The sequence below is a fragment of the Pezoporus occidentalis genome, unplaced genomic scaffold (assembly GCF_034315485.1).
Source record: "Pezoporus occidentalis ecotype Australia unplaced genomic scaffold, CSIRO_AGI_Poc_V1 ctg274, whole genome shotgun sequence".
NCBI classification, from domain to species: Eukaryota; Metazoa; Chordata; class Aves; order Psittaciformes; family Psittacidae; genus Pezoporus; species Pezoporus occidentalis.
This window is the reverse complement of record NW_026914653.1, coordinates 337565-408884: the sequence shown is the minus strand read 5'-3', so window position 1 is coordinate 408884 and position 71320 is coordinate 337565. Positions and strand designations below refer to the sequence as shown.

At 48.3% G+C, this 71320-nt stretch overlaps 2 protein-coding genes across 3 annotated transcripts in view; both read right to left on the bottom strand.

The window, feature by feature from the left end:
* PKP1 (plakophilin 1) overlaps window positions 1-24146 on the bottom strand; it is a 41963-nt gene extending 17817 nt beyond the window's left edge. Inside the window, exons 1-3 of the mRNA XM_062624897.1 lie at window positions 23796-24146; window positions 16620-16720; window positions 6576-7000 (exon numbers count right to left, since the gene is read on the bottom strand). Coding sequence (XP_062480881.1) covers window positions 6576-7000; window positions 16620-16720; window positions 23796-23997 — 728 coding nt within the window. The 5' untranslated portion in view covers window positions 23998-24146. The remainder of the gene's footprint in view (window positions 1-6575; window positions 7001-16619; window positions 16721-23795) is intronic.
* Window positions 24147-35281: 11135 nt separating this feature from the next.
* Window positions 35282-71091, bottom strand: IGFN1 (immunoglobulin like and fibronectin type III domain containing 1). 2 transcript variants are annotated; one of them, XM_062624880.1, is made up of 26 exons: window positions 70980-71091; window positions 65852-65995; window positions 61382-61450; window positions 60965-61087; window positions 58444-58583; window positions 57746-57845; window positions 57228-57275; window positions 56646-56691; window positions 55984-56158; window positions 55297-55410; window positions 54174-54345; window positions 53281-53553; window positions 51646-52296; window positions 47653-51567; window positions 46308-46432; window positions 45449-45590; window positions 44644-44940; window positions 43878-44177; window positions 42669-42842; window positions 41744-41872; window positions 40957-41259; window positions 40484-40572; window positions 39160-39355; window positions 38302-38601; window positions 37721-38047; window positions 35282-36456 (listed from the first exon to the last, which is right to left on the bottom strand). In XM_062624880.1, the coding sequence occupies exons 3-26, from the start codon at window positions 61398-61400 to the stop codon at window positions 36443-36445; spliced, it is 8172 nt and encodes a 2723-aa protein (XP_062480864.1). In that variant the 5' UTR covers window positions 61401-61450; window positions 65852-65995; window positions 70980-71091; the 3' UTR covers window positions 35282-36442. The 2 variants fall into 2 exon arrangements, with proteins under 2 accessions (XP_062480864.1, XP_062480863.1); XM_062624879.1 differs by lacking the exons at window positions 53281-53553; window positions 54174-54345; window positions 55297-55410; ... (7 more) ...; window positions 65852-65995; window positions 70980-71091 and having other exon boundaries at window positions 47653-50835; window positions 50914-51944.
* Between the last annotated feature and the right edge of the window lie 229 nt (window positions 71092-71320).

The following is a 71320-nucleotide window of genomic DNA, read 5'->3' as shown; positions in this document are numbered from 1 at the left end:
TTATGAGGAAGGAATCAGTTACAAAATGTAAAATATTATCATATCCACATGGTGCACCCCGAGTGCATTTCTCTATCTCAAAAAAAAGAGATGATAACAGTGGAAAATACCAAGTGGAGGACACTAAGGACAATAAATTATAGATCCAGTCTGTCCAGAAACAAAGGAGACAGAAAATAAGAACTCAGTTGAAGTGCTAGATGTCTATTCATTCTGCAGTGGAAGGTTTCACGAACAGAGAACCAGTATACACTCTTCACCAAATAAAGAATTCGTGGACAAGAGTGAAGCCAACCATCAGGTTGTTAGGACAATCTGAAGTAGACAGATGCTGAAAGAAAAGGCGACAGGCATGTCTGGGGTGATGGGATGGACAAATACTGAGTGCAGGAAATACTAATAACAGCACTGAGACTTCCTGCTCCCAGGGTATCTTTATATTGGTAGTCTCCAGCCCTTCATAGAAGTTGGCCACAATCATCACCCCGTGTTATAGGTAAAGAATGCGCCTACAGACTCCAGGGGAAGGGTATTCATACCTCCCGGATGGAGCAGGACTTGGATAAAACACAAACACCAGTGGCGGGATACAAACGGGAAGTGCTTTGTTAGCAGTGCATGAAATCAAGTGTGGGGGCTTTGCTAGGACAACTAGGTCATTGTTGTGCCTGTCTGATGTTATTCCTTTTCAGAATCCAGCTGTGATTGATGGGGAATTTACCTGGAGATCAGGAAGATCAGTTCCTTTTTGAACCATGTCAATGTGTATACAAGCTTTTGCTCCATGTCATACTAGTGAGTGACTATGTAGAGTGGCTGAACATCATCAGACAGTCCAATAGACTAACAAAACAGAGTGGTTTTTGTTAAGTTCTTTAAATGAACTTACTATATTTGCAGTATTAAATATTACTGTGAGGGAATGGCTTCTTCTAGGCACAGAATGTGCAGACACGTTCTGATTGTGCCAAAGAAATGTTAATAAAGGTATAGAGAGGACACCCATGTGTGGTCACCAGCACCAGCAGCTTACAATAAGGTATTTTGTCCTTAAGCACCCAAAGGTTCATCTCCTTTCACAGCTCCTATTCACAGCACAGAGTAATACCCACAATCCGATCGGAAATCCATAACAAACACATCAAAAGCCAACAACTGCTGTGACACTGCAAGAGAACCTTTTGTCTCCCCTACCCTCACTGGTAGAAAGTTGCATTCAGTTTGAATTACTTATTTAAGCACCTGTGTAGTTAATGGAGAGACATAGGTGCGTCCAAAGAACAGCCTGCCCTGTGTCTTGGGCATTTTTCCTAAGACAGGAAGACCTGCCCACTGAAGATACCTCTGCCACTGCTGCTATATGGGAATGACAGACCACAGCCTGGGACTGGACCTTAATCATTGTCTAATGTTAGCTGAACCTCGTTCCACTTCTGTTTCTATATGAACAATAAAACATCAGTTCATCATATGATTTTCCAAGTTTGTAACTTTATCAAAACTCCAGGAAACTTCCATTGTACTTGCAGCATGGGAGCACAAAACTGGAAAGACAAAGCTTAAACTAGAAACTAGAGAATCTCAGAAATCTTTGGTTTGGATCCAGGATGCTGTGATTTTTCACCTAGTCTTTTTCATGCTCCTGAGACACACAACAGTGCAATGGAACCAGCATACGGAGCACCAGAGGGACCTCTTTTCTTTATAATTTATCCAGTTGAGAAAAACCCCTCTATGAGGTGAACTTTTTATGGGGAAGGACATCCGTTATTGGTCCAGCTACTCAAGGAAGGCAATTTCCTACACATCCACTACATAAGAGGGCAAAATCCTCCTTCAGCATGGAAAAAGGACACATCCGGGTCCAATTCTGCGTGGGAAAAGATGGGGAAGGTTCCATTTCCCCTGCTGGCTCACCAACAGAAGTTCACAGAGGGTGGGAGGTGGGCTCAGTCATGCTGCCTCAGTTTCTCCTACTGAGAACATAATCACCATGGCAAAGCCCGTGCTAAGGGGAGATCGTTCATCAACCGGTCACGGATATTCCCAACCAGATCTACACTATGAGCACAACAGCCTGCTCCAAGACAAATTCTTGGACTGTGGCCATCTCCAACCTGGGCCCATGTGCCTTGTAGGAAGAGCTCCAAAGGTTGTTCTTCTTCCACAAGAAAGAAGCAATCAGAACAGGGAGACACCTCAATTAGAAATGATTCAACAGGAGACAAATTGGATGATTAGATTCAGGCGTGGAAGGGAAACAAACACTTCAGAGGATCAGTATCACAGAAAGGCAAATTCCCTGATTTGATACTAAAGCCTTTTGTTCACCTTTTATTAGCAGATTGGTTTGTGCTAACCAGATCTAAGCCTCCATCCTGGTTGTTGGGGCTACAAGTCCCAGGAGAGGAGGAAGCCAGAAAATGCTAACAAATTCCATTGTTCATTAACAAAATCAGTATGAAGACACTCAGAGGGTCCAGCGCATCCCAGACTTCCATAGTCAGGCCACACTGGAGCAAACCCAGTAGCCATGCTCCATGCCAAGCAGCCACATCCACCTCTGGGACATGGTACCAAGGTTATGATGCCACTGCAATCTCAACTGGAGCTTCCCCTCAGGCTTTGCTTAGTGCAGAGATAGCAGGGAAATTGGGCACACACTGAACCAGGGAGGAGGGGATCCTCTCTATGTGCAATGATATAAACCCTGCCAGGGCAGCATCACTCACAGCTCCACAGCAATTGCTCAATACACAGAGAACACCAAAGGGAAATGCATCCACATCTTAAAATAAGGCCAAAGGTGCATGTGGTATTATGGGAGACAACACACAGTGTAGGTGTCCATTAGTGGCTCCTGATCAGTATCACCAACTGGGGAATGTCTGCAAGCATCCCAGCTCACCTCTTCATCTTCACAAATAAGAATACTCTGAATCCTTCACAAGAGATGAGATTAGTGTGGCCTCTCTGCAATGTCTCCAGCTCAGACATCTGGCTTTCCCCTGGAGTTAACCAAGGGGCACTGACATTGCCACTGCAGAAAGCTGCACTGTGGCAAAAAGTGAGTGCTGCTCATTGAGAACTGCCTTTGGGCAGGAGCCACCAGAATAGCCCATGAACTTCTGAGCCCAGAACAGATGCATTGAGCTTGGAAATGTTGCTCCAGATATGACATAATGCTTACAAAGGTTTAATCCCCTGAGCAGTTAGTGAGAAGTATGTCTGGAAGGGACATCAGAAATTCCCTCTTCTGCTCACTGGGGCAGGATCATAATGATGGGGTGGTGGAAGAGAATATACTTCAGGAGGAGGTTTCTCAAAGCAAGTCAGTACTGTTTAACCTCCTGATCTGAGCAAACAGTGCAAAACAGACTTCATCACCAGAACCAATACTATGGGATGAGTAAAACCCTACATCATGGTTTAGTTTGTCATAGAATCATTGAATGGTTTCTCCCTAAAAACATTCAGGTGAACTACTCATCAGCTAGCTGGAGGAAAGGTGCTTTTGGCAGCTAGAGTGGCTTCTGTAAGAGGAAGAACTCTTCTGAGAGACAGTTATCAAAATGACAGCTCTTCCATGCCTGCCACAGCCAAAGCCAGTGCAATAAATGGAAGCAATCACATAAGCAAGAGTAGTTCCAGAAATCAAATATCTTTGTGACCGATCTACAAATAACTGAACTATCTGCTCAGTGCAGAGAGTTTGGCAGTGCTTGCATGCTCAGTATTTTGATGCCTACACCCCACTCTCATGACCTGGGAATGAGCGTCCAATGGCCCCTTTTTCACATCATCCAAAGGGGTCAGATCTGTAGCACAGGACACTTGAGGTGCATCAGTCTTGAACCAGCACTGACACTGTCCATAGTCACTGCATTACAGAGGAGTTCTGCATCACAGACAGCCCCAGTGGATCGCATGTCCCACTGCAATCACTCTCACAGCAATGGAAATCACCCCACTGGATCCCTGTGGAAACTATCTATCCCTTCCTTGTGCTCACAGTTTGCTAACCTGCAGACAAGATACCCACCTACACAGGAGATTTGCAGTGTGAAAACTGAACACAAAATTATCCTTGTTATAAAGGCAAAACCTCTACCCAAAGAACTGCTAGAATAGGAAGAACAGAGCCCCAAACAGGGAACTACCAGCAGCTATTACCCAAGTAAGCCCTCTTCCTGCATGCAGAGGTTAATAATGGGATGCCTACAAGCAACCCTCTCCCTGCCCACAGATCAACCTACCCAAATGAAGATCAAGCTCTCCAAGTGCAGAATCCTCCAACCAGAAACAGTCCTACACAGCAAAAAGAGCCCAGACATGGTCCTAACCCATCCCTGGAGGCCCCTTCCCCATAAAAAGCACTCTACAGACCAAGGCTAACAGCGACCTGCCAGACACCCTATTACAAGGGCTAATGGCCTTCCAAATAAGTACTGTTTTCAAACAGGACAGCTCCTTAGTATGTTTACAAAACTCGTGCCAACCTCGTCCCCTTCGAGTCAAGAGCAAGAAGCGCTTGTACAAGCCCCCTCCAATGAATGCAGCTCTGGGGGAGCAGGGGATGTGCACCAGCCAAATCAGATTTACTCAGGGGACACAGCCCCAGCTGAGCCTACCAGCGACGTGAAGCCCGACATTTCCACATCAGAACCAGTTCTGCCAGATGAGCCATGCCCCGAGCCAGAAGTGTATAAATGGAGCCACTCCCTAACCGAAGGGCAGCCGGCACTGGAGAGCGTTCCTCTCACAACAGCAGTTCTTCTCTTCAGAAAATGCCATTATTCTTCAAGTGTCCTTTCCAAAGCGATGGCCAAGTCTATAACCAAGAGCACTGCGCAGTGCAGGGCTTGCTTTGGACAGAGCCTAACTTCTGAAGAGCAGCATTTTCCCTGGGCAGAAGGGAAGTTTAATCATTTTGCCATCCCTCCCACCACTCTTTTAGTCAGAAATTCCCTCGAACAAGTTACTTCCAGTGTCTGTAACATCTGTTTCCTGCTCCAGAAGGATTACAAAGCTTCTGAAAGGAGCAAACCAACGCCACCGGTGCTCTGAGTGGGCCTGGGTTAATTTTGCATGTGTTAAACATGGAGTAACCGGGCACATGGGAAGCTAAGGTTTCATGGCAACAATGCTAATGGGTGAGTCACATTTCTTAGCATACACGCTCTGGACATCTACTCAATACAGAAAGAGGGAGGCTGAGCAGAGAATGAGCAGAGAAATCTGGAAATCAACATTTCCGTGTGATAAAGGGTATGACTTGGCTCACAGCAATGACTCTGAGGCAGGATTTTCTCTGTAGCTACATCATGCCTTGGGCCAATGGCTCAACAGTCTCAGGCTTTTAGTGTGAGTTAGGACAAAGCCTATGGACCCAGCTAATTGGCCTCACTGTTGTACTGCAGTGTGTAAGCTCTCTTTTGGACTAGGGACTACTGGGAATGAGCTCTGGAGCTTCTAGGGTTTGTGTGACAAGCTGCCATGTCTGGCTGGGATTGTGATAACCTCTGCATTGGTGCAGAGCAGGCCCGGTGTGACAGTGATGCAGCAACAGCAGTGCACTTCAAGCCACACAAACCAGAGTCCTCCAAGACTGCAGCTGTGCAGACCAAAGCTCTTCACAGATGGAGGCAGAATACAGTTGGTGTTCCAGTGCCGGCCGGAGGCAGCGTTGCTACCAGCATCAGGGCAGCTTTGAATCAACACCACTGCAATGCCATCAAAACCCCACCAGGTCTCTTTGTCATGAGGGTTCTGCTGCACAGATACATCAGCTTGGGGCTGTCTGAGCTCACTCGTGTGTTTTACATGCCCTGCTGTTGTAGGCAGCTTTTACAAGAAGGGACCTGATGCTGGGACATGAAGGACCATCCTCCACCCTTGCACCGTTCCTAACCCCAGTGGGACCGGATGCTTTGGACAGGAAGGAACTGAACAGCTTCCATTCCCTTCTCTTTCCTGGATAGGTAAATTATTCCAATTGGGGGTTTTATTTCAATTTCTGACCCAATTATTTTCTGGAAGCCAAATCAGACCTTTTGATAGAATCAAGGGCTGGGTGGAAAGAGAGGAGTAAATACAACTACTCAGCATGTTCCCAGCTCTGCTCTGAGTCAGACCCTCAGGAACCAACTCCTTCAAAGCAAGCTGATATTTTTAGGTTGGTTTTCTGCCAAATCAAAGCAGTGTGACAGCAGGAGAGGCACCTCAACTGCACACAAAGCTTCCTCCTCTTCACCTCCCCACCCTCAGCTTGCAAAGGAGCTGTCAGCTAATGCCATCACAGAGACTGGGGGATCATCTTGCCCAGCATCACACAGATAGATACACTGAGCCATATTGGTTTCCCTCCATAGCCCATGAAAAGGAATGAGCCCTTTAAGACCGTGACTCATCTGACCCACTTCAGACTCTACTGCAGGATGTGATTAAGCACGGTGTGCACTGGTGAGCAGATCTCCAGTGCCTATACAAGTAGCTCAGATGACTAGCTCGGGTGGGCAGAGCTCCACAGCAGATGCCTACATGCACTCAGACTCATCCCGTCGCAGCAGACTTACTTGGAGCCGGACTGAGCCTGTCCATAAACCATGTCCTGCTTGCAGCTCATCATGGGTTGGGCATAGACCACGTCGGGTTTGTTGCTTGAGGGGCAGGAGAGGGCTCGTGCTGGCATTTTTTTACTTGTCCTGGTAGTTCCTTGCTGGGTGCTGCAGCTGCTGTAGATGCTCTGGCGGTTCAAGGTTGCCTTGTGCTCTGCCCGGCCCCCGACCTGGCTCTTCCTCAGCGTGCCCCGGGGTGGTTCGCAGTAGAGGTCGGGCTCGCTACGGCTGCTCTTGATGTTGGGCACAAAGCAGTAGTCGCTGCCGGCCCTGGCGGGGCTGCAGACAGCCTTGCTGTAGTGCTTGCCCCCCCAGCCCTCCATCTGGCTGTACGAGCTGTAGCGCCTGTTCTCCACGTCCCGCTTCAGCGTCCCGTTGTACAGCTGGACAGTGGGAAAAGAGAGGACAGAGAAATTAGGCAAGGACGGAGCTGCAGGTTGACACGGACAAGCCCGCTCCTGTGTGAGCATCACCAGATTCCCCCGCCTCAGGTCTGTTTGTGGCCCAAAATTGACAAGAGGTAAATTTACAGGCGAACGCTTGCAGAGGTGCCAAACTCTCCCTTGAAATGTGGGGATACTGAGTGATCAGGAAATGGCATCCAGCAGCTTTAAAACAGAATTGAAAGCTCAAGCATGACCCTGGCAATAAACAAAATGCCTTATTTTATAGAATCATAGGATCATGGACTGGTTTGTGGTGGAAGAGACCTCAAAACTCATCCAGCTCCAACCCCTGCCACGGGCAGGGACCCCTTCCATAGAGCAGCTTGCTCCAAGCCCCTGTGTCCAACCTGGCCTTGAACACTGCCAGGGATGGGGCAGCCACAGCTTCTCTGGGCACCCTGTGCCAGCGCCTCAGCACCCTCACAGGGAAGAGCTTCTGCCTAAGAGCTCATCTCAGTCTCCCCTCTGGCAGGTTAAAGCCATTTCCAACACATGGGGTCTAACCCAACCTGTACTTAGAGGGGCCCACATCACATCTCTTGCTATCACAGTGAGTGATGCCTCATTCTGAGCTTCCAGTGCTGCCTGCATTTGTTTTTAATTTCTTTATGCTATTTTGTTCCCCTTCCATCTCTGAGTTCCTTAGGAAGGGAATAAAGGGAGTGAAAAATCACTAAGGGGTTGTTGAATCTCATTCTGCCAAGAAACAAGTGGAGACAATGAATATCTGCTTATGAGTTACAAGGTGTCTGGTATCAGTTCATGTAATGGGATGTTCAGAGAACAATGGGGAATATTGAGATGACTAAGCCAGTCAGTAACAAATCCCAACTACAATTAATCCAATGAGAAAACAGCTATTGCTGCCTGCTGTCAGTTCAAGGTATCTTCACCACTTCACCAGAGGCCATCCAGATTTGCCCCACGTACACCAGGATTGAATCCCACATTCTTTTGCAATATTAAACCTTCTGTCACCTGGAAGCCTGTAGGGTGGTATTTGAGTGAAAACCAAGTCATTAAGGTGTGTACTCCAGTAAGGGAAACAATAGAGATGTTTTAGTGCTGTTTGCCCCATGATATTGAGCTCTTTCCCCCTCAGCAGATCTCCAAGACATACAGCAAACAGGCATGTAAAAGCCACCCAAAGGATCCCTTGGGATGGGATTAAAATAGTCAACACCGGCACCTTATTATTTCCATGGAAACAATAGTCTGTGCCTGGTGCAATGGTTATGTCACTGGAAAATATCCATCCTTCCTAACCTAGAAACAACACATGACAAAGCCATTGGTGTCCTCTGCATGCTCGCCCTGAGACCCGCTGCTCTGCTCCGGCTTCATCCCAGCGCTGAGCACACTCAGCATCATTCCTGTCTAAAGCACTCTGCAGAATTGTTATTATGTTAATTAATTAAGCCCAATATTTCCATTAACACACTGATCTTCAGGAATGCAGTGAATCCTCCCTGCTGCATCCCAGAGAGCTGCACAGGTAACGGCTGAAGACCTTTCAAAGGGGTCACCTAGCAGGCATGCCATCTGGGGAAGAAGAAACCCTTTAGTCCAGCTACACTGGTACCCAGGTTGCTCTGTCATTTGAGCACCAGTCTGAAGCAGTTTTCATACTTTCATTCTGCAGGTTTGCATCTAAACAGGTGAATTGCTGGAAGGGGAGAAAAGAGGAGCAAATTCCCTTTGCATTTACTCCAGAGGACACAGAAAAAACCTGTTGGTTCTGCAGCACAGCCGGTAACAGGTTTGGTGCATCCTGCAGAGCTCCCAGGGACTTGGAGGAAGCATTTGCATGCGATGAGAGGAGCAAGGATGAGGCAGATGGGTACGCGTGATGGGTCTCCGGGGGTTCCCTGGCACCCAGGAAAGCCCACTGGGATTCCCAGGGTGGCCACACATGGAGGTTCTCTTCCATCCTGGTTTTGAGCGCAGCACAAATGCAATAACAGCAAAGAGACCTCTCATGAAGTCTTGATCTACCCCACTGCAGAAGAGCATGTCCTTCTAAGGGTGACACCATCCTCATTTTGAGCTTATATTTCTGGGTTCAGAATCCCTTGGGACAGTGAGGGATGGGACAAGCAGGAGGGTGCAGGACGGACTTTGCTGCTCTGTGGATGGGGAACCCACTCCCAGGGCTCACTGCGGGCTGGAGGACGGAGCAGCAGCTTGTTAGACGTGAGCCCTGTCGTTTTCCTTTATGAGTCAGTATAAGCTGGGATTACTCTGTAGGGCTGTCAGAAGCTTGGCAGAGCTGTGGAGCCCCTGGGCATTTGCTGAAACCAATTCAGCTCACCATGGAAGAGCCAACTTGTTATTTATCTAAAGCTATTGTTTGCTCTCCTGTGTACTCACACGGGCTCTCCGCCAGCGGAGCGGGTGAGGGAAGGTGTGAGGCTGTCTGTGTTTACAGATAGAGAATTATCAATTCTCTATTTGCTGCTGTGTTTTATGGTGGTGTGCAGCATTGTCCTCTTCCTTGCCAGCCCCGAGAGGATGGGTGAAGCAAAGCGACCGCCTGTTTGGAAAGACACCTTTCTGCAACACAGGGAGCCCTGAGCAGCAAGTCAGTGCAGGTCCTGGCAGGGCGGGGAAGCCTTTTGCAAACTCATGGGAAAATAGTTCCCGTGTGATGTGAAGCTCATTACCAAAGTCAGTGCATGACTTTTATTGCTGATTCTACCAGATGCTTGGCTGAGCCCATTTTAATCTCTTTCAAGTGGCACGGACCTAATTGGTATCTTAGAATTCCTCTTTGCAGCAGGAGGCTGATCCAAAGCCTCCAAATCAATGAGGAGCCTCCTGCCAGCTCCAGTGGATTTCAGACCTGCTTGCCAAATAGCCTCTATGAACCCTTGCATGGATGTAGCTGACCTGGTTGCTTCTTGATCTCAGCAGAGCACTGTGTCTGTGCCTTAGGAGCTGCTTTCTCAGACTAAAACCTGTGTCCCCATTTCAGACGTTCACCAGTCTAAGTCAGAGACCTCCACGTCTAAGTCTGGAGCAACCATGGCCAAGAGAATGGAGTTCTCCTTGTTGTTATCTGTCTGCTGGATGCAGCGATCAGTGAGATAGGACGCACAGCAAGGGAGAAGCAAGGCACTCTGCTGTCTGGAGAAGCGGTGACTGTCTGAAGGTGAAGGTGATGCTATTACATAGTCTGTGGTTTAAAGAGCCACCTGACAACAATCTCATAACTTTTGCTGATGCCATTATGTGTGGAGGGAGCTCTCCCTATGCAGAGCAGCATTAGTGAAAGGAAATAATCAATCTCTTGCCTTCAAACCTCATAAACCGCCCAGATTTCCTAACACCCTGGATTGCATCTGCCCTCTGCTCAGGGGTGTTTGCATGGGGCAGGTGGGCCAGGTCCACACCTCCTCCCTTTAGGAGTGCGCAGCGATGCTGGAAAGGACAAGGAAGTCCCTTAAAGCAGGGTGGAGACAGAAAGGAGCAATTCCCTCTGCACTGCAAGATCTAGAAACCATTATAGAGGAGCGCAGGCTGTTACCAAGACTTCTCCCTGTGGGACTCAAGAAGTCAGGGCAGCTTGGTAGGTCTCTTCTTTCAGCCAGAGACCATCACACACTGGCGGTGCCCTGCACTGGTAGGATGCAGGAGGATGCTCACGTGCAGCCAGGCAACGCCAGCATCCTGAATTTTACCCTGAACTTCTCCTCCCTGCTGCGAAATGAGTCTGTATGATTGAGGCCAAGCCTTGGGAGCCATTCATTCATATTAAAACAAGGAGAGCAGGCACCAGGAGGAAAGCCAGCAAAGATGAGCACTGATAGCACAAAGGTGCTCTTATCAGACCCAACGAGTAAGGGCTTTCCTCCACTGGCAGCAACAAAACCCTGCCTTTAACTTGACAAGAATTTGTGGATGCCCAGTTCTCAGCCTGCCATATGGGACCACTTTAGGAACATTAATTGGAATATCCAAGAGTCACACAAGACAGGTAAACATAAATAAATATCTTTAACCTCTTATTTCAACTGGTGCTAGAGAGAAAGTCAAACCGGCATTATCCCAACCATGACAGAGAGCCCATTCCTGGCTTTTGTTTAAGAGGAAAAGTCCCTCTCTTCATCCTGCTTTCCAGAGAAGCAGAAGCACAGAGGCAAGGCTTCTCTGGAAGCCCTGACAATCATGCTCCAATCTCAGTGCTGCCTTTCCCCGTCGGAGGCTCTCCCAGATAACTGGGTGTTTCTGACTTGTGCATCTAAGGACGCGATCAGTTCATTACCTGGCTCTCATTTTTTCCCTTGCAATTTGTTTGTTTCTAGAGCAGCAGACAGAGAGAAGTAAAGGACTCCGTATAAACACGTCAGGAGCAGGTTTCTCCCAGGCTGGAGGGCAAAGCGCAGGCAATGCAACATGACAGCGTCCCACCCTGAGTGATGGGTGGGGAGAACTCTCGATGCTGCTTGCGAAACGCTGTAGCTGCTGCCTGCTGCACACTCCATTGCAGGGAGAAAAATTGCAAAACCAGCACATATATTGTTTATCTATTTCTGAGCTGCTCTTTCCCACCTCTCCCGGGTGCTGCTTTGCCCTGTGCTTTTTCAGCAGGTTCCTGGTGCAGCTGAGATTTAAGGCTGGATGGTTCAGCTTGTGCTGGCCAGGGAAGGTGATGTCCAACGTGTACTCCAAAGCATAAACTCCCTTGCAAAACCTCACAGGGAGGTGAGGGTCTGACCGCGCAACGATGTGCAACAACTATAAATCAGTTTTCTTTGATGAGGTTGCCCAAACCATTCTATTTTGGGGATTCTTTTAAACTCGAATGTGTCATCACAGCAAATGACAAATTTTGTCCTGGAATCCTTTTGGAACAAGCTCCCACTGATGATGACAGATCTTTGTCCACAGAGGCAAAGTCAGCCAGGGATGGCAGGGAGCGTCCCCTTCTTGTGGAGAACACCTCTCATGCAGATAATGCATTTGGGAGAGAAAGCTCTGTGACTTTCTCCCACAGAAGACCTTTGTTTAAGGATCTACATAAGGTCCCTAGTACAGAGGGATCACCATAACAGCATGAAACAGAAGCCAAGCTGTGTGGCCAGTGCAGAAGAGCCCAAGACCCCAGCAGTGATACCAGAGGAGCAGTGGTGAGCACTGGTAGCCTCGTAGCCACTGGTCCCTGGCCTTCATGTGCCAGGGTTAGGGTTCTAACTGCTTTAATAAGAGCAGCATCAGACATGCTTGGAGACATCAGACACCTTGAGTACTGTGTCCAGCTCTGGAGTCGTCTGGACAGGAAAGACACAGAACTGTTGGATAAGGTGCAGAGAAGGGCCACAGAAACGATGAGAGGGCTGGAGCACCTCTCCTGTGAGGAAAGGCTGAGAGCATTGGGGTTGTTCAGCCTGGAGAAGAGAAGACTCCAGGGTGAACTTATTGTGGCCTTTCAGTTCTTGAAAGGGCCTATAAGAAAGATGGGGAGGGACATTTTAGCAGGGTCTGTTGTGACAGGATGAGGGGTGATGGGTTTAAACTAAAAGAGGGAGATTCAGGCTGGATGCAAGGAAAAAAATCTGTACAATGAGGGTGGCAAAACACTGGCCCAGGTTGCCCAAAGAGGTGGTGGATGCCCCATCACTGGAGGCATTCAAGGCCAGGCTGAATGTGGTTCTGGTCTAGATCAAGAAGATGTCCCTGCTCATTGCAGAGGGGTTGTACTAAATGAGCTTTGAAGGTCCAGTATTGCTGCAGGTGGGAATTAAGCCTCAGAGGGTCTTTGGTGGTGGCATGCATCCTGGCTCCACGTACTGCCTTCCCTTGGTTCCAGCCATTCCAGTAGTTTCCAGCAGGTGGGATTTGCCTGTGCCTGCAGTTGGGGTGAACAGCACACTTGCTGCAACCCAAGGACATCAGACTGTGACCATGGCTCTGAGCCCAGTGCTGAACCCCCATTTCTGGGGTGGCATTGAGGTGTCAGAGTCAAGGATGCAGTTCATGATGAGATTTCTGCCATGACTGCAATGCTTTAGGTGTCCAGTTTAGCTTACTTACACTTCCCTCAGGTTTGTCAGTGTAAACTGTGGTCACACTGTACCTCCTGAGGGACCTCAGGCACTGCTCAGGCCTTACATCAGGGCATAGCAAAACCATCTCCTCTGGGTGGATGGCTTTGCCAACTGGTGGCCACTCATAACTCACATCATCAGTAGGGTCACAAATGTCTCTAAGGGTCTTCTGGGTTCAACAGCACCTGGATTGAAAGATCACCCAACACAGAGAGCGTTGCAGTCACTCATGTCCCCATTACTGATTCCCACTGTGGTCACTGTGCCAATGGGACTGAACACTTCAGGCCTGAAGACTGAGCCATCCCCTAACAAATGAACCAAGGAAACACTGCAGCCAAGTGCAAACCTGCTGCCCTCAGAGAACCTTTTCCTGGAGTGGTCCCACTACTTTCAGTGCTACCTACATTATAACAACTCATTGCAGTGCTTAGTCACAGTGATGGTGAAACGAGGCACCCTGCAAGAGGAATAAACACAAAATAGTCTTTGTAAATCAGAGATCTCAGTCAGAAGTGTTGACTGAGCCTCCAGAGCTACCATTTCTTTCGCTCTAATATTTGACTGCCAGTATCATAAGGTTGGGAAGAAAACTCCAAAGCAAAAAGCTTGAGGTTTCCAAGAAAACACAAAGCAAAACAAAAGGAGGAAGTTGGGAATACTGGTTTTTAAGAGCTGTGGGTGAGACAGGAGACCTCCTGTCGCTCAGGGTCACCATCTAAGGCAATGTCTTAGATTAAGGCAGTCTAAGAGCAGTGCCTAAGTTGCAATGCTATGCAGCAGCAACATGGACATGGATTGCCTGTCACACCATAACTCCAGAAGTATTAAAAGTAATTTTCTTGAATGCCATCCTAGGTCAGTTCCTTGAAATACATGAACTTGCTTGTGCATCTCAAACTCCTCGGAAGCACTCACAGCACCAGCTCCAGCTGGAAAGAAGAGCAGCAATGTTCTCTTCGAACGTTGATTTGCTTTATCTTTGTTTTAGTGTCTTACAACCTGCACAGGCTTCAAACAGGTTGACAGAAGTTAAAGTTAACCCAAGGTGGAGGCTGGTCGTGGATGCGTGTAAACCTGTAATACTCTTCTGGAAGAGGCAAAATGGAGGAGGTTCCTCAGTGTGGTTGGGGAGTATGATGTCTGTTAAGCTTGTTAAGCAGATTTAGGCTTGAGGTTATATGTTCCAATGTGCCAATGGCACTTGGGACTCATCGGCCCTAACTGCAGTCATCTACCTGTTAGGTGACTGCTCTGATCCAGCTACCAGTGGAAGGAGATAGCCATCCAGAGGGGTTGATTCATCCTGACCTGACAGATCCCCAAGATAGAGGAGATGAATCACCTCCTCATACCTCTCTCTTTGTTGGCTGTGGGAGGAGTCTAGACTACTTGTTAAGACCAAATGGCTGATTTTCAGATAGACACAGTTAGGTAAGACTTTTCTTACTGTGAATCCTTCACAAGTCCCAGTCCCTTTTTCTAAAGTAACTGAGGTCCTGAAGACCTTGAGCAAAAATTTCCAGGAGGAAAGGCTTGTGAGACACTTAGGTTTGGACAAAGAGCTTCCCTCAATGGCAAATGCAGAAGAACCCTTCAGATAAAAGCCATGAGCTACGTAAGTCCATGGTGAACCAGAAGTGGCTGAACTGCTGTGTCCATGGTGTCTAACAGATGCCCTGACCTTCATAATCACCTTGCAAGCTGTTCACCAGAACACCAACATTGCTGGACTGAAACCCCAACAGCCAATGGCATTTCTAACCAAGTCGCATTTGCCCCTCTGTTATAATGATTGGGAACAAGATCAGGAGTGAACAAAATGAAGCAATAATCCTCACACCAGCAACACTAGCTGCAGTACCACCTTTCCAGCATGAGCATGAGCTGGAGGGGCAACTGCAGAGCTAGGGCTTAGCTTCATCTCTAACAAAAAAAAAACCAGCACCTAGAACAGTTTTGCTTAGACAAAGCATAATAAACTCCATTCAGGAATTAGAATATAGAAAAGCAATGTATCATTGAACCAAAACATCACAATCATAGAATGGTTTGGAATGGAAAGGACCTTAAGTTCATCCAGTTCCAACCCCCCGTGCCATGGGCAGGGACAATCATTCAACTTATGAAGCTCAGAGACTCCACCTCTAGCTCAGGAGGTCCCTCAGCTGCTACTTTCTGGTGGCCACTAAATCACTCTAGGATGCCTCACTGCCCTCTTGCTATGTTTAGACCCTTCTGAAGGAGCCTATTCCTGCCTTAGTGATGGAGACACGGCACCTGACTGGCTAGACCTCTGCTCTGACCCATCAGAGGCACCCTTTTGGTCTTATGTCAGGCAGAAACACCACTGTCTGGGATTTAACCAGCTCAGCAAAGGACACTGAAACAAGACAACAGGCAGTCTGTAAATAAAAGTTTCCAATGCCAGTGCTCCCAGTCCTTCCTACTGAACGTGCAGCAGGCAGCAAATCCAGTGATGCAGTATCACCGCATTGAAGCAAGCATGCTACACCAAGGCAACATAAATCTTTCTGAAGCTGAAGAATGCTGTGAAGAGGCAGAGGATCTGGCAGCTGCCAGGAGCAGCTTCAACCCTCTGTCTGCGTGCTCAACGCCAACATAAGCACTCTTCCTGGTTCAACCCTTTGATGGTTGACAGGAAGTTGCTTTACAGTCCCAGAGTTGTTGAAGAAAGCCCTTTATTTTGCCCTCATTCAAATCCCAGATCTGTGCATTGCTTCTTTCTACTTTATAGCTAATGAAAACCAAGGAAGAGCAGAATAGGTGGAGGAGCAACACCAGCACAAGTTGTCCCAGTAGACTTTGGAGTGGTTTGGAATCATTCCCACTGTACCTAGAGTCTGCCACCAAGGATAAGACCAGGATATCTGTGGGTTGTATAAACTCAGATTGCACAAAGACAAGTGCAATCTCCCCTGTGCTTTTTCTGGCAATCCGTAATATTTTCTTTGGAATCACTATGGGAGAAATGGACCACCTCTTTTCCAAGCTCAGAGAATATCTGCAAAGGGTCTGCACTTGCATTGCAATTGGGAATAGCAACACAGTTATAATGCAACTCCCCTGATCATCACTACTCAACCACGTTCATGGCGGTCACATAGGAATTTGGGTACATGGAAACTCTTGCAGGTGAGCAATGGGTGTGCTCCAAACTTGAACTGAGTTGTAAGAGTCTGAACCTGTAACTGACCCTAGAGAAAGCTTCAAACCTCTTGCGCCATGTGGATAATAATCCACAAAACCAAACTAGCTCTTGTCCACACTAAAATCCTCAACCACATACAATATATTATAGAGTCCTCAATCATCCTCTTCCATTGCATTGAATTACTGTCTAAGATAGCCATAGCCATGCATAATCTCTCTCTGGCAAGCTTATGAAGTGCTATGACCTTGCTACATGACTGCTCTGGCTAGAGGGTGCTTTCTGCATAGGTTACCTCAAGAGGATGCCACAGTTCCCATATAAAAGAGTATCTTACCGGATATCCCCAGTTGCTGTTTCCTGTTTGGGTTTTGGTATAATAGCTGCCCCGGGATGTCCCATAGCCATAACCATCAGCTAAACCATCGTACATGGAACCTGGAAGTGAAAAAAGCATGGTCAGCAGGAGAAAGCATTCCCAGCAGGCACTCCTTCAGAGCACAGGGCTCTTTTCACCAGTGAGTTTAGTTCCTGAAGAGAGCAGAGCTAGAAACCTTAACAGGAACACAGGAAACGGGAAGTTGAGCCCTTGCCATTGCAGACCACTCATAGGGGATGTTCATTTCAAATGAGCTCTTGGAAATTCCAGCCCTCAGACCACAAGGAACAGCCTAAGGTTTTCAGCACAAAAGACTGAGTACCATAAGATCTACAGTGGACAAAGTCAGAGATTGGCCCAATGTCTTAGGTCTTTGCTATATGAGAGGAACTAGATGATAGTTTGTGCTACACATCCAGGAAGGTCTGAACCTGGAACATTCTTCCCTTATTCTGCCTTGGAGGTAAATAAAATCTGTCTCTTCTCTGAAGGCAAAACCCATCCCAGACCCTTTCACCAGCCTGGGTTTCCTGGTCTGAATATTAACAACCACATCAGCACGAACAAGCTGAGCAAGGCTCAATAAATAGTAAATAACTAATACGATGGGTAAATGATGATCAAGTCTATTTAACACCTGGGGATCTGAAACAGTCAAACACTAAGAAAAACATAATTTCACTGCCTTAAATTTCAATCTCCAGTCTCTAAAAGATCACTCTGTGTGCTTGTACTTTCTTCTTCTGAAAATGTATCAAGGTCCATCGCTGTCTTTGAGTTGCTGGTGTGAGACCAGATCTCAGACACATTCTGTAAAGAGGCAAATATCTTGGACTGGGAACCATTTGCACTATTTCTCAGTGCTTTATTCAGTGTGCAGATTTACCTGTCCCAGCCCTACTAAAAGCTCTTCCAGCTGCCTCTCACCAGTAGCCTTTGGCAGTGCACTCTTTGGATCCCTCCTAAAAGTATTTTACTCAGCGCTACACTCATCACTAGAAGAAAAAAGTGAAGCAAGTTATATCTCTTTCCATGCTAGAATTCCCTTCACCCCTTTCAGATGGTCCAAAAGAGTATAAGGTCATTTAAGTTTCATGCTCAATAATTGTGGCATCCCAAGTCCCGTTATGAGGAAGTGCAAACCTTACATTCCAATTAACTTCCAGGGGAAGCTCTGAATGTCTAACGAAGTACAAAATCAGGATGTACCTGTCTTAAGTTATGCACCTAAACTGGTGGGTAATGTCAGAAATATCCTAATCTCTCTGATTGTTCGATAAGACTCATCTCTTAGATAAACTGGATAAGCTCAACCACAAAGGCCCTGAAGCCACTCAAGGTCTTCTACAGCCACTGATCCTTGGAATAAATCTAGTTTATTGCCTAGCCTGGGGCATCCGGAACCTGTTATGGTGATTTGGTTTGTGGCTAAAAATTCTTGCATTTTCTCAGGAAGATGATTCCTGCAGATGCGGTACAAATAATGAGATTTGCTTTCTATTGTCAACAAGAAAAGAACAAGGCTGCATGGACGGCAGCGTCTGAAGAACACCACTGCATGCAGAATAAGCAGCAGCGGAGTAGTCTCACAGACATACACTTATGCAGAAAACCACAGGATCTCATTGCCCTTAGTCTAGAGACTTGGTGGGCATTGTTCCCTATTAATATCTCTCTAGCCCTGAGAGATCTATTAAGATATATCTGCATATTAAAATCTATTAAGGCATAGATTTTCATATATCTTAATGATACAGATTTTCATATATCTTAATATATCTTTAGTTGCACAGAGCTTGCTGATAAGGCAAGGAAATGGCCATCGACATGCAACTGGAGACACAATTCAGCTGTGCCCTTCACCTTGTGCTTCCCTCCCCGCCCTGAGATTTCCTGGGAACTCCAGATCAGGACATTACTGTTGGGCTTCAACAGAAGCAAGGCAGGGCTTGAATGGTAAGTTTGGGCCAAGTGATTCACCAGGAGACAGAATTAGCCAATAACCATAGTTTTGAGCACAAAGATAAGACAATCTCATGACAACAGTTTCCTAGGAATTCCTTCTTACAGTCAACCTCTTGTTCTGTGCAGACACCATGGAACTGCAGGTGTGAGTGCTTGGGAGCATTTTCCTGGCCACAAATAGGAAGCAAAGGTTTCTGGGCACAAATCACAAGTTAATCTGAGCAGCCCTTCCTGGGGACCATGCCTTTCCTTTCAGGATCCATTCTTGCCATGCACTGCACTCAAGCTTTTGGGGTTGAGCAAGGAGACACCAAAAATAAGGCAGTTTAGGCACATTTCTAATTTTCGTGTATGAATCCACTGCTACATGGCCAGCTTCAAGAGAGCAGGCAGTTCATGCAAGTTTATATTCTTCAGTTGTTGAAGAGTTGCCTTCACCTCCAAGAACTTGTATATGAATGCTTATAAGTACATAATTATACATAACCTCAAACGTTCAAGGCATTTGGAAGCTGCCTTGCTGGTTGGAGAAGGTGCTTCTCCTGCTACCATGCAACTGTGGTTTATTGCTTGGAGAGCTCAGTCTGAAGGCCAGGAGGAACCTGAGGATTTTCTGATGGAGTTAGCTAAGAAAACATCATCTTTGTTTAGTCCCGCAACGTTAGACACTTCTCTGCCTGGTTCATCTCAAGAGCCACCTTGGGGGTGTACCACCAGCCCTTGGGCAAGGAAGAATATTCTTTTTAACCACCTCAAGGGTAAAAACCATACAACTGCTCACAGGTCCTGAGAATATGGATAAAAATAGACTGTCTGTCTCCTGAGCAAAGCATTTTGACAAGGGGTGGAAGTGCTATTTGGGGAAGATGCCTCTGTGGTGGTTTTTTGTAGCTATATCCCTACGTTCCATTTGTTGTCATCCAAGAAGCCGTTCAGGTTTCTGAAGTGCCCTTGGACAAACACAGAGATGATCAAACCCACTGTATTAGTAGTAGATAACAGCCAGGACGGAGGCAGAAAAGACATGGATGAGAATCACTGAGATGAAACAGCCTCCCAGTGACCATGGCTGTGGGCAGAAAATACTGCTGAGGGCTGCTCAGGTGCTGGCTGGGCTTTGAAGGGACCCCTCTCTCCCACCCCCCAAACTCTCATTCACCCAAGGCATCTCCTTCCAAACCTGATCAGTTTAAATCCTCATTGAACTTCAGTGGGACAGTTCCTGAGGGTAAAAACTACACCAGGCTGGGACTGCAAGATCTGGCACTTGGTCACTGTGAGCCTTGCCTTCCTCCTCCTCCTCTCTGTAGCTGTTATAGATCATTGAAGAGCAAACTGCGGCTTCCATCCAACCCAATATGCCTGTCCTTGATGAGTTATTTACTTTCTTCAAAGGCAGCTTTACACCCCTTGAAGCTAAGAGACTGATGGCAAGGAGAATTAAATGCCATTTTTCAAGCATGACAGTGAAAGACTTCAGAGACACATGGAGCTAACAGGGAGCATTGTGGAAATGGATACACGTTAATAAATATTAATCTATGGCAGGGAAAAGCAAGACAAGAACCAGTCACTGGTAGTGCAGGCTAAACAAGTTAAATAATAAACTATGCACGGCTTTAAAACAGTAAGGATGATTAAACATAGAAAAAGCATAGTAAGAGAAAAGGGCCTGTGGGAGGCACAAAGCAAAGCCTGGATGCCTCATAGGACAGAAGTGGCAGTGGAATTCCAGAAGCTGTAATTCTTGCAGGAATGACCGAACCCCATTTCTGTCTTCTGGCCTATTGAGCTAAAAGGTTTTGGTATTGTTTCTGTACCGATAATCTAAGGGTTGTGGAACCCTGGATGACTTTCACTGAACCCTCTCATGCCAGGGAAACATTACAGAACTCTTCAAAACTCTTACTAACCCCCACATCTCCTCTTCATATCAGAGTAATGACCCCGTCTTAGAGCTAGGTGGGATCCCATTAGAGCTAAGTGGGATGCCATTAGAGCTCCCCTCTCAGCCATGTCAGCATGACAAAGGTCTAAATCACAGCTCAGCTATGAGACAGCTGGATAGGATGGTCCCTGTGGGTTTCCTCAGGTCTTTGCTCCCTGATATACCCTGCCAGCCAGTGACGAGTTACTGGCAAAACTTCTCTTTAGCCAGAGGACTTTGCAGACCGGTGCTGTTGGCTGCGAGGAGCTTTTTCAGCTTGGCCTGGCCTTGTCTCCTGCCACTGAAATTCCTTTTCCCTGGAAATTTGCATGACTCACAAATCCAGAGGGAGCCATCCGGTTAGCTATTCCCATGGGGAGAAGGGCAGATACATCCTAAGGCAGAGCCCAAAGACCCAAAGCCCAAGGGTGGCGGACTCCACAGACCCAAAACTCTGCACCCATCCTTGAGAACACCCATAGCTGCTCTGCTGAGAGAAGGCCCCACCGTGGGTGCAGGATTATGCTGCTTGTAACTGGTTTCTGCTCACTGCCCCACGCCAGTGCACACCAGTTTGAGCCCACATAGATCACATTCCCTGCTCTGCCTTGTGCCACGTATTGAGTGACACCAGATCTTCAGAGGGTGGTGATCTGGTGGGCTCCAAAAACCAAGGAATTTTACATATCCATGAAGTAACAGGACGTTGAGGGAACGTCTGTTGACCCTCTAAAGAAACCCCATTTATGGGATACAGCAGTGCCCATCCCTGCTACATGCAGAAGGGGTCCATGTCCACGCTCTCACCCTACATAGAGAAGCGCACACTGAAGGTAGGGGAAGCTCTGTGCTGTGCTTCAGTTCCTGCCCAAACCACAGATCAAAATGCACAACAGACGGCTGGACCTGGACCAACACCTAACCAGACACATGCAGGAAACTGTCTGGGTGCAGAGGGAACAAAGGACCTGAACATTCTTCAAGGGGCTTTGTGAATTCCCCAGCTTGTGCTGCCTATGAGGAGCATCTCTGAGAAACCACGGGGGGATGCAGGTAACTGATGCTGGGGGAGCATTTGAACAAGCAGACATCTATAGCTGGCTACAGCCCCATGGAGCCTGTTTGTAGGAGACATTAATGCTTCTCATTAGGTCTAACCTTTGTACCAACAGCAATACCTGAATGTTTAACTTGACCCACTCAGGCTTAGACACAGAAGCAAACCTGGAGAATAAATGGGAGCTTCTTTGGCATTCTATCCAGGAATGCGCTGAGCACGGCCACCAGGACCTTCACACTGACCAACCTCCCCACAGTGGGAATAGGGCAGCCTCAGCCCTGTGTTTGGAGGCAGTTCCTGGGAGCTGGATGTGACTCAGCTTCCCTGGGACACAGAAACCAGAGCTGCACATTTCCACGCAATTCCCATTCCCAGGCATTTCCAGCAGTGTCTGGAGGAGGGGTTTAGCTTCAGCCTCGAGCTGAGATGAGCAGCATGAGAATTTGCCTCTTTTTGTTTTCCTCTTTCCCAGAGGTTTCACGTGGGCTTCTCCAAGTGGAACAATCCCCCTTTGCCTCCCTTCCTCCCTGCTATGGGCAGCAGTGGGAGACATCTCTCTGCCTGCTTCCCCTGGAAATACCCCTCTGCTGGAAAGGCAGTGCCAGTCCCCATCCAGAGCCTCTCATCTCATCCTGGGTTGTAGCTTATTTTGTCAGGTCTGGCACCATAGCACCTCAAGCACTAAACCCTCCTGAGGTAGGAGGGGATTTGCATCTTCCACTTTGGTGGCAGGACAAAGCTCTCCTTGCTCTGTCCCCCCACATACCCCTGGGAGTCTATGTCCACAAGCACACAAATAAAGAGAAAGCAGGGATTTGCTCCTGGCAGTGTCACTGCATCCGTGTCATCCACCGTGGAGCTGCTCTGTTTCCTCCATCGCAGCAATTGCAATGAACACAGCCAGGATGGCTCCAAGGGCAGCACCACCTCAACCGCAGCCTTCTGCTGCCCTGCTTCTCTTGGTAAACCAGCCCAAAATGTGTGTTTGCACCATTACACTTCACCAGCACTGGATTCAGCCTCATGATCCCGCTTGGAATAGCTGCCAGGCAAGCCATAGTCCCCAAAAGAGGTGGCAGAGATTGGCCCAGCTCACCCCGCACCCCAGCAAACAGCCCTCTGCATGCTGCCCACCGCAGACGTGGCTGAACGGTTCAATCCCAGCCCCAGCCCCCTTCTCTCCCCCAAAGCCTTGGGAATTCCTCTTCCCGATGAACTCATCCAGCGCAGTGAGCTCACTGCAGCTGCTGGGAAAAGCACTTCCAAGAACCGGGAGGTTTTGCACTGTGCCTGCCACAGCCCTCTGGGTTCGCAGCTCCCGGATGGGCAAAGCTGGGGTTTACCTCCCGGTCAGCTTCCTCCAGACACAGGGACAGCAAGGAAAACAATCAGCCAAGCCTTGACCCCAAGAGGAAGGTATCCCTGTAGGAAACCCAGCTCCAGGACCCTGAAGATCACTTGTCTTCTATGGCACAGACTCAGTGCATAGAGGTGGACCGGCTGCCTGCACCCCTACACCCTTTTTAACCCATCTGCTAAATGGAAGCACTCCAAGTGAACCAACACAAGCCATTGTGGTTAGAAAAGGACATCTCTCCTCCTAACTCATCTCCTCCCAAGTGCTCACACCGGGGTGTCCTGGAGGCTCCCACACTTCTCAGCCTACAAATGGGAGACGCGCTGGGAGCTTCCGAGGCGAATCCCAAGCTCAGGTCTGTGTCCTGTGTGCAGGCAGAGCTGCCCAATGCTCAGGATACAGCCGAGCCCCTGCCTGTGGCCAGCTCCCGGCCCCATGGCACAGTGGATGGCTTTGGCCACCCATGGGAGGGGATGGTACTGGTGGAGGACTCGCAGAGGAAGGATCTGCAAAGGTGCAGCAAATCCTCCTTTAGGGCCAGGGAGCAAATGGTGAATAGCACCACACTGAACTGTCCAAGTGCCTTGAGGATGTGGAGCAGCACAGCGCTCCCAGGAGATGGGCTCCACCGGGAGGGAGTCGATGCATCCAGCTCTAACCCTTCCATCCAGTGCAAAAGACCTCAGCATCCCCTACCTGGGATAACCTGTGAGAGACAAGAACCAGTCTGTCCCCCACAAACAAAACCCCATAGAATCACCCCATAACATCTGCTCCATCCTAAGAGGGGAGCCCTTTGCTGTCCGGAGCACGGTGGGGTTTTACCTCGATTGGAGTGTCCCACGCTCGATGACACGGATGACTTTTGCTTCTGCCGCTTCACCGTCATCATCACTTGCTCTTGGACCCGCTGTTTTCCCGTGCCCTTAGTTTTCAGCTTGTGGTCCGAGGGCAGAGCCAGCGTGGAGCTGGCCTGGTCTTGGAAACACTCATACGCCAACGCTGTTTTCAGTGGAGAGTGGAGCATGGCTGCGAGCAGACCGCGGGGCTGGGGACGGGGGGGCTGCACTTCACCAGACCGCACACAACGCAAGGCGACAGCAAAGGCTGGGGTTAATCTCCTGAACCCCTCCTTGCCATACGTCCCCCAGCCAAGGGTGTCTGAGGGCTCCTGCTCCCGGCTCGGCTCCGCGGCGTGTGAGCAGGCACACCCTCTGCCAGACTGGATATACAGCCCTGCCTGCACACACCCACCGCTCCCCGCTGCAGGGCACACACAGCTCCCGCTGCCCTCGCCCCACATCTGCCTCCCCCAGCATGTGCCGGCACACACTGGGGGCAAGGGGAGCCTGTGGGTATCAATGGGGACCGGGCAAGGCTGGGAGGAATGAGGGTTAGCGATGGACATCGCCATTCCCTTCACAGGGAAGGTGCTCGTGGGTGAGGCTCTGTGGGTCTGGGTAGGGAATAGTGCTCTTTGGTGGATGGAGAGCTGCAGGATCTCCCACGTAGCCTGCTCAGCTTGTATTTTACTATTTCCCTTTGTCTAAAATGGATCAAAATGGTGTCCCAGTGCCAAGAGCCTGGGGACACCTCTTCTAGTAGGAGGCAGCGTTGAACACACCACAGGTCAGAGGAGCATTGCTGCCCTCAGTGCCCATTCCAGCCTCCATCCTGCTGAGATGCTCCTCCCTTGGTCAGGGTGTCCAGCTCCCCACTTGCTTGCTCTGCCTGCCCAGGACTGCAGGGTCACCTGCACAGCACTTAAAGTAGGGGTCACAGAGGGTCCTGCTGCGTTCATGGGGGTGAGACCTCTTCCCCAAAGGGGTTACAACTTCTTCACGGACATCCATTGGATGAATGAGGGCAGGCACCAGGGAAAGAGTTGGGGGAACCTTTGCAAGTAACTTGGGGTAGCACGGAGGAAAGCAGGACTTTTAGCCAGCAGAAGAGAAGGCAGAGTGGCTGCACAAGAAACGACATGCCAGGTTCTGAATCCGAGCAGAGGGTTTTCCCTCTGCCAAGCCACGCTGCAGCAACTCGTCTGCAGAGAACCGAACACCTCGGTGCTGGTGTGACCAGTTTCAGGTCGCAGCAAGCGCTGACAAAGCTCCTGCCAAGCCGCAAGAGGCTGATACAGAAGAGGCACAAACCCCAACTGGAGGGAGGCTGAGGGGAGGGTGCACAGGGCAGAGGCTTCCTGAGTCTCCCAGGACAGCCCAGAGAAGGGCCAGGAGGAGCGGGCTCCTTCCTGCTGCCCCATGGAGGGTGAGCCCCATGGACAGGACCGTGGGGTTTCTTTCTGGTGGGAAACATCAGTGCCCAGGCTCTGCCCACAGGCCTGGTGCTCTCAGCACCCACACGCTGGGTCCTTCCTTGAAAGGAGAGGGAAAGCACTTTGTTTTGGCCCATTCATCAGGTTTTCTGTTTCCACTGGTGGCATGTGAGCAGTGTTTTGTATTCATAAGAGCAGTATCAGAAAGCACAGGGCGTCTTCCTTGGATAGATGAGCATTGTGCACCTTCTTCTGATGCTTCAGGATGCTCTTCCAGTGAAACCCAACTGCAGAAACCCATTGAGACACAGGACTAGAGCAACTAGAGGGTAATTACCTTTAGTCCCCTCTCCCTACATTTCCTGACACCTCACCCAAGGGATGCAGAGCCTTCCCTCTGCTCCATCATCCAACCAGCCTGGACATTTAGAGCATGCCCAAGCAAGACCAGCCATGATGAGGGCTGAGTGCTGCCCATGAGCAGATGGACGATGCCCAAGTGGGATGGAGAAGGATGAAGAGTGGGGATGGGTCTGGGTGCTTCCAGCCCGGGTAGGGAACAGCAAAGCAATACCTGGGTGTTGTTTTGCTCTGTCCTACTTGTTTCTCCTGAAAGCTTGTTATCGATGCCAAGCGATGTTTTCGCAAATCAATGACAGGCTGTCAGCGTCAGATGGCTTCTGCACAACAAAGTGCCCAGCTCTTGCAAACCTGTAATGTCATTTCCCCTACGGCAAGGAACAGCCCTCACCCTGTCCCTGCACGGGAGAGCCAAGTGTTTATCACAGCCCGTCATTTGGCTCCGGCATCTGCCCTGTTTCATAACTCACCCAAAATGCTGAGCTGGGCTGCGGAGATGGGGATGGAGCTCACAAAGGCTTTCAAGAAACAACAGTTTCTTTGGGCAAATTTGTATGATCCAGCACAAGGGAGAGAAACCTGGAGAGGGGCTTTGGACAAGGACCTGTAGGGACAGGCCAAGGGGAATGGCTTTAACCTGCCCGAGGGGAGACTGAGATGAGCTCTTAGGCAGAAGCTCTTCCCTGTGAGGGTGCTGAGGCGCTGGCACAGGGTGCCCAGAGAAGCTGTGGCTGCCCCATCCCTGGCAGTGTTCAAGGCCAGGTTGGACACAGGGGCTTGGAGCAAGCTGCTCTAGTGGCAGGGGCTGGAGCTGGATAAGCTTTAGGGTTCTTTCCAACCCAAACCTCCCTGGTTTCTGCAAAACCCTCCAAACCCATGTCCAAAAGAGCAAAAGGTATTTAAACGAAGCAGCTCATTGCACCTCTGTGCAAACTGCTGCTTCTGCTCTGTACCGCGGGCTGGGGATGCTTACTTAGCAGGGCACAGTGAGTGTCATCCCCAGCGCAGCAGCAGAGCTTGCATCTACCAGTGCCTGAAGCAAATTCCCTGTCTGCCTCTCTGTCTGGAGCTCACAGGCAGCAGCGAGGTGGGGGGAAGGCAGAGAGGGCACCAACCCCGAATTCAGGGTGCGATGGGCAACAGATCGGAGGGTGAAATAAAGAAGACATTACAATAAATCAGGGCTGCAGTGATCCGAGGGTGTCGGGGCCGTCGCCGCGGTGCGGGGTGCATGTGCATCGCATGGCGATGCCGTGACTCACGGCCCCGCGCCCCACACGGGACACACCTTGTGCATCTGCCCTCTTCAAAGCATTTTTGTGCGAGTTCCTGGGATGCCTGCCAGCTCGCTGATCGCAATCAAAGGGCTCGCTGGCCCAGCGCTGCTCCCAGGGCCGCGCAGGGTTCGCTGTTCCAACTTGCCAGGCACTCCTCGGCTGGAAGTGGCTACGGGCTGCTGTGAAATCTGCCACGGGAGAGCAGTTGGCTCCCAAACCTGGAGGCAGGGAGTGCTGCTGTGGGGTTCCTTTAGCACCCAGGGTTGCTTCATCCTCAGGGCGGGTGGTGATGAGGAGGGACAGAGGTAAAGGGGCTGGGAATTCCCTGTATTTGCCTCTGAGCCTTGCTGCAGCAGAGCTGAGGCTTCCCAGAGCCTGGCACGGTTTCTCCATGAGGAAACCTCACTCTTCAGATTCACAAAGCCTTTGTTTTGCTCTGCTCTCAGGAAAGGGTCTCTTTCTTCTGTGGGACCAGAAAGCGGCACCGGAACGGGGCAGATGGAGAGCTCAGACCCAACAGGGCAAGCAGGATCCAGCTGAAAGCAAGCATGGAGCTGCCAGGCTGCGGGAAGCCATGCAGAAGCCTGCTGAGACACGCGGGCAGGTTGCTCTTGAGCAAAGCCTTCCCTCCGCTCCTCGCACACGTGTGGCACTCAGGTGGTGCTGCAGGAGGATGAGGAGGTGGGACAGACCACGGGCTAGCCCTTGGCAAAGCAGGCAGGCTTCACCAAGCCCCAGAGGTCTCCTATTGTGGATGGGAGCTTAGGTGAGGACACTAAGGAAGGATCGCTCACACCGAGCAGCTGCGAGGCTGCATGCAGCCAGATGAAAGCATTGCGTAATGGAGATAGAGTACCTGGGAACTAAGTCACTGCATCATTAAGGTGTGTCCTAACAGAAACATGGAATAATTGAGATAGGAAGAGGCTGACCTTCTGCCCAAACACAGCCAGCTTTGCTGGACTGGGTCAGGAGCCAGCTGCTCCAGACCTTGTCTGGTTGAGGTTGAATGGTGATCCCGCAGCCTCTCTGGCCTCTCTCCCAGTGTTTGACTTCCCTCATAGTGGATTTTTTTTTTTCCAGGTATCTAAAAGGAATTTCCCATATCCCAGCTTGTTCTTGCTGCCTCTTTTTCTCCCCCCATGCACCTCTGAAGGTCTGGCTCCATCTTCTCTGCATCCTCCAGTTAATTTGCTGTGTAGAGTGTAAGATCCCTCTAAATTTTCCATCATTCAATCTGAACCAACCCACCTCTCCCAGCCTTTCTTTGTGTACCCTGAGCTCCACCCCTGACCATCCTGGGGGACTGGAGACCAGGACAAGCCCAAGCCCTTGCCAACTGGACCTCCTTGGCCTCATATTCCTGGTTCCCTGCTTTTCCTGCCTCTGTGGGAGATGGCCCATGTAACGCACAGCAGGGAACACAGAGCAGGGCAGGACATCTATGGGCTGGAGACCACCCTTGAAAGTCTGTGAGGGAACCTGCAGGTGCCCAAGAGCAGGTCCAGACTCAGCTGCTATCCAGGCTGAGGGTACAGGTTGTCTCTTCCGCCCTTCCCTGCACTTGGACATCCCCAGCCAAACAGCACATCCCAGGTCCCACCTTTGATGAACAGCAGCATCGCAGCTCTGAACTGCTCACAGTTGTCAGCGGCTAAAAGAGGAACGTGCTGTGGTCAGCAGGTACCCTGGAAACAAGCACCAGGGGTGACCATGCAGTGACAGGGAAGGGCAGGCACCAGGGAGGTGCCCTGGGTGGGGAGGATGGTGATGGAGAAGGAAGGATCTCTGCTTCCCCTCCAGGAGAAGGCCGTGAAAGAGGCCAATCCACCCAGTTTAGTCTCTTTGTGCCCCCATCTCACTTGAGGAGCCTCCACAAGATTGGTCAAGGAGCTGCTGACCTCTTCCCATCTCTACCCAGTACCCTCTGCCATGGCAATGTCCAGTTCAGGGCAAGCTCAGCCTGTGGCTGTCTCTTCACCCATCTCTGTGAAGGAAGAGATGCTTCACACCGAGACTTACCATGTGGGAACCTGTGGCAAAGCCTCTCCTTGCTACGGTCCTTGCCCAGCAGCTCAAGGGCAAAGTTTGTGACAGGGTTTGAATGAGCCTGGGATAACAAATTCCTTTGCAGAGCCCCAGGAGGCGGCATCAGATCCCAGCTCAGGATCTCTGGGGCTGGCCTCTCCCAAGGTCTTCCCTGGTGCACCACAGTGTATAGGCTGTTAATCTGCAGGAGAGGATATGTGGGAGGAGATAGGTGCAACGAGGGACACCTTGTGCTCATGGCACTTACCTGTGGCGATGCTGAAGCCTGTTCTTGGGGACCACTTAAGTGGGGTTGCTGCAAGAGGCTTCCCTTGAAAGCGGGCAATGCTGTTGAGACGAGCATGGGAGGTCGTTCCGCATGCCTGTGTCGTGGTACCCCCCACCACATCCATGTGCATGCCAGGATGGGGTCTCAAGGCTGTTTGTGAGGACGTGCCAGCCCCTCAGCATGGTTGAGTTCCCACTGCAGGCTGCCAAGTGACTTGAGTTCTGCTTGATCATGCCCAGAAGACCCCACAGCCTTTGTGGTAGGCACCTTCTCCCTAGTTTCACCTATCTACCTGCTCCATTTCTGTAGGTCATCACCCAAGAACCTGACCAGTGCCTCTCTTGCTTCTAGATACTTAAGGGGTTGAAGAGCCATCCCTCTCTGTGTCATCCTATGTCTGGCAAGTCCTGAAGGAGCTGGTTGTCAATGAAGGCAGTGCTTGGGCATGGCTGGGGTTGGAATAACCATGCTCAGACCGGGGAGAATAGCCCACACTGCCATGGAAAACCCCAGAGATAACTGAAGAGTGTCTCAGGGGCCCTGTGGGGTGCATGAGAGTTACCTGAGTGGTGCCCTGTCAGTGCATTCAAGTCAGGTCCTGCCAGCTCCATCTGCTGCTTCCAAGGCTGGCAGAGGGAGCGCAGCGGTGTGGGACTCCCTCTCCAGCACTGATGCTGCCAGGTCCAGGACCATACGAATGCACTGCACAAGAAGCGAAGGAGAGGGCTTGAGCCCATGCCCACCATCAATGAAGACACAGCCCAGGGAGATGGCTCCATGAAGTTTATTCCACCTCCTGGCTAGTGGCTGTGTCCTGCTCCACATCCTGGCAGCCCCACGATGGGGCTGGCAAGTCCAAGGTGGGGTTAGGGGCAGAAACTGCACTTGGCTCTCAGTTGGGGTCTGATGTCTTGACCATGACACAAAATCAAGGAGGACAACAGGAGGCTCCTCCTACCATTTCCTAGGCTGCCAAAGCCCAAGTAAGATGTGTCATTGTCGAGTGCCATCTCCCTTTCTCAAGTCTTCTGTAGGATGCAATAAGCTACCACGTGCATGTAAGTGTCACTGCCCTTCACTAGGGGAATATCATAGAGCTGTTTAGGCTGGAAGGGTCTTTGAGAGGTCCTGAGTCATGGTCAAAGTAGGGCTCACTGCAAAGCCAGCTCGGGTAGCTCCAGTCCTTGCCCAGCTGAGTTTTGAGTATCCTCAATAAAAGATCCCACCCCAGGACTGCACGTCTTGTATAGCAAAAACCTTGTTCTTTACACGCTTTGAAATCATCCCTGCTGCAGCTTCTGCACGGTGTCACTCGTCCCCTCTCACCCTGGGGAGGACCTGGCTCTTCCTTCTGTGGTGCAGGAGGGCTCCTGGGTGACCTCTGATCATCCAGGATGAAGGCACCACCTCCTCCATCCTCCCGATTCATGCTGTGCTCTGGCCCTGAAGAGAAAAGTGGGGTTCTAAGCAAGTTGAGCAGCGGCTCCATGGGCATATGAAGAGCTTCAGTGCACAGACTGGGGCCAGATAGTAACTGTGCAGCCAAACATCACCCTTCTTAACTCCAGAGTCCTCCATGGCACCTGGGGGACCACCAACATCCCTATGAAAGGGTAGGAATGAGCAGCCTGGCACTAAAACTGTGGCTGCCACTGGCATCTATCACATCTGTTTGCCATGGCTGTGGGGCTCAAAGCCAGCGCTCTGCAGTGTGAGGATGCTGAGGCTGAAGAGGAGGTTCACCACTTCTGTGACACCAGAAAGCTGTTCCTCTTTGCTTTAAAAACACTGTTAACTGCTGGGGTTATCACATACCATTTCATTCCAACTAAAGCATTAAGGACTGCCCTACTGCTTAGGCATGACTGAAAACCAGTATCTCACCTTACTTCTGGGGAACAAAGCGCCTCATCCTCCCCTTGCAATAAGAACAGGCTGACGTTCTGTACAAAGGTTTCACCTAGAAAACCAAGGATGTTTCAGTAGTTATTCAATAGCACCTGCCCTCAATAATCCCCAATTTAAGTTGCTTTGACAAAATACAGTAAAACTCAGACCTCTCTGTGCAGAAATGGGGTTTGACACCATTTTTCCAGGCAGTTTTACCCCACTTTCTACTTGAAGTCTTGTGCTGGAAATTTCCTGCCCGCATGGGTAACAAAAGGGCACCTTGCTGCAGCCCAGCAGGAGCTTTGGAAGGAGGACAGCCTCCTCGGGAAGGGAAACTACTTGTCCTTGGCACAGCAAATGGAATTCAAAGCGTTTGAACTGGCTGTGGGAAGGAAAAGAGGGCACGTTTGCAACTAGGACACCTTCTTGGCTTTGGGCAGTACAAAACGTCCTGTCCCAAGGGATGGGAGACGGAAGCCAAGGGGACTCCCAGCTGGACATCCCAGCGGTCTTCCCTGCTCAGCAACATGGTCAGAATCATCACATAATGAAAGAGGGACAGGGATTAATCCTGGTTCTGAGGCAGGCAGCATGGATAGGCTCTCAGCCACCCTGCTTTGGGACATTCCTCTGCAGAGCAGGCTGCATCTACGGATCATGCTTGTTGGACCCACGTGGTAGCCTACAACATTATTATTATTATTATCAATTTTTTTATTATTATTATTATTATCATTTTTATTATTAGTAGTATTATTATTAGGGTTCTTTCTGTGTGGGGTGAGGGTTTTATAGTGCAAACCCCATCACATGTCCTGGAGGGAGCTGGATGAAATAACTCAAAGCTGAAGACTGAGATAATGATGGAGGAGCCTGGGTCAGGAGTGGAGCTGCTCCCTGGACCCCCCTTTCTCAACAGCACACAGTGACAGGTAGGTCACTGCAGCTCCGTGTCAGGACACAAACACACAGGAGATGATCCACGCATGGCTCTGGTTTCTCTAAGGTCCTCACTAACCTGAAAAGCTCAATAGCCCCAGCAGAGCTGCTGGGATGGCCTCTGCAGCATCACAACAGCCATCTCCCCTCAGTGCCACACAGGAAACATGATTGTCCTAAAGGCTCAGCGCTGTCTGAGGGTTGCACAGCCCAACTCTCACCATGCACCAACTCATGGCCAGGCTTTCCTGGCAGCTGGGGGTAACTGCAGTGAGCACCCAGCCCTGGTGCCCAACTCCTGCTGCCCAGACCCTCCAGGGCTGCCAGCGTGAAGCTCATTCACATATTTGATTGCATTAAAGGCAATGAGCTCCTCTCTAGGCCAGTTTTCTAGAAGGGTGGACAGGAGAGGCGGTGCATATGCATGGGCCCTCTCCTGTAGCCTGGCTGCCCTCTGGACCAAGGCTCCCAAAGCTCTGATTTGCCTCGCCAGACGAGTTTCCAAAAGCCAGCTATCAGCGCCTTGCTCCCAAACACGTGTCCCTGTAATAGAGGCAGTTTATCCTCTGCTAGAATTGAGCAACTCAACCCTCCTCTTGCATTACGGAGCCTTTCAAGCATCATTTGATAAGCACTATGAGCGCAGCTCCTCAGGCATTGCTACATCTTTTGGCGTGCTTTGCCCTGCCAAAACTGTGTTTCAAGCTAGCTATAAATTATGCTTCATGGTCGGGCTTTCATCTGCTCGCCATGCAACGGGCGAGAACAAAGGCCACTACGTGCCACACCAAGGCAGAAGAGCCAAGGGCCGGGTGGAGGCAGAGGCAATGCAGGCGGCTGGAGGAGGCAAAACAACCTCAGCCCGCTGCCAGCCTTACATCAGGGATGTGGAAAGCTGGGGCTGAGCTGGGAATGGCGGGTGAGGGAGAGGAGGGGAAAGAGGGCAGAGAAACCTGGGTTTGCCTGCCCGGCGCTAAGCGGTTACAGCAGGAAAAGGGGAGGCAGCCACCATCCCACCCAAGGGTCAGTGCAGAGGGCAGGCGGCTGCACATGGACACAAAGAGCTGCACCTCCAGAAGCTCCGGCTGCTCCAAGGCCACCCTAAAGGGAATGGCCATGCCCAGCCCAGGGGTTTGGACCAGGTCAGAGTGAGCAAGGAGATGCCACCTGCAGGGTAACAGAACTCCTCCATGGGTCTGACATGTGGACCTGCAGCTGCTGGAGAAGGCTAAGGTGAGGAGGAGCCAGTGTTACCGGTGAGGCTGTGGGAAGCAGCCAGCACAAGCACACTGCAGTGTGCTCCTTTGGGGGGGTTTCACTCCCATTTCATCTCGGCACCATCCCTTGTGGGTGAGCTCTCCAATAGCTCTGACCCCCTGGAGGACCACAGCAGCCACCCAGTGGCAGGGCTGGTCAGAGGGAACAGACTAAACCTGGAGGCCCCTTAAATCCCTATTGACAGCAAGAACAGCACTAATGCTGTGATGGTTTCCCCATCACCCACACCCCAGCTCCTTAGGGCTTAACAGGCTCTTTTCTGTGAGCTAAGGTACTTCTTGAGGCTGATCTCAGAGCAACTGAGCGCACACAGCATCACCTCCACTGAGCTGGTGCTGCTGCATCCTGCCTTAAAACGAGACTTGAACAACAGTGAGCTCCATCAGATAGAGCAGCACTCGGGTTAACCACACACCTATGGCCCACAGACCATGCTCAGTGGTCACACAGATCCTGTCCACACTGCATTCACCTCACTGACTTCAGCAGTGAACAGCCAACCCCATCCCCACTGCAATGGTTTGGTTTTGTCTGCTGTGGTACCAGGTCCATAAGTAATATTAAGCAGGGAATTAGGGCATCAGCCCCTTCACACTCCACTCTGCCAGTGCAGAACACACTTGCTGCCAGGCTGACAGCTCCCATGGGGAATGGGAAACAGCATAAAAGGACAAAAGTCTTACCTGATGTTGAGAAAGGGAAGCCCCAGACAACAGGCAGACCAGGGCAGTTCTCCCACCTAGAGCAGGACACCAAGCTGGACCTTAGCAAAGCCACGGCCTCATCCTGCCCCACCACATAACATTGCCCCGTGCTGGTGATCACAGTCATGTGAACCACAGTGGCTTGTGTGCACCCGTGCTCTGCTCCCAGACCTCCATCCTCCAGCCACACCATCATGGAAGAGAGGGAATGCAGCAGGACATGCACCAGGGTACCACGGCTGTGTGCTTCCATGCGGGCTGAATTCCTGCCTTGGTGCAGCCTGCAAACCCCTCTGCATGGGGTGTAAGTGGCTTCCTTACCCACCTTTGGGACTCCAGCAGCAGCCACCTCCTGGTCTGCATCTCCAGCCCAGCTGCACTGTCTGCTCAGGAGCAAAGGCAGTTTTGAGACAGGCTTTGGAAGCAGAGGCGATGATCCCAAATGCCCTTTTCCCTCTCCAGATTTCTTGTCAGCCCCCTTTAGGTATTTGATGATGTTTGGATCTAAGTTACAGGAGCACACAGAAGGGCACCATCCTCAGTGATCTGAGGGTGATGCTCTCTTGAGTGTACTCCTGCCATAACCTCATAACCCAGGAAAGAAGTGTTCAGGCCTTTAGCTTGAGGTAAGACATTGCCAATGGCAGCTCTTAAATGGAGTTTCATGGGAGATCTAAAGCTTCTCAGGCCTCTGAAGGAGCTGGAACCACAGAGCTGCTCTGCAGAAGCCTGGGGAGACCTGGAGGACTCTGCAATCCTACAGCACCACTCCCTGGAGATGAAGGGATGGGACCAGCTGAGCAGTCAAAGGAGGAGCAAGGGCAGAAGCTGGGCCCCGATGGAAGACAACACTCAGTGAGGAGCAGCCCTGGGTTATCACACTGTGAATAAACTTAAACCTTGCTGAAGGTTAGCATGCCACATGAATGTACACAGCAACTGGCAGTGATAGCTCCAAGGAAGGAGGCATGACATCACTTGCTATGGGTACATCCTCATCAGCAAGTGCTGCCTCATGCCACCGTGCACATGTCCTTTTGAACCTAGTTAGCACGAGGAGAGCCTGCACCACTCTGCCACCCCACAGATGAGCAAGAACCAAACTTGTAGAAGCCTTGTAGCTGTTCTTCTGCTCTCCCAGGGTGAAACAGGAGCCTACACGCACACAACGCAGGGTGAGGGGTGAGCTCACACAGCCGTTACATGGCTGACAGGGATTACAGTCAGGAATTGGCTGCGCTTCCTTCTCCAAAATAAAAACTTACTCATGATGCAATTGCCTGAATTATGGTTTAATTTCATAATCTACTGTTGCTTTGTCTACAACATCGTACAAAATAGCAGCAGAAAGAACATTTCAGCCCCACATAAATGTTTGACTGGGTCTGAGGATCCAGTGCCTTTGAGTCTTTGATCTACGCTCTCCTGTTGTCTAGATGCTGTCAAAGTTCCTTTGGTGCTAAGGCTCCAGGGCTGTATGTTCGTACAGTCCTCATAACATTTGTGCTTTCCAGTCTCCTCCTCCACTCAGTGGTGGAATTCCCCAGCCATGGCAGAAGATCTCTGGTGGTACCTCGTCTTTCTGGTCAAACATGGAAGATTTTGAACCTCTTTTTGCATTAGGCAAAAACATTCCAGCAAGGACATGAGGTAGGGGCAGTTCTGTTTCAAAGGTGATGGTTTAGGACAGATACATCCTGGTTTACAGCACTTGCTATAGTAGATTTTCTAAGTACAGCATTGATCTGCACACACAAATACAATTGATTCTAGGTTTCCAATCATTCCCATCAATGAATTTTTGCTGGGAGTAGCACTACCCCATGTTGGCCAATCTGAGGATGCATCCCTTTATAGCCCAGATAAAACTAGCAGGCAGATCCTGGTTTCAGCTTAGAGGTTAAGGAAAATAAAAGACTTGGCTGCTACTGGCGGTGGAATAAATGCAGAACACAATTAGGAAACCTGCTGAGAATTACATGGAAACTGATACGATTGCTTTGGATTAGAAAATCACGCACTAAAAGGCTTCATTGATCTTTGGTGTCAAGAAATACTCTTGCTGCAGCCTGCCAACAGGTGAGTGGGGTGGCAGAATGATCTCTCCCACCTTTGTTCTCCTTGGAAAGTTTCATTTTGGCCAACTATTTTTCCTCTCATCTTCTGTGCTCCTGAAGCTTCTAACTGTGCTTTAAAGGTCTAGTGGAAAGCCATGATCATTACAAAGAGATACAATTCTTTTAATGCTTTTTCCCCCAATTTTGGCTACAGTGCAGCATCATGTTCCAAATGTAACTACTGGATCTGAAAACGAAAGCACTCGGACTATAACACACATCTGCAAAGAAAGACATAGCCTTTGTGTAGACCAGTTCTCAATAAAACCCTTCATATTTACACAGCAGTGCAGGGATGGTCTCAGGAAGGTCATGCTACAGGGTGGAGTCTGAAAAGAAGAGGAAGAGAGAAGTAGCTCAATACTGTAATAAGGGAGATGTCTGCAAAAGGATTACAGGGATTGAATTGACCCATTTCTCCACTCATATAATCCCACCAAGGTATTCTGAATTGCATTCAAAGGAAAATATATGGCTCAAAGTAAAGGATATTTCAAAATGAACTGAGTAAAATCGCCAGCAGTATTTATCTAAAAGCATAACCCACCATCAGGAACAAGAACAGCTACAAGAACACCATCCTCAGTTGGAGCATTGTGTGCAGTTCTGGTGTCCTCAACATAAAAAGGACATGGAACTGTTGGAACAAGTCCAGAGGAGGCCACGAGGGTGCTCAGGGGCTGGAGCACCTCCCGTATGAAGCCAGGCTGAGAAAGTTGGGGCTGTTCAGCCTGGAGAAGAGAAGCTGTGTGGAGACCTCAGAGCAGCTTCCAGTATCTGAAGGGGGCCTATAGGGATGCTGGGGAGGGACTCTTCATCAGGGACTGCAGTGACAGGACAAGGGGTAACGGGTTCAAACTGAAACAGGGGAAGTTTAGATTGGATCTAAGGAGGAAGTTCTTTACTGTGAGAGTGCTGAGGCACTGGAATGGGTTGCCCAGGGAGGTTGTGAATGCTCCATCCCTGGCAGTGTTCAAGGCCAGGTTGGACAGAGCCTTGGGTGCCATGGTTTAGTGTGAGGTGTCCCTGCCCATGGCAGGGGGGTTGGAACTGGATGATCTTAAGGTCCTTTCCAACCCTAACTATTCTATGATTCTATGATCAGTCCTATCCTCAAACACACTGATTCTCTACTCACATCAGGATGGCCCTATTTAACTTACACCTTATCGCTCTCTTTCCTCCTTTCTCATTCCCTTTGGCCACATAACACCAGCTCTTTCCTCACTGCTTCACCCAACCTTGCACATCTTGCAGGACCTTCTGCTCTGCATCTCCTGCACTATAGAAACCTGAGACATTATCTTAACAAATGAAGGTGGGATATTTTTTTTCTAAAAGAAAAACAAAATTCCTGGATCATGTAGGAAAATCAAGAGCTTTTCTCATGCCTGCCTTTTCAATTCTATTTCACTTCATAATTGATGACTAGTAAGATAATTAAAAATTCAATGAAGCAGTTCAAATATCCACTGCCTTATGAGAGATTGCTCTTGCCAGTAAATAAAGCTGCATGGCTACAAGTTTAAGGCATCTTAACAGCAGTGATGTATCTTGACATGCAGGAAGAGGAGCATTAAGGATCGTAGTTACCTTTAATAGTGAGGAAGGCTTTGCTGAACGCACAGCCCGATTCGTTGGTGGCTTCTACCATATATTCTCCTTCATCCTGTTTCGTGACACCCAGGATGACCAGGGAGCAGACTCCAAAGTCGTTCGTGCAAAAATAGGTGGGATCAGTGGAGAGGTCTCTACTGTCCTTGTACCAGTTGATCTTTGGAGCTGGATGGCCTCCAACCGCACAGCTCATGTGGCACTCGCTGCCGGTGGTCACCACGTGAGGCTTCAACGGGACAAGGAACCTCGGGGGCTGGTTTTGATTAACTCCCTTGTACTTCTGAGGTTTGATGTGAAACTCAGCTGTAAATGACAAGCAGCATAAAAACATGGCTCAGATACTGCTCCACAGCAAGAGAAGGCAGCGGTTAAAGGACTGACTTTCAGTCATGACACTTCCTTCCCTGCCCCACTGGAAGGTCTTAGGGTGTCCCTGTGCATTCTCTAGGCAACTAAACATTCCCAGGCGACCACCCCCATTTCAGGATGGTGTGTTAGAAACAATACAAGGAACAAAGCAGGACAGCACACACAAACACCTGTAAAAGCTGATTTACCCTTTGGTTTCCGGATTCGCCAAGGCTGCACAGTTTCAGATGGACCACTGGTTCCCAAGTTGTTTTTTGCCACAACTCTAAAGTAGTAGTCCCGGCCTGGGATCAGGCGGGTGAACGTGAACTTGTTGGTGTAGATCAGGTCGCCCACCACACGCCATGTGCCCTTCTGTGATTCACGTTTCAGGACTGTGTAGTAGAGATCTCTCTCCCATTTCTCGGATGCTGATGGCTCCCAGGTGACTGTCACTGTGTTTGGCACATTCTCTTGCAGTTGAATAGGTCCAGGCGATTGCGGGATATCTGTCAGATGAAGGCAAATAGCATCAAAGATGTAGGGAAAGTGGCACAGTATAGAACCCTAAAAACTTGGAGTATGTTCTAGTTCTGGGGGCTGAGTAAACAGCCTGGCCATTAGAAAGGACAAGATTTGATTCCTTCGCCAGTCACACCAACTCATTAGCTATTAACTGCACTTCTGCCACATTACATCTGCATTGCTTGGCTCTTCCCTTCTTATAGGGAGGAGATGAGGGTGGTACAGCTGAATGTTTTCACCTCCTGGTGAGACAGCGTATAGAGATGTAGTAGCTATGACTAAATGTCCTACAGCCTGCTGCTGCCTAACCGTAGACTGTTACCACGGGTATGATCTGCTCTCCTGTGTTTTGCACTCCCCTATTTAAGCAAAGTCACTTGGGAAACCAGGTGTCATTTTAACCACTGGATTACTCTGTCCTGCAGACACCACCCAATCCCATGGAAAACTGCACTGAATTGCACCAGTGCTCACCACGATCAACTCAGTTTGTGGTCTACCTGCAGTAAATCTACATGGATATCTGGTAGTGAGGGAGTCACCTGTAACTTGAACTTGGAAGCTGAACGTTTCTCTTTTCCCTAACCCATTCTGGAGCTCAACGGTGTAGGTGCCGCTGTCAGTGAACTCAGCTGCTCCAATCAGCAGCTGCGTGGTATCATCTTTGGTTTTTATTGTAGCCTGGCTTGGAAGAGGATGCCCATCCTTTAACCAGGTCACCACTGGGTCTGGAGACCCCTGTAAAGAAAAGCACAAGTTATGGCCCACTTGTTTTGCCTCCAGATTGCAGCTTTAATTCTTTAGTTTCATTGTCCTGTCCCATATCATAGAATCCCAGACTGGTTTGGGTTGGAAGGGACCTTAAAACTCATCTAGTCCCAAAACCCTTGTCACGGGCAGGGACACCTTTCACTAGAGCAGGTTGACAAAGTATACCTGCAAAAATGTGTACCTACATAGAATCATAGAATCAATTAGGTTGGAAAAGACCTTTAAGATCATCAAGGCCAACCATTACCCCACCACGGCCAAGACAATCACTAAACCATATTGCTGATGGCCTTGTCTATTCAGTTTTTGAACACTTCCAGGGATGGTGATTTTCCTAAGGTACTATTTAGAAATATGGATGCAAGATGGACGCAAGAGATCTAAAGAAAGGGCTGCTGTAAAGTTTCTTTGCAACTCTCTCTTTCTCTGTGTCTTTTAAGACTGTTATTGGAATAAGTTGTCCAGGTTAACCATGTCAAACAAGGTGTGCGACATCAGGACAAACAGCTGACATCAGTAGTTAGTCTTTTCTACTGCTGGCTTTGAAAAGAAGAAACATCCTCAAAGTCTTTGTTTCCATTATGCCATCTTTGGTCTCTCCTCTTTTGGATATCCCACACTTTATCTGTGCTACTCCAAGCTTGTGTCTAAGCAGACAGGATTTCAGTGCATCCATTCCTCAAGTCATACAGCTGAAGTCCTGCTGCTTAGTATTACAAACACAGTTAAGATGTGGCTAGAAACATTACCTCAAGGTCTTCTGAGGGAGGCAGAGGGAACTGATTTTTAAACTAAGTATGACAGATGAGTACCAGATGATGCTAATATTGAGATGGTTGGATGGCCAGCACTGTGCCATCTGCAGAGGTTAAAGAGTCACCCTAATCTCTTATAGCACTGATGCTAAGAGTGACAGCTGAATTCTTGCTCATGTTTTCCACATGCAGAGAGCATACACAGCACATGCAGCTTAAAGAATCTGCCCAGTGTCTAGTAAATAAAATTCCACCCCAAGAAAGCTCAGTTTTCCTGCCTGGTATTGAGTACAACATAAAAACAGGTGGGGAATTCTTACTAACACGTTTGAATACTTACTTCAAAGGGAATATTCACTCGGATGGTATTTCCTGCTTTTATAACCAGGAAGCTTTTCACTGTGTCATCTATTAGTAACCTTGGAGGAACTGGAAAAGACAGTGATAGCAATGAAAAGTTGTACATTATTACTACAGTCTCCAGCTGACAGTCACACACCTGTGTTTGATATGCTCCTAATGCCTTCCCCAACAGCTAGTTGGAAAGAAAAGAGGAGAAAAAGCAGTTTTGGAGGGGGTTTTGTCATAATGAGTCTTTAACAGGAGCTGCGCACTGTGCATTGCACATTTATTATCAGTTCTCTTCAATTTCCTCATGATGTGACCAAACAAGACCGTCCTGTAGAGGAGCAATGCAGTACTTGTCCTTCTGCCTGGGACTTAAAAGAAGCTTGTCAGTGACCTACGGACCTTGGCTGCATGCTGTTGCCTATAGAATGACCTTGCTCATTCTGAAAGCCCACTTTGACTTACCGACGGGGGGAGCAGGGCCAAGGAGAGCTTCAAGCTCTGCGGCTTCTCCTGGGCCACTGTCATTGAGGGCTCTCACACGCAGGAAGTATATCTCCTTGGCTTGGAGGCCTTTGACTGTGTAAGTGGTTGTCTCTATGGGAAGAACATTGCATTTGGTCCAGTTGAGGTTGTTAGAAGACCGCACTTCCACTTCATAGCCCTTCACATCACTCCCATCGTTCGTTTCAGGTCTCTTCCATGTCAAGGTGATACTAGAGCTGTCACTGCTGCTCACTTGAAGGTCCTGCACTTGACCTAGAGATTCTGAAAAGAGAAATTTTATTTAAGTTATTTTTTTAGGAATTTTGTCCCCTTTTCTTCAGTCACTTCCTGAGATTCCCCAACATTACAGGGTCACAGAATCATTAGGGTTGGAAGGGACCTCTGGAGATCATCTAGTCCAACTCCCCTGCCAAGGCAGGGCCACTTAAAGCAGGTTACATACTTGAAGCGTACTGGATATCAACCCTGAAACAGTCTGCAGCCCATCCTGAATACTTCTCCACACTGTACATCTCCCCCATACATGGAGTCTGCCACATCTTGACTAAGACATAGCACAGGAAATCCTGCCATTCCTTCCTCATGCTGACAATGGATTCTATCCATTGCCATGAAATGTTCCCAATTATTTGATCTTCACATACCTTTACCAAGCACTTGAAGCCATCCTCTCTCCACTAACATCACCAGTCTGCATTCAGATGTACCAATTCCAAGCCAGAAGGATGGGGGGCAGTGCACTTACTTGTGGAATCCCGTGCAAAGACAGGCTTTGACGGTTCACTGGCATCTCCTGTGCCTGCAGCATTGACAGCTGCCACGCGGAACTCATACTGCAGACCTTTCTTGAGATTGGTCATCTCCAGCTTCTTGTCTGCAGAATGAAAAGGAGAGTGTTGGCTCAGATGTATGCCATCAGGAGTCACATATAAATGCTGTCACTGATTCCCCTGCCCTTCCCTCTCCAAGTGCATGCTTCTGGAGCGTGTTCATTGTATTTCCTTTCAAATCAAACAGCACTTGAGAGCTATTAAGTTTGAAAAAAAGGATAAATACTGCTTTTCCTCATGGGATAATCCTAAACTCTTCTATACCAGATAAGAAGTCCTAGTTTTCACCTGATAGATAATGCTAGCTACAACCAAAACACCACTTACTTGCATTTATATATTCGTTGCATTTGTATATTGTATTTACATAGTCCTTGCATTTATAAATTCCTGTCTGCCAAGGTCCTAGTGCAAGGACTAAGGACAGTAGTTCCACACATGGAATGAAGACTTTAGCTCCAGAAACTGAAGACATCAGTTTGTTTATAGAGGGTGCAGCAGTGAGCTTGTCTGCACTCCAGCCATATGCTGGATCATAATCCTCCTAATCCCAGGCATTCGGCTGTATATAAACCCAAGAGCTGGATTTGCTGTGGTACAGCTGTGAAACCTTAGTTGTGAGAAGAATGTAGTTGGGGGAAAACATATACCCTATGAAAGAGAAGAAGGTAAAACTTCATACAGGAGGAACGTGGTTGCGATGGGGACAGGCAGCAGCTCAGGAATTAGAGGGGAAACACTGGTGTGAGAAGGTGTAAGATCCTCAGCAGCTTCAGAACCCAGCTGACCTTTTTGCCTTCTCCAGGTCCTCCAGTCTGCTCCAGGATTTAAGCAACCCACCTGCTATAGGCACGCTGTTGACTGGCAGCCAGGTCATGGTACCCTTCTTGCGCTTCTGAACGAGATACCCCACAATTCGGGAACTGCCGCTTTTCTGAGGTGCTTTCCAGGATATTGTGATGGCGTCTCTGCTGGCACTGACAACCTCAGGGGGATCTGGGGCACCAGGCGTAGCTAGGAAGAGGTCAATGTTTCGTTATTATAGCTACGTTTTCATTGCAAGGTGACAAAGTGCTCTATGGCATTTCTCATTCTGATTGCCCCAAGGTATTCATGCGGATGTGTTTTGAAAGCCTGACTGAGACCTGAGGTTGTGGATCCTATCCCCCACACAAAGAGAATTCAACATGGACCTGTGTTCCTCAATTTTGTTTTCATTAATGACCTGCTGCCATCGCAAGTGACAATTCCACTGTCAGCCTACAGAGTGAGGAATATCATTCTTACATGGTAAGATAAAGACAGCATCATTCCTGCTTTTAATGGTAAAAACCAGAAACAGAATAGCTTTTCTTAGCCCTCTGCTAACGCATTCAAAATGCAGGTCTTCTCATGATCATGAGAAGAATGTAGAAAGATGAAAATCAGAATCAGAGCATTGCTTTCTCTCCAGTACTACATTCATGCTCATGGCAAAAGTGGTCTAGTATTTAAACTCATGGAAGGACAAGGTTGGACAAAGCCTTGGGTGAGATGGTTTAGTGTGAGGTGTCCCTGCCCATGGCAGAGGGGTTGGAACCAGATGATCTTAAGGTCCTTTCCAACCCTAACTATTCTATGATTCTACGACAAAGAATAGAATTAGATGTTTGGAAATCAGGGGAATGAAGTCATCATGCTGAAAACTGCTGCACAAAAGGGAGACATTCCTTGGCCTATGGAGTTAAGAAAAGGCCTCACATGTTCCCTGTGTAGCCACCCTGGGAAAAACATTCTTGGATCTTCATGCAGTGTTGCATTTCCCCTATGAAACTCACTTCCCAGTTCAGAATGGAGCAGAACTGAGAACCTAACACCACCCCACTCAGCATCACCAAAGCCTGCAGAAAACTTCTAGTCTTGATGTGCAATCTCCACAGACTTCAGAGCTGCAATTCAAGTTTAGGTCTGTAGCAACATCTGAAATGCAGTGAGATTCCCTTGATGTCGTCTTTGACAGTGAATTTCCCAGATGGTTGTTGAACACCATTATGGAAAGTTCTTCCTTACCCTTACTGACAGCCTTCACTTCCTCCGATTCCAGCGCATCGCTGGTGCCCTCGGCATTCACAGCTCTCACCCTGAAGTAGTAGCTCATGTCTTGCTCCACTTTGTTGGTAGTGAAGGTGGTGCAGCTCCTGGGGCTTTCTCCCAAAGTCACCCACTCGTCCTTGCCCACCTGCTGTCTCTCAATGATGTAGTTTTGCACTGGTTTGCCCCCATCATCCTTTGGGGGCTTCCACTGAATGGTGATGTCGTTTGCAGAGCTCTCCACGATTTTGATGGGCCCTGTAGGCGGTTGGGGCTTGTCTGAAAAGATGAACACAGAGAGTCAATGAGCTGCCTCCTGCTCAGCAGCTGGGTGGAAGCCAGGCCCTTCCTCCATGCTCTCATTACTCTCATAAGCACTGCACCAATTCAGCCTGCTTATAAAGGAGGAGCACCATTTCTGGTCTTCCAAAAGAGCTCAGACATTTATGGTAGGGCTGAATTTGGCCTTGATCATCTATTTTAGATTTGCCTCTTGCACATAGTCCCATCTCCCACAGCTGCCCAACATTCAAAACCCACCTGCTGATGCCATGCAAAACCAAACCAGATCCGTGTCACCTTGGACTAAGAAAAACATCAGCAATCTTGGCTTGTACTCTGGTTTGATGAGAAATTCATCTTGGGATAATACCTGGTAACTCTAAATAAGATTGTTACCAGTGTTAATGGATTTCCTGCCTCAGCTTTACCATGAAAACCACAGTGGATATTAGGGGGCTCTTACCAAATACCACAAGTTTTAAGTTGATCTCCAGGACCCCACTGTCATTCTTCAGCCTGACTTTGTAATCCCCAGCATCCTTTCTCTCGCTGCTGGAGATGGACAGCTTGGTAAAGGTGTCTGTTTTATCAACACGGATCCTTGTGTCATCTGCTAGCTCCATCTTGTCCTTCAGCCAAGCTGCTCTGATTGGCAGCCGGCCCTCAAAAGGGATCTTGATGGTTACGTTCTGCCCTGCCTTGGCCACAGTAGGAACACTCGTTAAGTTTTTGAGGAGCACTTTGTCAACCTGTGGAGGATCTAAGCAGGCCATACAAGGTCATTAAAATCTGCAATTCAAAGAGGATAAGGCTTACCTTGGAGGGAAGGGCTTCCCTCTTGATGCTGCAAATAACGCTTAGAAGCTCATATTTGTACCTTCACCTTTAGTTGCACGCTCAGTGTTTCATATACATTCATGTACTTTGCTAGGGGATGATCATCATAAGGTGTATTTGGTATCACACCATCCTTTTCATGGGAGCAAATCTCTCATAGGAAATAGACTGAACACATGAATGAGGAATCTTGCCTGTTAAAGCATTAGTGCACCCCAAAATCTCTGAGGTAATAGAAGCTATTCAGGAAAGCTCCCTACTTAAATCTGTAAAGACAAAAGGCACTAACCTGTATGAAAACCATCTCCCATTTACATAGTTATTCTTTATAATAAAGTTCTCAATAACCAGCAATAGGTCTCTGAGAAGAAGTGTTCTGTTTAAAGCCCATCAAGCCCAGCACGCTGCATTGGCAGTTTGAGTAGACTCACCTTCAACAAAAATTGAAGCTTCGGTTTTTATATCTCCACTTTCAAACCTGTACTTCCCAGCGTGAATATCTTCCACTTTGTCAATAACCAGTTTGTGGACTAGACCTTCCTTTTTAAAGCAGACTCCCTCCATGCTGGTTAACTACGAGGTGAAGCACAGAAAGCAAAACACAAGAAATTGAGATGTAACTGAAAAGGCTTAGGAATGACACATGTTTAATTACAGTAATATTCTGAGGTTACTCATCCAGTAATGTTGCAGAAACATCATCAACATATTCACCACAAAGGCTTGATTTAAAGTCCATTAAAAGAACATTTTAGTACAATGTCCAAGCTCTCTATTTCTATTCTTAATGACAAAAACTTGGGTCCATGTTCGAGTACGACTGGATCCCACAGCAGGAATTACTATTCAGTGGTGTGTTGGAACCTAGAATAGGATGCCTACATTTGACCTTAAGCACTGATTTGAAAGACCATTCTTTGCTTTACACCACTCTGAAGTATCCTTTGAAGATTTCCCCCTTGCTCTTTGCACATTTCTCTCATTCACCAAAAGAAAAGAATTGCATGGCAAGGAAGTGCCCCACACCATCTCCACCCATGAAAACGAATGGCAAACACAAAGGCTCCTATGGTCAGCAAGAATGAAACTGGTTTGCAGCAGTAAAAGGGAGAAACCTTGCTGGATTTCTATCAAGAATTTCATTATCAACAGGCTCCTGTAGAATCTTTCCAGGGCTGTATTCAGACTAGAGTAAGACTGGTAGAGGGAAGGACACTTTGATGCACCACCTAAGAGGTAGAGCCAGAGAGCAGAGCTCATCAAAGAATACAGCACTTAGAAGATACCCACCTTCAATCCATCTTTAAACCAGGTTCCTGTCACTCCATCTTTACTGACAGTGCAAGACAGCTCAGCTGGTTCCCCTTTCAGGACTCTGACATTCAGTAGCTGTTTGTTGACATGACAGCGTGGCGCTGAACATTCAGAAAGGAAGATGTTGAGAAGATGCTAACTCTGCGTTAACACTGATAAAGAAATGTATAGATGAAAATGCATGTGCACAGGAGGAAAACAGAGAGCTTTTGGGGCTATATATACTGTAGTCATGTCAGGTTCTTGTACCACAAGGCTTTGGGCCAGCTGGCATGAACGCGTTGCACTGAGGGGACATGCCAACTGGCTGGCATACAATATAGCCCCAACATCAACCTCATGGGGAATGGATTCGCCACAGATTGCATCATCTATCTACAGATTCGCTATTTTAAGTCTCCGCTGATTTTCCTGGCTCCCTGTATGGGAGCCATTGGGAAAACTGGGCTACTGCAGAATACTCTTTTCTCTGCATTGAACAGATATAGGACTGCCCAACCACTTCCTCCTAAACAGCCCCAAGTGTCACTAACTCTACCCCCTCTTTCCCCTGCTCTCCATTAACACCCTCATCCCCTTTCTAATAAACACCCCACCTCCTTCCCTATTAACTCCAGTTCCATTGATTTTCTCCCTTATTTATATGTATGCCCCATCCCTGGAAGCGTTCAAGACCAGGTTGGATAGGGCCTTGAGCAACCTGTCTAGTGGAAGGTATTTTCACAGTATCATCTTGCCAGTGTAGCCATTGGTCTCAGTCAAATGGCTGCATACACTTTACTCTCCTTCTACTATATGCAACACCTTATTACTTCTAATGTTACAAGAGAAAAGAGCACTTTAAATCAGGCCCAATGAGTCTATTGATCCATTATACGCAGGCACAGATTTGTTCCCAGAACTTGGAAGAAAAGATATCTACACTAGATCTTAGGACAAATAAAGTGATACAGTAAGTTTTAAATTGGAACATCATCAAAGAAGCATGGCCATATTCCTTGAAACACTATGGGAATTAATGTCTGTGAACTCAAGTCTGCTCCATGTGGACCTGAATCAGATATTTGATTGAACAGATGATACCTGGTTTAGATAATTTAAACAAAGAGAATTTAGACTTTTAAGGAGTGCAAGCTGAGCAAATCGTGTGAGGTCCAACAGCAAATCAGTGGTAGAATTAGGAACAGATCATAGTATAACCAAATTGTGACATATAGCTGCAGTTCTCTAAAGCATAAGATCCCATTTCTCTCCAGGATTAGGGATGTGAGGATCAACATGCAAAGCCCAGGAGGACAGAAGCCATGGATTAGACACATACCTTTCAGATCATCAAGGCAATAATGTCGCCTTTTTTCCACACTTTCTATGTTCTTCAAGAAATCATTTGTTTTAAAATCAAGGCTGGGTTCCTCTTTCCGCTGGTTTATCGAAGGAAGTCCACCATAATGAGCTGACATCTGACCATAATCCAATGAACCTTGACCAAACCTACCTGAACTCCTCCCACCAGCAAATCTGTTAAGGGATTTACTCGCTGCCCCTCCAAAGGCAGATTTAGGGCCATGAAGGGACCGTAACTGCCCTAGATCTCTGCCTCCACCCCTGGCAGCTCCTTCACGTGAAAGTGAACCTCTGTCATCAGATGAACCTTTACTCCCTGATCTGAAATCACTGGCAGTGCCCTTTCCGGTTTCACGTCCAGTAGAAGACTTGCCAGGACGTGAATCCAGCCCATATTCACCCCCACGTCCATCGGCACCTATCACATCTTCCTTACCACCTCCAGAACGTAACCCCTTCTCATCACCTCTCAAACTCCCAATGCCATCCACACCAGCCCTGGCTCCAGCTGACACACTGTCCTTGCCATAGGGAGATGCAGTATCCCTCACTGCAGATCTACCTACACCACCAAGTTCTGAGGAAAAGACATTTCCTGCTCCACCTGCATAACCTGCAGCTTTGCTAGGCACAGAATCCCTGCCATGGTGAGACCCCATTACTTCTGCACCTCCCAAACGAAAACCACCAGAGCCTGCCGCACCCACACGTGGGACACCAGCCTTTCCATACAGAGATCCTACTACCTCTGCACCAGCTACACCAGCACCACCAAAGCCAGCTCCAACTGGGAGACCATCCTTTCTATATGGGGACCCAACTCCCCCTGCACCACCTACACCAGCACCACCAAAGCCAGCTCCAACTGGGAGACCATCCTTTCCATATGGAGACCCAACTCCCCCTGCACCACCTACACCAGCACCACCAAAGCCAGCTCCAACTGGGAGACCATCCTTCCCATATGGAGACCCAACTCCTCCTGCACCACCTACACCAGCACCAGCTATGCCAGCCCCAACTGGGAGACCATCCTTTCCATATGGAGATCCAACTCCCCCAGCACCACCTACACCAGCACCAGCTATGCCAGCTCCAGCTGGGAGACCATCCTTTCCATATGGAGATCCAACTCCCCCGGCACCACCTACACCAGCACCAGCTATGCCAGCTCCAGCTGGGAGACCATCCTTTCCATATGGAGACCCAACTCCTCCTGCACCACCTACACCAGCAGCACCAAAGCCAGCTCCAGCTGGGAGACCATCCTTTCCATATGGAGATCCAACTCCTCCTGCACCAGCTACACCAGCACCACCAAATCCAGCTCCAACTGGGAGACCATCCTTTCCATATGGAGATCCAACTCCCCCTGCACCAGCTACACCAGCACCACCTACACCAGCTCCAGCTGGGACACCATCCTTTCCATATGGAGACCCAACTCCTCCTGCACCACCTACACCAGCAGCACCAAAGCCAGCTCCAACTGGGACACCATCCTTTCCATATGGAGATCCAACTCCTCCTGCACCAGGTACACCAGCAACACCAAGGTCAGCTCCAACTGGGAGACCATCCTTTCCATATGGAGATCCAACTCCTCCTGCACCAGCTACACCAGCACCACCAAATCCAGCTCCAACTGGGAGACCATCCTTTCCATATGGAGATCCAACTCCTCCTGCACCACCTACACCAGCACCACCAAGGCCAGCTCCAACTGGGAGACCATCCTTCCCATATGGTGACCCAACTCCCCCTGCACCACCTACACCAGCAGCACCTATGGCAGCTCCAACTGGGAGACCATCCCTTCCATAGGGAGACCCAGGTCCTCCTGCACCACCTGCACCAGCACCACCAAATCCAGCTCCAACTGGGAGACCATCCTTTCCGTATGAAGACGCAACTCCTCCTGCACCAGGTACACCAACACCACCTATGGCAGCTCCAACGGGGAGACCATCCTTCCCATATGGAGATCCAACTCCCCCTGCACCACCTGCACCAGCACCACCAAAGCCAGCTCCAATGGGGAGACCATCCCTTCCATAGGGAGACCCAGGTCCTCCTGCACCAGCTACACCAGCACCACCAAATCCAGCTCCAACTGGGAGACCATCCTTCCCATATGGAGATCCAACTCCTCCTGCACCAGCTACACCAGCACCACCAAATCCAGCTCCAACTGGGAGACCATCCTTCCCATATGGAGATCCAACTCCTCCTGCACCAGCTACACCAGCACCACCAAATCCAGCTCCAACTGGGAGACCATCCTTCCCATATGGAGATCCAACTCCTCCTGCACCAGCTACACCAGCACCACCAAATCCAGCTCCAACTGGGAGACCATCCTTCCCATATGGAGATCCAACTCCTCCTGCACCACCTACACCAGCACCACCAAATCCAGCTCCAACTGGGAGACCATCCTTTCCATATGGAGATCCAACTCCCCCTGCACCACCTACACCAGCACCACCAAATCCCGGTCCAACTGGGAGACCATCCTTTCCATATGGAGACCCAACTCCCCCTGCACCAGCTATGCCAGCTCCAACTGGGAGACCATCCTTTCCATATGGAGATCCAACTCCCCCTGCACCACCTACACCAGCACCACCAAATCCAGCTCCAACTGGGAGACCATCCTTTCCATATGGAGACCCAGCTCCTCCTGCACCACCTACACCAGCACCAGCTATGCCAGCTCCAGCTGGGACACCATCCTTTCCATATCGAGATCCAACTCCTCCTGCACCACCTACACCAGCACCACCAAACCCAGCTCCAACTGGGAGACCATCCTTCCCATATGGAGATCCAACTCCTCCTGCACCAGCTACACCAGCACCACCAAATCCAGCTCCAACTGGGAGACCATCCTTCCCATATGGAGACCCAACTCCCCCTGCACCACCTACACCAGCACCACCAAGGCCAGCTCCAACTGGGAGACCATCCTTTCCATATGGTGACCCAACTCCCCCTGCACCACCTACACCAGCAGCACCTATGGCAGCTCCAACTGGGAGACCATCCCTTCCATAGGGAGACCCAGGTCCTTCTCCACCACCCGCACCAGCACCACCAAATCCAGCTCCAACTGGGAGACCATCCTTCCCATATGGAGATCCAACTCCCCCTGCACCAGCTACACCAGCACCACTAAGGCCAGCTCCAACTGGGAAACCATCGTTCCCATATGGAGATCCAACTCCTCCTGCACCACCTACACCAGCACCACTAAGGCCAGCTCCAACTGGGAGACCATCCTTTCCATATGGAGACCCAACTCCCCCTGCACCAGGTACACCAGCACCACTAAGGCCAGTTCCAACTGGGAGACCATCCTTTCCGTATGGAGATCCAACTCCCCCTGCACCAGCTATGCCAGCTCCAACTGGGAGACCATCCTTTCCATATGGAGATCCAACTCTCCCTGCACCACCTATGCCAGCTCCAACTGGGAGACCATCCTTTCCATATGGAGACCCAACTCCTCCTGCACCAGTTGCACCAGGTATACCAGCATCACCGAATCCCGGTCCAACTGGGAGACCATCCTTTCCATATTTAGATCCAGCTCCTCCTGCACCAGCTACAGCAGCACCTTGTCTAAGTGGCCAACCATCTGGACCATACAAAGCCTCCATTTCCCCTATAGAACTGCCACCTGCACCAGATGTAGCCTTATCTCCAACTGGAGTTCCACCTGGACCATACAGCAAGCCAGACCTTCCTGTCTGACCTAAGTGACCTCTAGCATGAAGTGCCAGGCCATCTTCACCATACGGGATCCCTATTTGTCCTTCTGTGTTTATGCTTGCTCCATCCCTATCAACCACAGCTGGCAGACCATCCTTGCCATAGGGGGACCTCATTCCTCCTGCAGTCTCGGTGCCTGCAGCATTCTTTCTAGCTCCAGTCCACGGACTAGTCCTTCTGAAGGAGCCATCCTTACCATTTCCCACTCCGGTTGAATCAGGATCAAGTCCATCTACCTCAGAACTTCCACCAGCAGCACCTGATCTCCCAACACCCCCAAAGCCAGCTCTGTAACTACTATCACCTAATTTACCATCCTTGTCATGCTGAAAGCCCACACCTTCTCCATCAGCCATGCCAACTTTAGCACTACGTAGGATAACACCACCTCTGCCATCCACAGAATTCCATTCACCTACTGCTCTCGATTCATCACCAGTATCTTCTCTGCCTGCCATAGAATCCTTGCCTTGGAAAGGCCTTAATCCACTTTTGCCTCCAAAGCCTTTCCATCCCAAAATACTCCCATCACTTGCCATGGTGTCTCCATCTAGATCTGCTTCAGAAAACTGCCCACCCCCCATACTTTCATTTCTGTTGGCTCTGCGTAGCCCAGCCTTTCCCAAAAATCTATGGCTTCCATTAGCATCAACAGAGTGGCCTTGGCTTCCTCCTTGACCATTTCTGTACCAGCCATCTTTTTCCTCCTCAGTGTCCATGAGATGATCTCCATCACCAATAGATTCTCCCTGTCGAAGTTTCTTTGCCCAGTCTCTCTTTGGCAATGTCTCTTCCAGCCACTCAGAGCTTTCTTCTGCTTCACCTGGTCTCCCCTTTCCTTTGGCATCTGTATTGAAGATGCATGGTTTGATTGGAGGAGATAGAATTTACAGGAAAAGAGGGGGGGGGAAAGAAAAAGAGAACAATGAATAAGTCATGTACTGAATCAATACAACAAGAATGTGGCAGCGTTTGTTACAGTTCCATTCTGGGACATGATAAATACATTTCAGTTCAAGTCCTGATTCTTTTCAGTGTCACATTCACACCTAATCTGCCACTTCTCAGTTGAAGACACAATCACAGTGAGTGGAAATGTGCTTGTTAAAGAAACCCAAGCAAGCAAAAAGAGGATTAAACCAAGGCACATTTCCAGCACAACAGGTCTACTTCAGAGGCGCTTAGATTGTAGCTGGGACCCATTAGTTCCTTTTGCCATCTCCCTTCAGCCCTGGAGGGGTAACAGACTAGCCCACAGATGGGCCATCAGTTCCCACTTTAGGAAAGACTTTTTAGAAAGCAGGATCTCAAAAGCAACCAAAGCAATCACCTTTCAGAAGCAAAAAAATACACTGAGTGTTTCCCATCTTCCTTTGAGCAGCTTCTAACCTGTTTAACCTCTAGTATGGAAAGAAATGACTACCTGACAAGTTAGTATTGAATAGTGTTGATAGTACAGAATTGATAGTACCTAAGGCTGCTTTATCCCCTGCATGCTGTGCTGTGTTCACACAGGGACAGCTTCAGCAAAAGCATATGTTGAGCTATGGAGGTTTTTTCAATAACTGATGGAGAACATATAACTACATAGCAGCTGTAAATAAGCTGATGGGATTTGTCAGGATTAATAAAACAGGAAAAATGTGCCTTATCTGAAGAGGAAAGATGGTCTATCCAGACCTTCATTTTCCAGGTGTAACTTGGGAACCAGGTGCTCCGCAATTCAGTTCTCAGCATAGAATCATCCCAATGAGCAACCAGGCAGTGAGTGGAATGTTATTTTGTTAACACACCCAAGCCAACACCATGGGAATAACACAGTGGCACTTACGCCCTACAATAAGCCAGGCATTTGAGCAGGAAAGTCCAGTGTCGATGGTGTACATGCCGTTGTCAGAGGGCACAGCGTTTTTGATAGTCAGCTGGTGGGTCAGCCCATCAGGACTTACAGAGATCTGGTGCTTCTCACTTGCCTCCAGGACGTTGGTTTTGTGCAACCACACAGCATCATGGCAAGGGGTGCGTAGGACACACTTGAAGATGGCATCTTCATTCTCAGGGCAATTCATATTGCTGAGTGGCTGCTCAAATCCCACAGGGATGGCTGCAATGGAAAATCAAATGCTACAGAAAGGAAACAGCTATTTGTCTTCCGAGAAAAACTTGTTGCAGCTAAAGGCAGGCAGACAGATGGGAACGTGCCATGCTTGTGAGCACAGGTTTAAGCAGAAAAAGCAAAGACTGAGATGTGCTCCTGTGCCCATTTCTGCCAGCCAGAAGAGCAGATTTTTTGTCTTTGTTATCTTCTGAAGCATTTATACCCCACATCACTGTGATGTGCTGAGGATTTGTAGTCATTAATGTATTTCAGCAGCATGATACTTGTATCAAGTTCATAGTAGTTATTATTCTGAGTTTACAAAAGGGAACTACAGCATGGGATTAGATAAGGAGGTTCCTCACTGTCATCTAAAAGTCAGAGCCAAACCGGTACTTGAACCTAGTCCTTTGGACTACAAATGCAATGACCAAATCACACGATCACCCCCCTGCTCTTTTTCACCTGTGTCATCTGAGGAGCCCTTATGTGGCCACCAAACCCCATGTTCTGTAGTTACTGGGTTTCACTGCTGAGCTTTGCATCTAATCCTAGTAAAAAACTTCCAGCAAGAACTACTTTCTTGTTGCAGTTGCACCTCCCATACATGCAACTCAGTTCCTTACAGTCAGGGTCCAGTTCAGTTGAGAAAACAGGCACATCCTCCACTCGGACTTGATACAATCCTGCATCTTCCTGCTGCACATCGTTGACAATGAATATGTACTTTTTCCCAATTTGCCTCAGGCAGTGCTTCCCATATTCATTACTCGTTTCATACCTGAGCCTTTCACCATCCTAGAAGAGAGAAGAGCATACACTTCAAGGCAAGGTATTTCAAACACACCAGGCTAAATCGGTGCTGGGATCTCCTTGTTGATATAAATGAATAACAACACAGAATTCTACACTAGTGCTATTCACAGTGGACTCATTGCTTATGGAACACCCGGGCAATGCTATGCACATTAAGGCCTCCATGGAACAGAGCAACAGGCTCTCAAATTAGGTAAAAAACAATCCTAGCTCACATGGGGTTTTGAAGCTTAAGAAATACACAGTTACTATAACCTTGAAGACAAAGTACTTTCTTTGCTTAGGTTTTAGCATCCTCACAGACAGATAGATGGGTGAGCTCACCACCTTTCTGTACCACTTTGGTTACTTCTCCACATTGTGGCTACATAGACTTCATGCCATGCATTTGATTCGGAAGTTCATAGAGCTAGTCTGACCTCCTCTTCAATGGATTCCAATTAAAGCCACTAACAACAGAAAAACATCCACAGCACTGATCAACCTGGGCGTCACACTGCAATAACCACAGAACTCAACGGGATGTTTTACCTCCTTGAGATCTTCTTTCACAGAAGTGAATTTTAGTGGAATACACTCTAGAAAGTGCATAAAATGGGCCTGGTTTTCATAGATGAAACTGCAGAATTTCTGCAGCCTGAAAGACACTGTTTGAATTTCCTTTTACTGGAAGAGCTCTTGAAGTCAAAAGGATGTCAGTAACCAACTGCTTCCCCTGTACTTGAAGGGCTACAAATCCCAAGTGATATTCACCACTAAAGATGCACCTGGACCCCCACATCAACACTTCTCCCTGACCAGCTGAGGGTTCCGCAATGGACATACAACTTTAAGAAGTTTATTTCCTCTCAACCACTGCCCAGATCAAGCATTTAACGGTGCAGATGACTTCAATGGCTGCTATGAACTGGCCAAGTGATGCTGCTCCCTCACCTTAAGCAGATAGACTTTGCTTTTTCTACTTTTCAGGTCCATCTCCAGGCTGAATGTAGCTTTTCCATCCTTGGTGACTTTGATGTGTTTGAAGTTTTTGATACTGTGTATTAGCTGCAAAGAAAGACACAAGAAGCTCATAAATGAGAAGGTTGCCACAACAGAAGTTCTTCAGCTATCGAACTAATCTGAAATCTACTTTATATCTGCATGGAAAAGAGCTACCTCTAAGTGAATGGAAGAAGCAGCTCTAAGTTTCCAGTTTTCTCCTGTAGGCAAGTTGTATTTTGCATGTTCCCTCCTGGTCATTCACACACTATGCAACCACTGTCCAGGTTTCTACATGTCCCTCTGTATGAAAGCCATTTTGACTCTCGGGTGTGTAACTTGTCAATTGGGCATCCAAATTCTCATCAGGGACAACCGAACACAGATTTTAGCATTACCTTACATTCAGTATAACTCCTAAAACTTATGAGCTGAACTTCAGAACTGTTAGCATTTTCATCTGCATGAGTAGAGAAGTAGGAGTGCTTTAAAACTTTGGCAGAAAGCATTCTCTGTCATACAACAGTTGCATCTACAAAGCAATTTAGGAAGGTTTAACCTAGTTAAAGAAGCTCCTACAAAACTATAGGACTCTAGTTTGATAAGATCAGTGCCTTCTCTGGTTGCAGTTTATTTTACCTCTCCTTGTTCACTCTCTGCGTCCTTCCTCAGCTCCTGCAGCTTTTTCAGCATCCCACGGAAGTCAACAATTCCATATTTGATACAGATTTTCTCATAATCTCTCTTATCTGCATGCAGCAGCAATTGCCAAACTTCTTCTTTATCCAAGGGTTTGGGTTTTGGTGCTGGGGCCCTTAGAACCAGGGGAAAAAAATACATCTAGACATTTTGACAGACAACAAAAGGTCTTGGTTTTCTATATTTAAGCCCCTTCCATCTCTCTTTGTCAGTTCTGTAGTTCACTTGGCCCTGGAGATGTAAGCAAGAAAGAACGGGACTCTTACAGAACAGGTTTGCTGCATCTATACTACACATTAGCTGCTGCCAGGGAGCAGTCTTGCCCTGGGCCATATAGGCAGCTGTACACTGTTCAACCAGCAGCAGTCACCGGCACCGTTTGGTCCAGGCTGACTTGCCCTCTCCCAGGTAGTTTTCCATCACAGTTCAGGAGCTGGCACACTCCGAGGTCATTCCCATGAGGCAATCTTTGGGGGTTCCCTCCTGCGGAATGAAGGGATCGGAACCAAGAGGTGTTGTTGCCTTCAAGATCTATGAAGCTGTCCCCTATCCTCAAGAAACCTTTAGGAAGTGTAACTATGGCCTTCATTGGGGAGGCTTACCGCTTCCTCAGCCGCTTCCTGGAGTCCTCAAGCGTCCTCTTTAACTCTATCACAGTAGGAGGGGGAACAAGAAACATTCAGATACCCAGCAGTATAAAATATATCCCCCAAAACATGGTAATGCAAAATAGCCCCTGGCCAAAGGCCATTCTACTGATGCTGTTCACCTCTGGTGACTTTTCCACACTTGACATGAAACTTGGAGCCAGTTTTCTCTGCAATCCTCATGTCCTTTGATGCTATTAAAGTCCATCACTTCCTAGTGATTCCTCTCTTTCTAGAGAGGACACCCAAGAAACCTACTATTTCCCAGCTGTGTTAACATGTTGGGTCCTGATGTATTTGACATGACAGAATCCTTTTCTAGCACTAATGATTCCTGAATCATTAACTAGAACAGCTCAAAGCCATGTCTAAGATCATCACTTTTCCCAAAGGTAAATAGTAAGCAGAGACAACACAACATGAAAGATCCATTAACCCTTCTCTCACTTTACAAGTTTGGGGCAGTAATAATGTGGTAGAGAGAGTATCAGCTTTGACCCCCTGCCTCAAAAGAAAGGAGCAATCTAGCAAACTTACCATCAGCAGCATGAACAGGGACGTATTTGGCTTTCCTCTTAAAGCCAACTGAAAACAGAACAAATCAGAACAAGCCATAATTCAGACTAACAGCAGTAACCCAATGACAAGAATGGGTCAGTTATATTTAACCACAAAGTGCCCGTTTCACTGCACTGACTATAAAGAGAAGCAGGGAACTGAGGTCAGGTGGCATCTGAAGTGGGATGGATCCCTCTCAAAAGGCTGCTTCATTCAATGCTGTAAAGAAAGGACTGAGCCACTTTGACACTAAATCCAGAGTGCCTGATTATGGTCCAGTGCGGTGACAATAATACCACTTTCTTCTCCCTTGCCTCATACTGTCATTGAGTGACCAAACTGGGGGGAGTCACAGGGGAGCTCCAGTCCTCAGTGAGGGAAAAAGTAGACCTTCACACCAAGGATACTTGGACAATGCTCTGGGCACCCACCCACAGAGGACAGCAAAAGTATTTGAGCCCAACAGACCTTTGGAGCACAGAACCTGTCAATCCTACCTTGTATGATCCTGAGGCCAGCAGAGCATGAAGCTTCCCCATATTCATTCACAGCAAAGCAACGATACAAATCACTGTCTTTTGCAGTGAGCTTGTTTACCTTAAAAAGAAGAACACAGTGAAAGCTCACAGGGATGTGCTGTGGATCAGCTCACACTCGCTCAGCCTCTAACAGCTACTCAGTGACATCTCAGATCTTTCTTCTGTTACCAGAACTACTCTGAAGAGCTTTGTTTGCTTATCTTCATGACATCTCAGATCTGGTAACATAGAATCATAGAGCATCAAGGGTTGGAAAGGACCTTAAGATCATCCAGTTCCAATGCCCCTGCCATGGGCAGGGACACCTCACACTAAACCATCTCACCCAAGGCTCTGTCCAACCTGGCTTTGAACACTGCCAGGGATGGAGCATTCACAACTTCCCTGGGCAACCCATTCCAGTGCCTCAGCACCCTCACAGTAAAGAGCTTCCTCCTTAGATCCAATCTAAACTTCCCCTGTTTAAGTTTGAACCCGTTACCCGTTGTCCTGTCACTACAGTCCCTAATGAAGAGTCCCTCCCCAGCATCCTTATAGGCCCCCTTCAGATACTGGAAGGTTGCTATGAGGTCTCCAGTCATATCTCTATTGCCCACTGCAGGTTTTCCATTGCTCTCCTGCTTCCATGCGTCCCGTCTGAAATAGTTGATATTTACCTGCAGAACGAATTCATTTGTAACGCTATTGAAGAATGTTTCATATTTGGCAGGGTCATCCATTCTGCCTTGTGTACGCGTCCATTTCACGTCAGGGGTTGGGACACCTCTGACCACAGCTCTGAAGATGGCATTTTTACCTTTGAAAAGAGGCAAGAAACTAGTTAAGACAGGCTTGAACATGAAGACTTTCATGGCAAGCCCCTTATGTTATCAATGGCGTGATCTCCAGAGTGAGACACCTCTGGTTTAGGCAATTCTTTTTGTTTTCCTCTTTAAAAGACGCCTAAATTACCAGTTAAAGTTGCATTAAATGCCAAAATCACTGCAAGCCATCTGCCCTAATCTCCACTCTATCTTACTGTCTTTCAAAGAGATGACTTGAAAACTCATCTCTAAAATTCACCACTGACACAACATGGTCAATGTGGGTTTACTGCACAGCCACACAGATAGGAAGTTATGCAGCCAAAAGAGCAATTCTTTGGTGTCTTGGTCTTATTTTCATCTCCCTCAATATCTGGGCAGGGCCAAAGAGCAAGCAGTTATTAGCCCAAGTCCAGGTTTGTCTGTATTCAATCATAAAAGGCCTTTACCATGTGGTCTTAGCCTGCAGACATGGCTGCACAGATCCACTGATCAGCTCTGAATTCAATGATGCTATAGCAAGTTCAGCCTAGACCTGCTTCTGGCAGCTTGCATGCACTACTTGTACCACAGCCATGAAATGCCCAGATCCATTCTGATCACACACATATTCCCTACAAGTTCCCATTCCTTCTCTTTGCTGGGACCATGCTGGATGTTAAATAACAAAGGACTTGCTGTGCTGGAGTCCCCTATCTCTAGACATCAGTAAAGTTCATCTGTGAATAGTTGTAGCTCCTGATCTCTCTTTCATTTGGATAAGCTTGGATTTAACAGAAGGTGGAAAAAGGAAAATACCCCTTCTGCACACTGAAGAAAACATGTTCTGAACAGACCACACTGTACCACAACTGGGAGCACCCATGCAGGGTACGATGGACTCCCTACATGTCATCCTTCTGCAACTTCTTCCTCACCTGTTAGCCTCACACCACTTTGTACTCCAACCACACCAGGCTCTGCTGTTTGAAGAGGAAAGGGAGGGAGAAGAGAATGGGGTTTGCCTGTGAGCTCTCTCCTTCTCTGCTCCCCTAAGAACCTGAGTATTCTGCAGCTGCCCACAGGCATCTCCAACAGCTTTACCACTGCCCAGTACAAACCTTTCCTTCCAGAAGGCTTCAAATACATTAGAAGCACTATAAACCAACAGACCAGAGAAGTGACTCGTGTAGGTGAGTGGGAGTGTCTGTCACAGGGCAATAGAAATGGAGATGAGTTATCCATGGATGTAGCTCAGGGTGGGAACAATTGCTACCTTTCTTTTGCAATAGTTTTGGCCTTCAGATGACCAACACAAAGGTCTCTCCAGGCAGTCTTGCAATGTTTCCCACACCCTTCTGCAGTCACCACCAAAACACTCACTTGATGCAGCAAAACCTGCTGCCAGCAGATTCTTATCAAAAGGCATCTTCGGACTTTTCCTGAGATTGCAGCACTATTATTAAACTCTGATTATGCCTTCATCAAATTTTAGTCATTCTGGTTGCAATTCCCCATGCCCCAAGACAGCTCCCCAGCTAGGAGTGTCAGCTCTGCCATGCACTGTCCACAACGGGGCAATGATGATATAATGAAAGACACTCATAGTGCCTGAATTCCCTAATATCTTGTATATGAACTACGAGGAACCTACTGTAAATGAACTCACTTGGAAACGTTAGAGAGGCTGAGCGAGGGGAAGCTGGTGGAGCAGGAGGGATGTACCACTAGAGGCCACTGCGCTCCTTCAGAACGTCTCAATGGCTCTTGAAACTCAACGCACGGTGTGCCCGCACTGAAATCCAGGCTGCCAGGATGGGTTTTGTCTTGTGAGGAAAGAGGAGCCACACGAGCTCCTCAGGCCGCTCCACTCCAAAACCCAACCAAACCCCAAATTACTCAATTACTCTGCAAGTGAAGACATTACTGGGAGGCTTCCCATTGCCTTAGGTCTCAGCTCTAAGATGCTGCCTTTCCTGTACTCTGTGCAAGATCCATATTGCTTCTTGCAGCTGCAAGCAGTACAGCTGCCCTTAAAAAGCAGTTAATTTTAGTGCTGAACACTCATAATACAAGCTAATTCAACGGGAAAACCCCAACTTTTTTCAATGTCCTTCATCTTTTGCTGCAAAATACTTAGAGAGCTTCCTGTAGGATTTTCTGGATTGCTGCATTCATTAGGAGCCAGATTCTGATCTTGCAGGCACTAATGAAAGCTCAAGAGACCTCTATCAGTACTGATGGAGTTGTCAACAGTACAATAAAGATTTGGGCCATACAAAACTACTTTTCTGGTCTAGTCAAATCTGTTCAGAAAGGAGCTTGATTTAACAGCAATGGTTCATGTAGGTGAGATGTGGGGTCAGGTCTCCAGGCCTGTGGCGTTGACTCTCACCTTCCTCCAACGTCAGAGAGACAGGTTTCCGCTCAAAGTCAGGTGTACTGCATCCCTCTGGAACCTCATCCACAAACTGGGTGATGAGAACACCCGGAACCAAAGATTTCTTGAGGGGTTTTACTAGAAAGTCAAGGAAAAATACATTCCATTAAATAACATGTTTGCCCTTTAGAAACAATCAGCCTGCATTGTCTCTCTGGGACTGTTCCTGCTCAGCTCCTCTTGGATTATAAAGGACACAGCCATTGCAAGGAATGGAGGCTGGAAGCGTGTCCGAAGGTTGGAGCATCAGAGTTACTGGTGTCTCTCCTTATGGTGGTGAGGCAGATGTCAGACTGCTGAACAAGAAAAGCAAGCTGGGTTCATTCCCATGGGTACCCCTAGGAGCTTTCACAGCCGCATCTGTTCTCTCACCTTCCTGATGGCTTGTCATGATGCTTTGTTCAGCTGCCCCTGGTCAGCACAAACAGGCTACGGGTTCTCCTGTGAAAGAGACAAATCGTTTCATTATCGACAGTCCCCAAGGGGAATGCTCACTTTTATGACACCGTTTGCCCTTCCTCACTTGCCACATCCTAGCAGCCAAGCTGAGAAAGGCTTGCCAATGAACACATCATGACACAGCTCTGAACCAACACAAACCAGGTATGAAAACGGCTAGCAGGGCTGAATGGGAAACGTACACATGTAACAGCATCCCTCTGTCACCTCTTCCATCTCCATGTCACCTGGCTTTCCTCCAAAGACCTCCTCTCGTGTTTCAGGCAAATATTACACCACATGGCACTCATGTGGTGAGTTCTGATGGATGGCAAGAGCAGTTGCTGAGAAGAAAGCCAGAGATGGATGTCTAAACTGGGGCATGAAGCAGCAGCACCTCCTGATCTAAATTAGCTTGTCTAAATTAGCAACAGACCTGAGAGCACACTAAAAGCTACTATTTACTTTGGAAGGAAATGGTAAAGCGTGAACTTGGCATTAAGTACTTATTGTTAGAGATCACTCGTGTGACCTTCTGCCAAAGGTGTCTCTCCCCCTGTATTTATAAACTGGACAACATGTAATGTAACACATCACCATCCTGCAAGCAAACTGTGAAGGCAGATTTCTTGTCACATGAGAGATGCTCAGAAACTCTAGAGTTACCGAAGGTCTGAAAGAGCAGTTAGATTAGATTCCCATGTGGCATTAATGCTGCGTCTCCATTTACCTCCTGCACTCCTTCAGTCAACAAAGGCACACAAGAGCAGGCAACTTTGAACAGCTTGAAAAGGCAGATGGACTTTGTCAGCACACCTATGACCCTACATCAGACACCCGTCCAGCCTGGTGCTGCCACACTGCACCCGATGAAAACTCAGAGCAGGACCCCATCTATCTCGGAGCTGCATGATCTGTGTGATGCTGACTTTGTGACCTTAATACAAATCTTATTTTAGGGCTCTACCTACTATCCAAATGTCCTAACTTGGAAAACCATTCTGTGAGCCTATGGACTTCAGTGGATGTGCACATGAAACAGGAAGGGGAAATGGTGCATGGGACTGCGGGAACAACAGCCAAGACCTGGCTTTCTCTCTCCTCCTGCTCTGGCGTGGGTAACTTGTTGCCATCCACCAAAACAAGAGGCTTCCACGTGAGTGTTCCAGCTTTTGTGTGCTGATATTTTGGCACGTCCCCACAGTTACTGCTGCAAACCACTGGTAGGTGGTGTAAAAATTGCCAATGAAGGGGAAGAAAAGCTTGTGGGAGGGAAAAAGACCCGAAGCAGACATGAAACGAAGATGATTCCAGGGCACCCTGCCCTGCAGCGGGCAGGGCATTGCACAGCAAATAGCAGAGATTTTCAGAGACTCTTGATCACCCTCTTCTGATGGATGTAATTTGTCCTCCAAAGCACTGAACTGTATTAATAGCAAACATTATAATCCCCTATTGCCTTTTGCAGCCTTTTATCTTCCTAAACATGTCACCACTCCTGGAGCTGAAGTGCCTAATGCTTACAACTTTCAACAAACATGATTGCTTGACATTAGCTTGCGGAGGCATTCCCCTAAGCTCTTATGATGTTACACTCACATTTGCTCTTTGCTACTCCTGTCTTCTTCCCCTCCACACTTGGCAACACTGATGAGCATCTACACTGAAACACAAACATGGTCCAAATTCTCAGGTCCAAAGCCACCAAGAAACCTATTGCTTATGGTACCAATGGTTGTTCTCAAGTCCAGAGTGACTGTGGATATACGTTTAATGCTAACCTATTGAGAGAGGGCTACATCCAAACCTAGTTTATAAAAGGAAACAAATACTGGTGATGTTTGTATAGGTGGTGATAGGCACCATGTACACATTCTCTCAATGTACAACATGCACTATGTGCACTATGTGTAAACTGCTGAGTTTATAGGGCCTGAAATATCCCAGAAATCCACTTGGATTAAAGATAAGCTGCTGTGAGTGCTTAAACTCCTGTGAATTCATACCTTCTGGAGGGCGAGACAGCAGCATGGTAATGCCACACATTGACTGCACAGTTAAAATAACAGTGCCGGGATATGCGAGAGAACATTCCTTCTGCAGAATTAATCCAACCACATGGCATTTCCTAGTGTCTTCTGTGTTAAAAGAGGCCCAGAAAATATCAGCTGGCAGAGCCATTCAGACCCTGCCCTGCTTACTGTTAACATTTCTACTCCCTTGTTACACGAATAACCATGGGTTTGCTTTGACTTCAGGTCAATCCCAGAAAAGGAAATCACAGCATCTTTTAAAAGAAATGGAAGACAGCAAAAGCCTTCCCAAAAGTACCACGGTGTAAATCTCATCTTCACTCACAGGCGCTTCCAACATGGGTGTCCAGGTTAAGATGATCACAGAGGTTGCTATTTATTCAACAGAGGCAAATACTTCCAAAAGGCAACCTACTCCTCCCTAGGGGAAATGCTGTTGACCAACATCCCCCCGCACAAGAGGGCTAATACTGGAAGTGGCTCAACAATCTCACTCCTCTGAAAAACACATCCTTGTTATGCATTAGGCTCGTTCATAATCAAGGCTTGGATGTTCCTCACCCCAGGCAGAAAGCTGTCTGTTTTTCAGCTGCAGAGACGTCCCCTTTGGAGGTAGTAGCAAAGTTTCCACGGCTTTGAATGCAGAGCAGGAGCAAGCCCTTGGCTAGTGAGGCTATTTTTAACCTACCAAAATAAGCCAGGTAGCCTGATGGGATGGGAGGTCTGCTCTTCAGCTTGCCCATCTATCATTCTGGCTGGCCGAGGCAGAGCAAGAGCCCATTCCCTTTTGCAGCCGGACTGCACATCAGCGATAGGGCCATAAATCAGCTCAGTGAATAAGCAAAACATTTTGGAGTCACAGGGTTTGGAGGCACTCGTGGTGTCACAAGTAGTTATTTACGAGGCTCAGGACAGTGGAACACACAGACAAGATGTGACATAATTGCTGGCAGAGGCCGGTGAGCAAAATTAACCAGACTGGTGGAGAAGTGACAGGCACTGAGTGGTTCATGTAGAGGTGATGGGTACAGAGCCATGCGAGGTACCACATCCTGGGAGTGATGAGGAGTACAAAGCCATTAGCACAGATGGCAGTAGAAGACTTGAATCATTACAACAAATCAATCAGCAGCAGATGCAGCAGTCTAGTTCTTGTAATTCCTAAAGATGAGGACAGTCCTGACACAAGGAACTTTCTAAGCAAAACCCCAAGGCTTTGTGAGCTCAGCCTCAGATCCTTCTTGTGCTTTACACCAGAGACCCAGGTTCTCACTGAGAAGAAGCATCTCTCACCTCAAATTGCTCTTTCAGGTTTGGGTGGGCTTTCTCTGTTTGGGCAACCTGGCCTAGTGGAAGGTGTCCCTCCCCATGGCAGGGGGTTGGAACTGGAGGAGCTTAAGGTCCTTTCCAGCCCAAACCATTCTATGGTTTGTTGACTTTAAGTAATATTTTGAACTTGAATCTTCCTATTTCAGAAGACTTTTAAAGGAAAACCTCTAAGAGTTTGGTTAGAACCATGGAACTGAAGGCCAGCAACTGCAGAAGCACAGCTCCATGCAAACTCCTGGGCATGTCAGAGAGGGGGAACGTCACAAGCACTCCAGTGATGAATTGAGGTCTTGTGGAGAGTGGGGAGGAATGCCCAAGGATCAGATTTTGTGTGACTTATTCCTTTGGTAAATCTATACTTAATTTGATCTTCTCTTCTGCCTCGGGGATTATGACTCTAAGTGATTGCTCATGCTGCCCACAAGCTACGTACACATACACCAGATACGCTCTATAGCTATTTGTTTACAAAAGTGGCATTGACACAAAATGCCATAAGGAGACATACACAAGCTGTATTTTCTAAGTGAAGGAAAGCAAGGGAGCCCCAACAGCAATGAACTGAAGAGTGAGCTCAGGTCAGTCTGGGATGACAACACAAGGACAGGTCAGTGTGTTCCTGTCGATGTCCGCAGCACATCCATGAATTCTTGCCTAGCAGACATGCATTTTCATACAGTCAATGAATGTCAAGCAAGGATCACAGAGCGAATACAACAGATGTCCTTTAGGAAAAAACAACATATCCCTACTTACTGCCCTAAGAAATGCGTGCAAAACACATTAGAAACCATAGTGTACCCATACCACAAGTCCCACGTTAGCTACATGAGATAGTTATGGCAGATCTACAGCAACCTGGCATCTTCCCAGGGAAACCAGTGCACGCTACAGGACACCACTCCTCCCAGAACATCCTCACCCATTTTCAGACCCACTACACCAGAGAGCACTGGCTGCCATGAGAGCGATGGAGACACTGCACACTCCCAGCTCTCTATCACCCACACACAAATCTCAGTGGGGCCATGACCAAACTCACTGCTTTACAGGTTGAACTTCTGAGATGATCCTGCTCGAAGTCAATATTGCATCTCCCAGGACCACGGTGGCTTCTTCTGTTGGCTCAGGCCACAGAGCTCTTCATAGCTGTTCAATAGGTCTCTTGGACACAGATATTAGCGATCTGTATGAAAGAATCCGTGCCCCTTATTAGCCTGCTGTAAATGTTACTCAGTGGCAAAAGAAATGAGATTCCTGTCCCTCTCACACCTCTCCCCTCTCCTAGAAGCTATGTCTGTGCTCAGGACCTGCCCACAGTCTGCTCTGTGTAGTTGTAGGGGGCTCATTATACACCCATGGTCCCACAGGAGCAGGGGAGGTGCCATTGAGCCCAGAGCCTTTGGCAAGCCCCAAGCAAGGCAGTGGGCCAGCTTGGTCAGATGTGACCATCAGTCAAGACAACACTGGATTTCCAAATGCAAGCTTAGTCAAGACTTCGTGCCTTGAAGAAGGACAAGCATTTGTATGGATCAATGGCTTCTCCAAAGAAGGAACAAGCTGTACATCCAAGTTCTGTAGGACACACCAGTAGACTGGTTCTCAGAGGCAACAAGTCCTTAGATCTCATGATTCCTTAGCAGAGAAGTCAAAACAGCGGGTTATTGCACTTCTGTATGGAGTGACCATGCCTGGGCTTGGCCTTCATACCCAGAGTCTTTCAGTCTGTGCTATTCTGAGAGGTCTGAAAGAAACCCAGCTCCTCCTAGAACAGCCCCACTGCTACAGCCAAAACAGACACCTCAAAGTGCAGTCTTCCCTTCCAACCAAGCCACAGGCTGATCCCATGAGCAGCACCAGGGCCACCGATTTCCATGGACCAGTTTACACTAGAAGTGCAAGCAGCATATTGTGTCCTAAAATCCTTTGTTTCCAGTCTGCCCTTGCAATCTGTAAACCTCCTTCCCCTACTCAGAAAGCAGAGGTACCTCTGTTTAATTCCTGATGTTCAGAGATGGCCAGTCTAGGACTGAATGCTACCTTCTCCCAACAGCACTACATGCAGACAACAAAGCCTGATCTCTTTGAGCATGAAAGTCTACCTTCATCACTTCTGGCTGCGAGCATACAATCTTGATTCCCTTTGCATTGTGTCCCACATATTCATATTAAATCCCCATGTTCAACTCTGAGGGGAAGGGCTGGTTCCTGAAGTTGGCAATCAAAGTATTTCTATCACGGTGACCATGGCTCACGTGAAGTTTTCCTCTGGTTTCCCATCAGAAGACTCGAGTTCTGAAATCTGTGGTTAACAAAGGGAACATACAGCAAAAACCTGGTCCTGTAGCTGAGACTCGTGTCAAATAGGACAAAGAGAGAAGAACCACAAAGAGCACCATTTCTGCTCGTCTGAGGTAAGCTTTCAGTTGAAAAGCCACTGGCAGTTAGCATTTTGATCTGTCACACATCAGCTGTTCTGATCCAGAGACCAAAACTTCTCCTTTGTAGCCCTGGGCATCACCATTTTAATCCATTTAAAATATAAATGCGACAATTAAATTCTGGAGTAGTTTTCTTCATTCTTTCCTTCTTTTTGACAGTGATTGCTGCTGACAGCGTTTACACCTTCCTCGTTCCTAAGAAAGCAATGCCAATAGAGGAAGCTGCAATTGTTCAAAAGCTTGGGCTGAGATCATTCAGTGCTGCATCCCTTGTTATGTTCACAGTGATACAAAAGTAGAAGCAATTCCAAAACCAAAGATATGAACAATTTAAGAGTTAACAAGCCAAGAAAAGAAGCCAGCAAGGGTTTTCCACCTGCTAGTGGAGAACCCTCTCAGTAGCAGATCCTATTTTCTATCCATATCCTCAGCAGTTTCCCACCTTTCTTCACCTTTAGGCCATCAGGATGCTTCCTGAGACATTGACTGGGTGCTGTAGCCGTAACATTAAGTACCTTTAATACAACCAGTTGCTACACAAGACTCTAAAGACACCTCATGTAAGCCATGGGAACGCTCCCTGAGGAAGCGTTTATTGGCGTCTACCAAAACCTGAATTGAGGGCTCATCAGCTGCAGCAAGAGCCTTCCCCTAAGCAGAGTTAGCCCAGCCAAAGGACCTGCACTTCCCAGAGCCACAAGGCTTCCTGCTGTTCCCATGTACGCTTCATTTCCAGTGGTTTGCTCCCCACTGGCAGTGCACTGCCAATTATATTTAGTCTCAAATCACATTTAGCTGTTGGGGTCTGCTTGGACAACTGAGGAATTCCCAATTAGAAAGACAGTTGGATCTTCCAAGTACCAGAAGAGCCACAATTCTGCCTGGTCCACTGAGGCCAGACCTGGTAAGACTTTGCCTTATTTCCAGCCCTGGTTTTATGGTTTCCTTGGCTGGGAAGGAATGGAGACCTCTCCTACAGATGGGCTGATAACTCAAAACCATCTGTGACAGAGCAAACTCCTCCAAGCCACTGACCTTCTTCCATTTCACAGTTTGTTTGCCACCCACCCACCCAAAAGTCCTGTTAACCCCTGCATGCCAGTGGATAAGCTACCACATACCACTGAAAACCTGTAAAATGTCACAAGGAAGCCCGGGTACATTCAGCAGCAGTCACTGCTTCCACTGCAAAGGGGATGTGTTTTGCCCTGGAAGCAAGTTCATCCCGCTGATGAAGGGCAGTGAGGAAGTGTCAAGAGGCAACAGCTGCAGGGCAGTTATTCCAGGACTGAATTTGAAAGTGTATTTTATGTGGAAATGAGACTCTTCAGATCTTCTGTTCTCCCTGCGATTCCCTTCTTTGGTATACGAGGATGAAGGCGACCCAGTCTGACCAGTGACAACGGGCACAACACCTCCTATAGACTGTTGGTGCCCACCACGTGGCTTCAAGCAAGAGCTGAAGAAACCAGGACACAGTAGGTCCAAAAAGCTGACTGGATTTTCCAGCTCATGAGCAGATGACCAAGGTCAATACTTGAGTCACTTGGCCAAGCTGCACCGTTCCCCTACAGCATGGTCACTGTGCTGAAGGTCAAGGGGATGTCAGGGAGGCTTTGGGGCAGAAATACTCAGGGATATGTAAGAGGTGAAGACATGCAAAGCTCAGTAGTCAGGTTCAAAGTCTATTTTGACATAATAGCAATAAGAACTCCATAAACACTACGCAAGAACCCAAAAAGTTGCATTCAAGGATGGACAAGGGCATGGAAAATGGAATAAAGGTCCAAATTCAGTGAAGACTACCTGCAGCCCTACAACCACCCACACACTGTATCAGATCAGGAGGGCTGAGAGCACTGATCTTGCTGGCCCTGTACAAATTAAAGGACATTCTCTGTTCAGTTCAAGCAATGGACCAGTTGGGTCACAGAATGGCATTTTGTTTTTAGCTGGAGAATGCCCTGCACTAGGATGAGGAATGTACATACACCATGTATGGGGGTGCCCCAAATGAGTCTTCTGGACTCATACTACTGAATTTTATATAAATGTGATGCACTGAGCATTGAGGACTCCCAGTTCCCTTTGATTTCAGTGGAAGATGGAATTTGGAGCTCTTTAGAGATAACTGCTCTAGTGGAAGGTGTTCCTGCCTGTGGCACAGGGTTGAAACTGGATGAGCTTTAAGGTCCCTTCCCACCCAAACCAATTTATGATTCTAAGATGCCTGGACCCTCAAGACCATCTCATCCATGTTGTACACCCCAAAAAAAATTTAAGGGATTATTTTAAGGCTCAAAGCCTTGGTTATTTTACTGACCATACTCAAGATGCCAGAGTCCCGTTTGTCAGCAGCAAGCGGAGGTCCATCACTGCTCACACAGAGCCATGATCGGACCCCCACTGCAGTTAACTGGACTTTCACATGCTGAGATGCAACTCAACATAAGGAAAAGGTTAAAATCAGGGTGATGTATTCAAGCAGCAGCAGTGTCTGCTTTCACATTGAGGATTAGTCCCCTCCTTCCCACAGTGTACAGAATTCCTTCTGTTCCCTTGTTCACACTGATTTAATCTGTTTGCATCTATGACTGACTGGAGGTGACTTGCTAGCATGATCTGTGATTTAGATGGAGCCCGGCTACCCATAAACTTGACATTCCTCCTTTTCCCTTGCCACAGCTGCTCTCACAACTACTTTTCCTGCACCTTCCGACACCTGGGCTGGCCAGCACTGGAATTTCCTTGCCCTTCTCAAAATCATGGACAACAAAGATGCGATTAAACATACACATTGTCAGACACATCACCCCGTCAGCACTTCTTGAGGAGCTGAAGAAGACATCTTCACCCACCATGTGCTTTAGCAAATGCAGTCAGGCATGCCTGCACCACCTGCACTTGGCCCCATACTGCCAAAAGTCTTCTTCTCCAGCTGAAACCAACAATGCATGCCTGAACCATTTCACATCCACCCCTTGGGCATGCGGAGGGTTAATAAAGCTCATTGCATGCACTGAAACCCACTATATTGTGCTGTGTGGATGCCAGGAGGCATTCAAGTTACAAAGCTGCTTCTCATTTCTCCCCCTCCCCAACAACACAACACAACCAGACACAACAAACCCTCCCGTTGTGATTTATTTGCTTTCCCAAGGAGCCAGGAGCAACAGATGAGGAAAACCCAGTCCTCATGAGGAGCTATTTTAATGTTCCGTGCCCTGATGTGCCAGCAAGTTTGACACTGAAGCAAATGGGAAGAAAATCCCTCTGAAACCCCCAGAGGACACAGCATGTGGCACCTTCCCACTTGCATTAGCTTCACATTATTCCCAGCGTTGTTGTAGTACTGCCCTGCCTGACCTGTGCCTGCACAAGTTCATGTCCGGCACCTCCAGAGGACTCCCATCGCTGGGAATGCTGCCCTATCCCTTCTGAAGGTTGTCCTCCGTCAAACTCTCGCCTTTCCCAAGCGTGCCATAAAGTGCCATGGAGAGCCAGAGAATGATGCCAGCACACAGCAAAGAATAACCGAAACAGAAATAATCCCACAGGAAAGAGGCCATCTCTCCCCATTCAACCCCAACTTGCCCCAGAAATCCCCCAGTGCCCCAAAAAGGTCGCAGCGCTCCCCTTTCCCCCAGCATGAAACCAGCAGGGACCTCAGCTCCCCATCAGTCACCTCCTCTGCCTTGTGAAGGTGACCACAAGCAGCCCAGCACTCACCTGCGGGTGCCACAGCAGAGCTCCTTGCGTTCCCTTGGCGCTGGCAAAGCCACAGCTCACCCGAGTCCTTCCTGCAGCCTGCGTTCGGCTGTGGGATCAGTCCCTGGGATCCTCTCTCAGCTGCTCCCTCTGCCTCCCCTTCTCTCACACGTGCTCCCTCTCGCTCTGGTAGGTGAAGCCTGTCACAGGGCTGTTAGCCGGCAGGACAGATGATTGCTGCGTGGGGACGTGATGCACCTGCCTCCTATTCGTTATTATTTCGGTCCATACCAGTAATGGTGCTGGACGATTCCGAGATTAACGTAATTCTCCAGCGTGTCCCAGTTGGAGTGGGGCTTTCG

What these genes read in the sequence shown, in the direction of transcription:
- IGFN1 (XM_062624880.1), bottom strand. An exon ending in CAGAGAGTGAACAAGGAGAG is followed by an intron (nt 55,411 to 55,983) that starts GTAAAATAAACT and finishes CTTTCTTTGCAG; the next exon opens with CTAATACACAGTATCAAAAA. An exon ending in AGTGAAGGCTGTCAGTAAGG is followed by an intron (nt 42,843 to 43,877) that starts GTAAGGAAGAAC and finishes ACCTCTTCCTAG; the next exon opens with CTACGCCTGGTGCCCCAGAT.